The 72,089-nt window shown below is 42.2% G+C and overlaps 1 long non-coding RNA gene across 2 annotated transcripts; it reads right to left on the bottom strand.

Annotated features, from left to right (window-relative positions):
* Positions 1 to 36,898: 36,898 nt before the first annotated feature.
* On the bottom strand, positions 36,899 to 66,233 carry LOC113037166 (uncharacterized). 2 transcript variants are annotated; one of them, XR_003274593.1, is made up of 4 exons: positions 66,182 to 66,233; positions 58,545 to 58,676; positions 37,410 to 37,493; positions 36,899 to 37,051 (listed from the first exon to the last, which is right to left on the bottom strand). It is a non-coding gene; the product is annotated as an uncharacterized LOC113037166 (long non-coding RNA). The 2 variants fall into 2 exon arrangements; XR_003274592.1 differs by having other exon boundaries at positions 36,899 to 37,493.
* Positions 66,234 to 72,089: the final 5,856 nt, after the last annotated feature.

The following is a 72,089-nucleotide window of genomic DNA, read 5'->3' as shown; positions in this document are numbered from 1 at the left end:
ACATTTGTTAACAATTACAACTTTATGCAAACACCTTTGTTTGCAAGTGATTCAAATAAAACAACAAATTCTGAGTAATTTCAGGCTTCTATAGCTGACCCATCCATGGTCAAATGTGTATCATTTGATTCAAAAAGCGAGTCCAGTTTATAAAGGAGCCAGTTGAGGTGGTTCAGGCATCTGACCAGGATCCCCCCAGGACACCTCCTACATGAGGCTTTCTAAGCATGTTTAACTGGAAACTGGGAGACATTACATCTCTTGGCTGGACTGGGAATGCCTCGGCCTTACCTCGGAGCTACAGGAGGTGGATAAACGCTACATTTAAAAAAAAAAAAAATTCGCTTTGAAATCCACTTGCAGATTATTTAAAAGGACGTGTTTCCATAGACTTCACCAGCTGGACTTCAGTCTGTGAACTTTAATCTGTTCTTACATGAAGAGGAGGAAGCTTTTGTTTGTAGATTTTCTTCCAGCTTAGCTGAAAAATGCTGCCATAGATTTATAACATATGTCAATAACTGTCTGGGAAAAAATTATTTCAGTTATTCATGATTTAATTGTTCATATGTCAGATAGACTGTAAACACATTCACTGCATACTTCAGGCTTTGCTCCTCACCTTGACCTCCTCTGATGCAAACTCAAAGCACAGAAGAATTTTCTTTCTTGCAGCGAGTAAAATCAAAAGTTTTTTTCTCATTTTCTTAATTCGAAATAAGTCAGACAGACTAAGGAACAGGATGTGAAATCAAAGCACAGCAGGTAAACCACCCTCATCCTGATTCATCGTGAAACCATTTTTTTACATTAACCGCTGCAGGTCCCAAAGTCAAACGATCACTGCGGCATCACTGAGAGTTAAAAACTGTCTGAATTCTTTCACCTTTAATAAAATGATCAGCGTTGCTGCTTTACCAGGTGTAACAATTGAGTTTAACATCCATGAAAACAGGATTTATTAAATTTAACAGAGTTAGAAGTTAGCAAGAAGTTAGCTCGCTAGCTTCCACCTAAGCATGATATACCATGTTCTGACTGAGAGATTTCTGAAAAATTCAAACGTACAGCTCTGTTATCACTTCCAGCATAAATGAAGACAGAAAACTAAACAGCAGTGACGTTTGTAGGGTTACTGAAGTTTGGCTAGCTGCTATATAATGATGTGCTACGTGATTGCTAGCGACACAGCTATGTTAGCATAACATAAACAGTGAAGCTGGAGGATGAACGCTAACTTTTTCCACTCGATAAAAGTTAACGTGACGGTTCCTGATGGACAAATGCAATCACATGGCAGGATGTTGTAAGGATGCCTTAATAAACGCAGAGTTGTTTGGACCCGGAAGCAGGTTTCATACATTCATACGTCATCGCTTAATAAATGAATAAAGAATATTTCAGGCCAAAAACAAATTCCTTTTGCTTTAAATAAAGATTGATTGTATTTATACACCTGTGCAAGTGTAGTGGTTTAAATACTTTCCTAACAAGTAAAAGATCACTGGTTCGATTCCGGAGACACAACCCTTTGAGGGTAAAGGAAAGGCATCTCACAAAAGAAGCTTTAAGACCTACTTTTTTATAATCAAAGTGTTTGTTTTTTCATTTGCATGAGTGTAAATAGTTTCACCACTTAAAAAAGTTAATATTATTACTTATTTATTTTAAATTTGTGCATTCTGTTGTAAAAAAAATAACTAGTGGCCATTACTTGTCTTTTAAGAATGAAATATAAAAACACAAAGTAATTATTGTGCATCAGTATAAACACATACTTTTGCTGAAAAGTAAATGTTAACTGCATCCATAAAATACATGAAAAGTACCATATTTTCCTCAGAGGTTACATAATAATGAAGCACAACATGGAAATATTCAACGAGTCAAAGCAGTAATTAAGTAAATGTATTTACTAGTGCTGGGACTTACCTCATGGCACCCAGGATATATTTTGGCACATATGCTCAGAGCCTTCAAACAATGTGGAGGAGTTCACATCCAGAACAGCACTACAGCAACACAAGCCAGCACTTCTACTGGAGTGACAATTCTGTGTCACTCCTTCGAGACACTAACCTGCCAATCACCCTGCTCACACAGGTAACGTATGTGTGTTCTCACACACACACACACACACACACACACACACACACACACACACACACACACACACACACACACACACACACCATTTCACCTGCCAATCCATCATGACAGACAGGTTTGAAACACACTCTTTGTCAGAGCAGAGGCAGCGACATGGGTAGATAGCAGCAGGAGTGAGAACGTGCTGAAACGAGAGGGAAGATTCCTTTGTCCTCAGTAGCACCCCGCCATCATTACAATGTTTTACAAAATGGCTAAGGACCAGAGAGACGCAGTGCGGTCGGTCACGTCTGTTTCCTGCTGCTGATCTGCCTGAGTGCCGTCGCTACATCACCTCGCTCACAGAGACCCTATGGAGAACACTGACAGCATCAACACGATGCATTATTTATGCTCAAGCATCCTAAGAGACGCGTTCTCGTTGCAGCAGACAATAACTGCTCTCTCCGTCCAAGTAGCTCATGCAGATTATGATGTAACACATTAGATGGGTACGCTCGAAATTCAATATTTCACTGACAACCTTTTAGAGGTGGAGCATTTTTTCCTGTACTGGCACACAGCAATGCAATGTTCAGATATTTTATTTATAATATCTTATTATTTAAATAGTTGAAGGATTATTATTGATTTTATCTCAGGTAGAGAACACTTTTACTAGATTTTCAGAATAAAAGAGAAGTTTAAAAAACAATTATCATGTCTATATAATTACCAAAGCAACCTCTATGACTCTGTACTCTAAGAATTCCTATGAAATCATCAGCCAAAATGTTTGCCTGATGTCGTGCAGGTCCCCCGCATCACCAACACAGCATTTACACACTTAGTCCTGTGGTGTCTGGGGGATGTTGGCAGAAGGCCCTGAGAGTCCTGTCGTCTGATCCTGGGGCCTCTAAGCTGAGAGCTTCTTTGGTGCAGGGCTGCTCGATATAATGATATATATCGGACGACGATATCAAATGTCTGTCGTTTCATATTATACGCTATCGTTTGTTTTGTGGTGTCGCAAAATAAACCGTTTGCGGCAATATTTTTTCATCGTTCTGACGGTCACTGTAGTGGCTATATTCATTTTGTAATGTTCTCTCTTTCTCTCATATTTCAAACAACCACACTATGAATGGACAAGCGACGGTTTTATGCGTTGTCATCAGTGATGGGAATAACAGCGTTACTTTTTTCAGTAACAAGTAATCTAACTAATTACTGTTTCTATCGTTACAACGCCGTTACAGTTACTAACAACAAAATGCAGTCGCGTTACTATTTTTCAACAAACAGACGGTTGAAGCTGTGTTCAGCTTACCGCACCTTCAGTTGCAGGAAGTAGCTGTAAGTAATCTGGACGCTACAGCTTTAAGCAGCTGCGCGCTCCCGCGGGCGGTGATCACTTTCTGCCCGACGATCACTTTTTGGCAAAACACCTGGAGCTCAGGGGGCAAAACACTGGTATGAGTGTTGCTGTTTGACTGAGGAAGAATAAAGTATCGTGGTAAGCCGATCACATGACCACTTCAAGATGACAAAGCAACAAGGTGACATATACCAGTTTATAAACTGTTGATAGGCCAGTAAAACCAGAGTCATGATGAACAATATACACGCCTGTTTTTCCTCAATAGTTTCGTCACGTTTACTGTCTAAGGACAGCGCAGCGAGACCTCCCTGCTTATGACATAAAGTAAAAAAACAAAAAAAATGCCCGTTCGTGTTGGTGGAAAAATGCACCATGTCGACCAATCAAAAAATGATATGGCAACATGACATTTGGTTGTTTAAGAAGAGGTGGAAGACGGCGAGAGAGAGAGAGAGTTTTGAGATGTGAGAGATTTGTGACGTTTAGCGTGTTTGGAGTGTGTAGTTAATGTGTTGTCTTGTGTAGTTTCTCCCTTTGAAAACACAGCGTTCAGCTGAATAGACTCAACTTTCCACTGTTGCCTTCTGTTGTGCTGAAAAAGCCACAGTATCCGAGTGTTGTTGCCAAGATGCTGTGCTTGGGCTGCAGCAGTGCTTAGCTGACTGGCCCATCCAAACTAACATCAACATAAATACCAGGACTCGAGGTTCCCCAGAAAAACATTGCATTATAACGAGATGATCAATGGTAATCACTTCAGCTGTGCAGGTTTAATAATGTGGCTGATCAGTGTAAACGAGTGCTTTAGTTACAAAAAAAGAAAACGCTCTGACCTAATGCCAGAGTCTCATCAGTTCACTGAAAGAACTCGTATTAACTTTTGACCAACATTTATAAGTTAAATTTAGCCTCTCACTAATTAATTTACACTACGTGGTGCTGGAGAAATCCCAGTGTCTGTGTCCTATTTCTATAGCAGATATATCAATTAAGGGCATAGTATGTCTGCAGGGTGCAATCAGGAGCTAGAGGACTGTTTTTAATTAACCACAATGTAGTTAGACCGTGTGAGTTTACTGCTGTAAAGACACATAAGAGCCCTAAGAGATGACACGCTGTATAAAGATTAGTTGTTTAGACGAGGAATGAAACCTACTTTTAACTCAAAGCTGATAGGAAACGGCAAAGTGAATGGTTGGTGTCCTCATTTGTCTCCTGTATTGCTCTTTATGATGAAAACTAAATGTTAATGGAGCTAAAAGCGAAATTTGTGCATTCGTTACTACTTTGGTAAATATCATAATCTGGAAATCATGCGAGTAAATGCTTACATATTCATAATGAATCTTGGGAATGTACAGAAAAATCCAAGTACGTCCCCCAGAGAATAAACAGGATTATCATATTAAATGTGATGATGACAAAGCTCTGCGGACCTTCTGGATTAACACCACTCTGACCTTGTGACTGGACAAGCTTCTCATCATCGTACTTCCTCTCACCTCTTTCAACGTCCCACTCCTCGTACATGGCCTGAGAAGCCCAATAGCTGCAGTTATTATCTATTCAGTGCTTTGGCTTTGTAATTACATGAAGATATGAAAAGAAATCATAATGGAAGGTTTTTCCAAAAAAGTCGGAACACTGAGTAAAGTGTAAATACAAGCCGGATGCAATGACGCACAAACCCATATTTTATTCACAATGAAACACGAGAACTCATCAGATGTTTAAACTGAGTCATTTTACTCGTTTGTGAAAAATATCTCATTTTGTATTTAATTTTAATGCAACACATCTAAAAAAAAAAAGAAAAGCTGGGATGGAGACAACAAAGGCTGGAAAAGTACGTGGTCCTAAAAAGAAACAGCTGGAGGGAAATTTTGCAGCTGATTAAGTGAACTCACAGCAGGCCAGTGACATGACCGGGACAAGCAGAGTTTCTCAGGAGTAAAGATGGGCATAGGTTCACCTCTCTGCAACAAACTGTGGAACAGCTTCAGAATAATGAATACTTGGACTTTCTCATCTACAGTGGGTAATATCATCAAAAGATGCTGAAAATTTCTAGGCTAGAAATCGATATTGGATGCTCGCGATCTTCAGGCTCTCAGGAGACACGGCATTAAAAACACACACAGTTCTATCATGGAAATCACTGCTTGGGCTCAGGAACACTTCAAATAATCAGCGTCTACAAGCACAGTTGACTGCATCATCCTCAAATGCAGCTCTGTCATGTCAAGACGTTGTCAAATGTGAACATGACTCAGACTAGGGCTGCTCAATTAATCGAATTTTAATCACGATTACGATCTGGGCTTTCAACGATCATTAAAAATGACTGAGCCGATTATTAGCCCCTCCCTCATTTATCCGCGACACCTTAAAGGCCGGTCCGTGAAAATATTGTCGGGCATAAACCGGTCCGTGGTGCAAAAAAGGTTGGAGACCTCTGATTAAGAGGACCCGAGGGAAGCTTGGAAAGCTAAGCAGAAGTTATTTGGAGAGGAGAGTGACTGCTGTTGGTTGAAAAGAGAGGTAAAAAAAAACTTCAGTGGTGTTGCGCACTATTTTATATTATTTTTTAAAGTCATTATTCAACACATTGTTATTGTTAACCCTTTAAAGCCGGTCAGAGCAGCAAGCTCCGATTTGTGTAACTATTTTTAAATCCCTGTAGAACCTGAACCGTGTAAGCTAGCGCAATAATTTGTTTTGCATATGAAACCGGAGGAGTTGTACTTACATCTGATGCCATCAGCTTGTCCTCGGTCACGGTTTCCTTCCACATATAGCTTTGCAAAAACTGCATAAAAAGCGCTTGCAGGAACAAAAACATAATATTCCAGAAACACGCTTTGCCGATCCATCAGCTGTTCGTAACACTTCCCACAGTGAAACAGACGTCAGCGCGAACTGTCGCATGTCCGCCATTTCCTGTCCGAAACCGGAAGTGCGGAAAATGTCGTTTTTTACTTGTAGGCCTTAGAAGCCTATACTGGTCATGTTTGACTTTTCTGAATAGTTGCTGTGATGCTTAGAACTCGAACTGCACAGCTGGAAATAGTTTATTTTGATGCACCTGCTGTTTTCTTTGCAAATTTGCATCATAGGATTGTTTTTTGTTTTTCCTGCAGTATATAAAAATTGCTGTATCTCCAAAATAAAACTATGAAGACACACAAAATAAATTTCCTGTTGTTGTAAACTATTTTTGCAACTTTTTTGTATTTAAAGTTTTGAGGGATAAACCTCTTAAATTTCTCCAAGTAGAAATATATGTAAACAAAACAAAAACGATTTTCAATTTTTTTTGTAGTTTATTGCACTTTTTTGCAATTAATGTAATTACTATGGACTTAATGCATACATATTATTAAAATTTGGGCTATAACAGTTGTATTGATGTAGAGCAACTTGAAATGCTCTCACAAATGGCACTACAGCATGTAAAAAAATAATATAAGCTCTGGCGGACTTGGTCTTAAAGGGTTAAATAAATATCGTCAAATAATCGAGATCTCAATTTCAGTGAAAATAATCGTGATTATCATTTTTGCCAAAATCGAGCAGCCCTAACTCAGACGCTTCTCTGGGCCAAAGCTCTTTTAAAATGGACAAAGTGGAAAACATCTGTGGTCAAATTAATCAAAATTGGAAATTTGTTTTGGGAAACATGGACGCCACATCCTGCAGGCAATCAGCAGTTTTGCTTCTATCGAGACGACATCTGTCAGGGGAGGCCTCGAATATTTCTGCAAATAATGATAAACTAATAAAACAGCATGGCTTCACATTAGAGTCTAGATACTGTACTGACCTTGTGATGGACTGAATGAGCTACTACGTCACTGATGTTAAGGCTGAAATTACACATTTTCTACACCTTAAATGGTCAACCCTCCTCCACCGTGCAGCTCAGCCAGGTGAGCTGAGCAGCTACGCAGCATCTTGATAGCACCAGTAAATTTGCAGTAGTTGTTACACAGTAACAGATTTTTACTGCGATCATAACAAAAAGTAATAAAGTGTTTTTTGGCAACAACCGTCAGCAGATTTGGGCTAATAATTATTAATTCATGATTCGCTCTGCTAGGGCGTCGTGGGACTTTAGGCTTTACAGTAGTTAGCTGTTCTTCCTCAAATACAGTCTGGCAACACTTCCTCTGGACTTGTCTTCAAGTTTGCACCAGTAATTTTGCTTAATTATGATAAATAACTAATTTCCAAGCTGTGTTTGTGTAACATTTGAACACGTTTGCTGTGTTATTGTGTTTCCAGCACCAGCTACTGCCTGTTCATATACACAAGTAACCTGTTTAACTCATTGTATTTAAGCTCAGAAACATTAAACTCTCTCAGTTATTTACTGGACGATGGTTATTTGGTCAAACAAAGCATTTTAAGATTACTAATATTTTACAAAACTGAACTGGGAACAGTGGAACTGGAACTGGCTATTTGTGAACAATTCAGTGAAACTGTAGTAAACACGTACGTCCAGGTTTCTCAACAACATGATTTGTATTTAAAGCCTCGTCATTTATTTAAGCTGACGCTTGCATGCATTTTATCTGGGTCCAATTTTGTCGACGGACTCGGTTTTCCTTCTCCATCATCGAGCAGACCTGACAGACGACAAATGGCCAATATGAGCCCATCCATCAGAAAATAATAAACACCTGTTAACAGAAATCATACATCCTTTAAATATGAATACGTTTGATTTATGCGCAGCCGAACTCCAAGGATTAATATGATTACAGTTATTAAACCAGCAGGATAATGAGTTATGGAAATTCTAAGTCATGAAAGCTTCAGCAGACTGCCTATTAGACATCATTCATAATCAGCTCCTCAGTGTACAGATCGGGTCGATTTATATCCCCACACAGTGCCACACCAGATGGCTAATATTTGGCATGCAGCAGCAGAGTGACAGGAGTTAAATTAGAGCATTGACATATTAACATTATTGTTGACACGAATAATCGCCAGAAAACCTAAAGCTTAAAGAAATGATTCGATTAATCACGTCTCATCATATTCATGACGGTAAACACAACAGCTGTTTTTAGGTTTCCTATAGAAGCAGAAGACACAAACTTAATATGCACCTTAAATGCAGCGTGAGCTTTGGGTGCTTAGACTTCCAGTGACGTGTAAAGGAACAGTAATGAATTTAAGAGTATACCTACTGTGGACTTTTACAAGCAACATCCAGGTTTTTACAGTAAGATGCTGCTGATGAGGATTGTCCTCCCTCGTGAATCATCCTTATAGAAAAATGAATGAGCCAAAGTTACAAACCATTTCAACAATGCATGCAAGATCAAGAGAGTTCAATGTGCCCGTCTCTACAGCACTTTGGGTTGATGTGCTGTAACTATAATAGACGTGACAGTCAATACAAAAAGGTGGCTGTTTGAGATATTTGCTAGTAGAAAGATAGTAGGAGTATCGATCCCATCAAGCTAGTGTCAATCAAATGCCAAAATCAGCAATGGTATCAATACTATTGATATTTGGATCACTCCTCTATGGAGTCAAGCTGGCAGTGAAGAGCGACCTGTTTGTGATAATGCAGCGATTACTTGTGATAAGTCATGAAAAACTGCAAACTTGTTGCCATCTGTTGCAAATCTGCCACAAACAGGACAGAATTGTAAAATGACCAAGATGCTCAGCAGCCTTGCTGTAATATACGACTATAACCTGCATACAAGCAGGTGGCAGCCTGCTGAGTCTCCCGCTGCAGACATGTGTCTGACTGTAACTGTGTTAGCAGTCTCTCTGCTTTCATGAGAAAAGTTATTTGCAAAATAAATGTTTGCAAAACTTCCCCAATCTGTCTGAGAGTGACTGCAGCCAGTCCAGGTCGGACTGCTATTGGTTGCCTCCCACTTGGTGACCTACGCAGTATCCTTACGATCAAAGGTCGTCATCTAGAGGTTGTTTGGTTGGTTGAGTGCTCAACCAGTGGGTGGTTGCTCCAATGAAAGACCAATTCATCTGCATCCCCCATCAAATTCTTTTACCACCAGTTGTTGGTTTATGCTCTAGTTAGCAAATAGTTAGCATGCAACAGGCTAATTTCCCACACCCACAATGTCAGCATTTAAGGCAACACTGTGCTTAATTGTACCACACCTAAAACTGCTCTCTGGACTGTTTACATTTGACCATGTGTGCAATCACATATTAAGGAAATGAATTTTCCAAGTTTATAAATCTACATCCAGCTGCAGCATGAACGCTAGCTTTTACTCAGACTCTCGATGATTTGTCTTTTTTCTTTTAAACGTTTGCTTCTAAAATAAATCTTAAATACGAGACGGAGTACGAAGAGCACAAACAGCAAATGTGAATGATGCACATCACCTAACACTTTATGGATTTTTACATGTGGCAATGCTGACATTTCTGCTGCTGGAAAAAGCAGAAAAACAGCATTTGTCATCGTCTGAAACCAAGACTTCTTTGTTCCTTTTGTATTTGCTCACCAGCATAGCAAATGAATTTTTTTTAATATGACATACACAAAAATAGATATGTTCCTGAAGAAAAAACAATCATTGGGAATATGTAAGGCAGTGTAGGAAAGTGTGTCAGTCTGTATGCAAATACAACTTCATTAGTTTGGGAGATCAGGAGAATGAGGTGAGGCTGCGATGTGTTATATTAGAATGGAAGGCACATGACAGTCCTATTTCCTTTGAGACTTTCCTGTTCACTGTCTTCTATTATATTAAACCAAATCAATTATCCCAAAGGCAGCAGCTATAATAGGAAGCTGGGTGGGCATTTTTAAACAGAGTAGGCTGGCTGCTCAAATCTAAATAAGCTGCATGTGATTACAATGATGAGGACACTGAAATCCTGTAATTGAGACACGCAACATTATGATTGCATACTGATTGAATATAATTAGCTTTGGCTTTTACTTTGTTTGCTAGCTTCCTTTAATTAAAAAAGATTTTTCCTTTTCTCTTTGTGGGAATGGATTCAAATTATCCGGGGATGTTTGATAAGTGATTAGCCTGGTAAGGCCTGCTAAGATAATTAATGGTCCAAAAATGTGCCGCAGTAGCCGAGCGGCTTCCCCTGTACGCGGCCGCAGCGGCTATAAATCTAGCTGTGCCCATGTTTAATCCATAACGAGTCAGGCCGCCTTAAAGGATGTATTTTCGCTCTTCTCCTTTAGTCATTTTCATTTCAAGCTTCTATGAGCCGCTGATAAGCAGCTTTGACACCCAGGTTAACATTGCTCTGAGAGGTTCATCATGAGCTGCGCTATAAATAGCTGCTGCAGTTACAACCTCATGCATGACTGCTATGCATACTTACTTCTAAACTCTGCTGTGGAGTTGTGTCCTGACACATCCCTTACATTTCCACTGCAGGTCTCCAAATGTGGCTGCCTGCCTGCAGTGAATATTAAGTCCATTCTCCTCCAGTGTCTCCGTGGGTGTAAGGCCTCGTCCTTGCAGAGCAGAGCACACTCCATCCCTGACAAGGGCTCCGCTTTTATCACCTGATGCAGTGAGAGCCAAATGAGGGTTCGGCCATGTTCAGCCATTTATCATCCGCGATCAGCGAGCAGCCACAGGGGCAGAAAGGACCTTGGCTGCGTGTACGCGCCCCCCCTCCCCGCCATTTGTTCTTAAAGTCAACCAGGTTTAGTGTCACTACGGTCTGCTGCATTCTCTGCTGGGAAAACAAACATCAACACGGCGGCTTTGCTGATGCACTTTGGGGCTCGTGGCTCGGGCTTTTGCGTCCAAACATTCTGCATCTTGTGCAAAATACTCGCTCCGAGGTAAAAACGGATGATAATGATGAATGTGGCAAACGCGGTCAGAGTTAAATGGGGTGCTTATTTAGTCTTCTTCCTGGCATCCATTCTGTTTGCCAGCTGTACTGTAGAGCGGAGCGTTCAACCAAGAAATGTCTGCGTCTCATAATCGATTGAGAAATTTGTACACGGCATAAAAAGTTACTTGCGAGTCATTTTGACAAACAGTGCTGCTTTGTAAGATATTCAATAGCCCTAAATTGAACACGTTGGATTACTGCACAAGCCCACACTGTTCTACAAGCTTTTTTGGGGGGTGTTTGATGAATGTGCGCAGAAAACCACCTCCAAAAAGAAAGTAGTTGCTGTTCTCAGCTTGAACAACGAGGAGGAGAGGAAGGTAAATGAGTTGCTTTCCCCTCACATTTTCCTAAAAATAAGGGGGTGTGTATCTCATTTGTGCTGAGGAGAGGGTTGGTATTCTCTTTCATCTGCCTCATTGGCAACACAGCTCCACTCCCTTCGTAATAGCATGTTTGCACTCACCCTCTGACATACTCTTAAACATACATTTGCTGGCCGGCTTGCCGAAACGGGAGTGTGGGAGTTGCTCCTATTCACCGTTTAATGGTCACACTTAACGACCGCTTTCACAATTGCTCGAGTGTCCTGGAGAGGATATGCTGCTGTAGGTAAACAAGCAAATTGTATAGAAGAAAAGCTTCTTAAAAAACTGCAATTTGTTTTTTGTGGGATGGCAGTGATTGACCACTGTGGACTGAACCCAAAACATTTGGTCTCCAGAGCAATAAAAGGATGAAAGATTTTTTATTTTACGTTTTTTCCATCTTAAAAAAAATGTATTTCAGAGATAAATGGTGCCTGACGTGTCCTGATGACGAATTCCACTTATCTTTGTATCCCTAATTTTTAAATATGTCAACATTTATGAAATGCAATAAGACAAAACTGTGCAGACAGTAATTGTTCCCCTGAAAAGGAAGTTTAAAACTCATCTCTTTGACTTCCAGGTGTTTACTTACATTCTCATCAGGCTGAAAACGTCTGTTCTTCACATTAAAATTTCACTTTGCTTCTCAGAGACATTTCCATCATTTTAACCTTTTCTTGGGCCATTTTCAGACCTCGGCTTCATTTATTCTGTTCCGAATGAGTCGGTGAGTTTGTACACAGATGTGTCTGAGCAACAAAAGCTAATGCAGGAGGAAGGTGTTACATTCTTTTAGATGCTAGTCTGTGCAGAGCTTTGCACATGTCTAGGACCTTACTGCATCCTGAACGAAAAGCATACGTGGCTACGCAAAGCTCTTTAACTCAAACAGACATCAGGAAGCTGCTTCAGATTGAGGTCTGATCACGTTCACACCAGTGTGGTTGTTTTAGTGTTCACAGCTGCACGAACATTTGTGAGGTCAAGTTGGCAGTTAATCCAGTCTGTGATAGCATAGCAATGAAATCTGATAGATCAGCAAAAATCACAAATCTGCTCCAGTCTACATACAAAGAAATTCATATTAATGACTTAAATTCAACCAGAGCCTCAAAGTTTTGAAACACAAATCCAGAAATTCCTCCAAACGTAGTGGTGTAGTTGCTGCAGGACGGTGGTTACAATATAACCAGTTTAGTCCCCTCCTGCAAAGACATGCATCGCAGACGGACTCAGATGTGCTTTTAAATTAAACACGACTTATTTGCAAACTTTCACCAATCTGTCTGAGAGAGATGGCAGTCAGGACTGGGACTGTTTGCAGATGGGTCCCTCCCCTGCAACGCCCTCAGCCTCTGAGAGCATCACAGCTGCATCGAGCTACTGAACAATCACCGACCTTTTCCTAGTCGCAAGGAGGCCGCCTTTCCATTTTTAGTGTAACTAAGCCAGTACTTCAAAATAACAGTCAGTGCCCAGATGTGTTTCAAGACGGCTGGCACACAGTCAGGCGTGTTGTTGGCCTTTTCTTTTCCTAGTATGGTTTAATAATTTTACATTATATACACGTGTGTGTGTGTGTGTGTGTGTGTGTGTGTGTGTGTGTGTGTGTGTGTGTGCATGATAATTCCCTGCTACCCAGCTCAAATGTTAGCATGCTGCTCTGCCAAATAAAGGTGGTGATTATCACCTGGCTTGTTTGGCTGATTAGCATTTTGTTTGAGCTTAAATTAATTTTAGAGTGTGAGCTTTTTACAGCAGCAGATGGTGTGCCTTCTTTCTGTTCCATTTATTCTTGTCGTATTTCATTCTATTAGTACAAAATTAAGGGAAAAAAAGCATTATTATGTTTCGTGCCAGTGCAACTGGTATTTGTTTTAGCAAATCCAAAGCAGAGTTTACTGAAGTATGGAAAACTGTTCCACGTTTATGAACAACTATTTTCAGACCTCGTGAAACTTGTTTTCTAACTTCTGAAGTGAGAACTTGTACCTGTGTGGAGTAGATATAATTTATACTTGTGTTTTTCTAATCTGTTCTGTATTTTTAGCAGCTCATGCCTCCGTCTTCACCATTTTGAATTAGAATAACAAAGGCCAGATGATTTATTTCTGCTCCTTTTGTAGAGCTTTCTTTTCTCCTACCTGTGTTCAGGAGAAAAGAGTGATGCAATGGGCTGATATCAACATCTGTGCATCCGTGAAGACAGTGCTGCCCAGATAAGACGCTCACAAGTGTAGAGAGGAGAGCTGTGCCACGGGGAGAGATATGCAGCACAGACAGATAAAGAGAAAAGCATGAAAAGAAAAGGTTGCTGCGAGAAATGGAACGGATAGTAACTTTACAATGACCTTAATGCATAAAAGATTTAAACACACAACCACTTCAGCTAAGAGCAGCATTGCTGTTTGCTTTATACACACTCCAGGCTGTCCTTGTTCGAAGTATTGTTGGTTAGAAACAGACATTATTTTTGTTTGTGCAAATTGCAATGGATCAATTTTCTTGAATGCCTGTCCTCCTTTGCAAGTCCCACAATGGAAGCAATTTAGACGTATTATGCAAATACCACTCCCGATAAACACTGTGGTAAGCTTCAGAAATGTCTTGGAAAACATACTTAAGTGGGCAACAAAATATGATCACGTTCCATTTTGTCAACATTTTTGTTTTTTGTATCTGTAATTTTTCTTCCCAAATAAAAAAGCAGCGTTATATGCCCCCGTTTTACACCTCTACTATAATTACCAGCTCCAAAAACACTGGGACACTATAACGTGTAGAAAGAGAACGCAGCCATATTTTATCCACAATGAAACACAGAAAACACATCGAATGTTTACGATGAAAAAATGAAGCATTTTGAATTTGATGGCGTGGGGATCGTGGGGATGCATGTCATGGTAATTAATGTTTTTTAACTGTTTGCACGGCATACATCCTTAATGCACTTTAATAACTGGAGAATTGGGTGCACGTGTTTGAACTGGTTTTGCATTTACTCTGGCACTGACCGGATTGACCAATGCTCGGCTGTTTACTGAGCTCTTTAGACTTTTCCATTGTTCTGAGGATGAGAACTGTAGACTGACACAAGCTGTGAAGGTCTCTCAGAGATCACCAGTAACCAAACACCAGTTATTCAGACATGTCACAACTTTGCAAACTGGCCATAAACTGGAAACAACAATGTCACTGCCCACAAAGAACTAAGAGCCATGGACTGTGTCAAAAAGCCTCTGCGCCAACACCGACACCTTTAGCTCCAATGAAACTTGCAGCTCCCCACAAAGCCAAACGTCTTCTTTTTATGGCCAGAACACACAAAGATCGAGCTATTTAGCCAGAGGTATGGTCAGAGGAGTTTGGAGGCAAACACCTCTGCGTTACTGGTACATTGCACAAACCTGACGGAATAGTCTAGGACGACGAACTTCACCTCAAATCAACAGTTAGATGGTTAAAACTTGAACACAACTGAGTGCTCCAACAGGACAATTATCACGAACCACGGATAGAGCAGGCTAACATTAAGCTTCACGATTATCTTCCCAAAACTCTTACGTCAACCCGAAACATCTGAAGAGACCAGCTGTTGGACATTTGAGTGACGAATCTTGTTTTATTCTTGCCTGGTGAAAAATTCTTGCTCTAAAACTTGAACACAGTTCAAAGCATTGATGGTGCCTTTCCAGATTTGCTAACTAATACATCCCACACCATCAGAGGTCCAGGCGTTAGAACTGAGCACAGGCAGTTCCACAGTTTTCCACTTTGCCTCTATCCATTTTAAATCAGCGGTGGTCCAGAGAAGTGTTCCTTAGCCCATGCAGTGATTTCCACGATTCAATCATCACAGTTTTAAATCCAGTGCTGCGTAAAGTCTAGAAGATCATGGGCCTTGTCACTTGCACACAGAGAAGTCTCCAGATTCTTTGACTCTTTTGATGATATTATCTACTAGAAATGACTGGATATTGAAAGACTTCTCAATTCTACATTTAGAAACATTATTCTAAAATCTTTCCTTGATTCTCAGCATTCTGGTGCCCCTGTACCAACATGCAAATTCAAAATAAGCTAAAATCTTATGTATCCCCTCACATGGAGAGGTGGGGCCTACCTGTGCCGCCACTTAAGGGCAGAGCCGTCCTTTCCTCGTACCTTCACATCCTGTCACCAGGACCAGCTGTGGCTGCCACCTTCCTCCACATTGTTTTGTCTGCTATGGTGATAAACTGGTTCACCCAGTCTAGTCTTTGTACTTGTGCTTTCCATTCTGGAATCCTCTCTCCTTGCTTGCTTCCAAGATACCTACCAGAGGTTTGTTGCGCGTCCCTTGAAGTCCTTACCTCTGTCCCAATATGGAGTGAGAAACAAAGACTCACCTGTTGTTTAAAGGTTTACAGGTAAGCACCTCAAGTTACCCAGAAGTCTGCTTGAGGCTTTTAACCATTTGCAAATGACCATAATCAGCCAGCACTGGCTAATAACCAGTTTCCCTCCAGTTACCTGGCTGTTTTTTGTTAATTCCTTGAGTTCTATAAATAAACCTTGTGAGTCTGATCACTGCAAAAACATCACACTGCGAATAAAATATGAGATTGCAAATCATTGCATTCTGTTTTTATTTCAGTTTTCCTCATCATCCCAACATTTTTGGAATTTGAATTGCACATAAAAAATATCTTTCTCTATCCTGCTACACCCACCACTCTGTTTCTTAGTAAATATTAAAATGTGCTAATACAGTACCGTGTGTTCTGTTTTGCTCTCCAGGCTCTGTGGGCCACAGGTTTAGGCTTATCTGCTATCAGCTGGTGAACCTGTGGAGCTGCAGCCAAGTGCAGACAAGGAGCGTGTACGAAGAGAATCTGTGTCCTGACTTTGTGAAAAAATCCTTTTCGTGCTGTTGCCAGGGAGCTTGTCGTCCTGTTGTTTCGATTTTAACAGATTTCTCAGGAAACGTTTGAGGAGCCGTTTCGGTTCCTTCTGTTTTCTCTTTTTTGAGTTGTTGGGAACTGCAACGTCAGTAATTTTGGGTGGAAGATTTTACAGTGTTTTGGCCTCTGCTTTCATATTTGACAATAAAAAAACAAATAAGCCTAAAAATGGCACTGAAGGCAATTTATAAGATTTGATCTGAATATGCAGAAGTAATTCTGTCCTACTATAGACTACGATATAACAGAAATCAAGTTTAGACACTAAATTAAATTCAATTGTTTTTGTTGTTGTATGTTGGGGGTTGACCCTCACGTGTTTGGACCCTTGACTCTGAACACTGTGAAACATTCACAGTCAGCAGTGCTTTGCTAGCATTTCTATGATCAGCTAGAACATTTCTCCCAAAAACAGACCGATGGAGAGGGCTGTGCGCTGCGTTTACTCTGAGTAAATGACAAATGTAAATGAGGGCGACTACAAAAGAAAAAAATAAAGTAGGTCATTGCAGTCAATTCTATAAGAAGCTAGGATGCCATTAACTTCAAAGAAAAACCAGGCTTGAAAACTATACGAACTAAGAAACTACTCTGCACAAGCCCATAGTGAAGCTATCAGAGCACGTAACAGTAAAGAGTGAACGGCAATCAAAGGACTCGTTAGGTATTCGTGCAACTGCTCGATGCAAAGAGGGTTTGGACTTTATTTAACCATATTTAAAACGTGTGGAGAAATGCTGCGGTTCAGCAACAGCGTAACGGACGAGCACCGATCGATTGAAAGCTGCACATCCCTTGATGACCGCTGATAATCACAGCACCGTTTTCATTGGATGGCAGAATGGCGACCTGTCTTCATCAGAACCGAGACGTTACTGTCACACCTTCTGTGGAAATACGACACGCTGCAAAAATAATGGAAGGAACAGACCGGAGGGAGGCACGTTGTTGCCGTGCAGCACGGGTACCTCACAACAAGGAGGTTCTAGGTTTGAATCTCCTGGTCAGCGGGGGCTTGTTCTCTCTTTTTCTCTTCGCCTGTGGCCTTCCTCTCACAGTCCAAAGTGCGCTTGTTGTGTTAACTTGCGAATCTAAATCTGCTGCAGGCATGGATGTGAGTGTGAACGCCTGCCTCTGTGCGTTAGCTCTGTGACTGGCCACCTGTCCAGGGTGTACGTCAGCTGGGATAGACTCTACCTCCCCCGAGGACCCTGAATTAGATATCGGTTGAGAAAACAGGTTGACTGAAGTTAAATGGATGCTTCAGTCAAACAGCAAAACAGATGGAACTCTTCAGAGAAAAGGAGGGTTAGCAGAAATCAAAGCTAGTACATAACCATTACAAAAGAAGGCGAGAACATCCTGGTCATTCATTTTAAAGTCATTGAGCAGTGTTGGAGCAACAAAGACCCGGGAATTCCACACAGGTGTCCCGACTTACTCCTGTTTCTCCTACAGGCGTCCTCTGACACATGGCATACTTGTCATGGCTGTGGCGGCTCATCAATAAGGTCACGGAGCAGCAATACAGATGCTGGGTGAGGTCTCGGTCCTGGAGAGAGGAGCTAATCAGAGTCTCTGCAGGGGAGCAGGCTGTCTAGTAAGACTCTATCTGCATGCGCTCACACAAATACATGCACTGTATACGCTCCTACATAGCCAGCAAACAGGAAGGAGAAACAGGATAAATTTAGATCTGTAGAACTTCGAATTGTAAACAGTTAGCATGCTGTATATTCTCAACAAGTGGAAATAGGAACAGAGAGCTCCAGACTCCAGCACAAGCCCTTTTTAAGGCCATAAACCTCGTTTGTGTTTAAAAAAAGAAGTCTTTAAATTTTCTTTACCGAGCCATCAACAAAGCTCATGTCCCACGGAAAAAACTGACGTGAGGTCAAATTCATTCAAGGATTTACTCAGGACGTCTGCTCCATCAATGCCTGTGTAAGCTAGCATTAGCAGCGTGTAACGATATAAAGGGATGAAAGACACACTTACAATGTGATTCAATCAGCAGTAAAACACTCTCAACTGTGAACATGCTGTAAACTCACAGAAAATATAGTCTTGTGGCAAGATAGTGCTGCTTGGCAATAACACACACACACACACACACACACACACACACACACACACAGACACACACACACACACACACACACACACACACACACACACTTATAAGTTTCTTCACTGTCATCAAAATGTAATATTGCGCAATTCACAAAGAGGCCAAGGACATTTGTAAGTTATATCAATAAATTGAATTTATTGAATTTATATCAATAAAAAATGACACAAAAGATTTATCAGGTAAATTCTTTAAGCTTATGAGTCATCAGACTCTACGACCTCACCGTGACCTGGATATTTGTGTATTTCAAGTCCGACTCGGGGGGGAAACGATGCAGTTTCATTACTCTTACACTGTGACGAATATCTGGCCACTCACAAAACTTTACCTGGCCTCAGTGATCGATACTTAATTACGCCAGCTTTTCCTGGTTTTGTGGATTATTGGTTGGGGGGAGAGCAGCTTGTTTGAGAAGCCAGTGAAAACCAGCAAGCTTATAAAGACAGAAACTGTGTGAGCGATCAGTAATGCATCATTGCTCAGCAGTCGATAGTAACAAACTGCCTTGAATCAAGTGTAACGACATTAGAGGCAGAGAATAGGGAGGGATGGCAGATGCTTAGTTTGTTACCCAGCCTGCATTTGATGTAGCTATGTCAGCCAAGCCACAATTATGCTGTAATGTTCCTGGCAAACAGTGGGCAGGCCAATTAATAATCCAGAAAACATATGCTTCTGTTTGCAGCTTTAAAGTTTATTGTAGGAATTGTGATTTATAAAAAAAGAGGCAAGAATTTATGTATAAAGTCAGCAAAAAACCAAAAAACCATGAAGAGTTTATCTAAAATATGCTATAAATCTATTATGGCTATATGTGCTATACAATATACTTATGTTGGTTATGAGATTGCGCTCTAGTGCCGACACAGTCTGGGAGCGTGTGAGCATGATCGCCGGGGGCAACCATGAAAGTTTTAGGGCTATTGGTGCAGCCAGCGGATGAGATGCTAACACTAATAAAAACTGTCATTAATCCCTTTTGATTATTTAATCAATGACGACGCAGTGCATGTCAGCAAATGCAAACACGATTAGTCAATAGTCCTCAGACCACGAGCATCGACACTAAAAGGACTCTGGTACCAAAAATATCGTCTCTACCTAACAGATCCTGAATATTCATATGCAGAAAATATTTATAGAAATTAATATCATCAGGAAATATTTGGTCTTTAATGGAATATTTTAAAAGCTGTGGGCTGGATTACCCTGAAATGTGTCCTCTGGTACCCACAAAGAAATAGTTACAGCCTCTGACTTTTCATCCACCTGTAGCTTAAAGTCTTAAGTTGGTCCCAGAACATTCAAATAATCTGACTGATACTCTGGCAAAGAATTTGACAGATATACTTTTGGTCCCGGACGTTCTGTCCTATAAAATTGATGATAATATTCAAACAGAGCAAAGGACCTGCATGTGCCCATCAGGTAACCATCGCTTATTAAGGTAACTGGCTGCTAGTAGCTGCCAGGGTCAATGTAACATCAGTCCCTGAAGGCCCCTCATGTAGGCCTAAAGGATAGTCAGTGACACCCTCCAGTCCCCAGGGAATGGTTGGAGCGTCTCTAACTGGTTTGAGAGTAGATGAAGGTTGCAGCAGTTGTTAGCATGAAATTATTCAAAAAAGATGAATATAGTGCAGCACTAAAAACCTCCCTGTGATTGCTTCGGTTGATAGCAGGTTTCTGCCATCACCAATAGTTTGCATTAGAAAGGTCGGCTAACTTGCAAACGTCTATTCACCGAGCTGTACTGAAACTGTGAAAAGTAGAAGAGAAATCGGAAACAGAAACTGTTCTAAATAATAAATGCTGTCCCTGTTAAAACATGTTCGCAGCAGTGGTTAGATCCAGTTTCTGGTCTAAAGACTAAGTGACGAGTGTTTGCAGCCAGTTTGGTGTCTCCATGTTAAGTATGGGCGGCTACAGTAACCTGCTTTTGGTGCAGAGCTCGCTTTGCAACCAGTTTCACCCAGTAACAGCCAGCAGCCTCTTGCAACTACTTGCCAGGTAGCCTTTTTCTCACTTTGTTGCTTCCTCTTGTTTTGGCACACCCCTGTTGTAAATTGCAAATACCTGATGACACTGACACACAGCCTGCATAAAAAACGTGCTCCGGGACCTTAATTACAAGAAACAAGAAGCTTGAAAAGCCTGTCCCATTTTATGCATCTATGTCCAGCTGTAATATGTTTGATATGAATATGCGACTGTCCTTCGCCCTGTGAGTAACGTCTTCTGTAAATAAGCTATAGTAAAGATTATCCCCATCATCAACCTGTTTTTCTAATGTCTCCGCACTCTCAAGGACGAAGGAGGAAGTTAATAAGACTCATTTAGCACAATGCAGGAATTGAAGGCTCACCAGAATGCAAAGATAATGAGATAATAAGGTTGCTTTGCAGTAGATAAACATCCAGTAAATATCACTGGCTGTCACAGGTGTTTTTGCATAGACCGTGTTTAATCAGCACTCATCAACATTCACAATGCAAAGGGGCCGTCCTTAGGAATTTAAAGAAGGGTAAAAGATGTGGCTGCTGGTAAACTAAAGCACTGCAGCTACAAATCTATCCACCTATAAACCTGCACTGATGACTCTAATGTATGATGCTAATGTAGGCAAGTTTCTTCTTTGTCCTGCTGGAAATCTGTGAGACGTGCTGTGACGCTGGACCGGCGCCGGTGTTTGTTCATCAAGCGGAAATAAGAAAGCTCTTTTTTAGTCTTGGCAACTGGACTCGACTGATGTCAGGAGCATAATGTGGTAGTCATTATCCAAAGGCTAAACACACACGCCTGCATCAGATCAATTACAGATGACTTTGATTTGTTTGCTTATTTCTCAAATGTGCGTCCTGTCGTGTTGTGATGTGACTGATTTATACACAAAAAGGTGCAGATTGCACTTGGCAGTGGTGGATTTATGTATTTGGATTGGAAACCAGAGCAGTTAGAGAATAGCTGTGACTGCAGGTTGGTAAGTTTAGCTTTTCTGCTGCTTTGCACGTTGACAACTTGAATTTAGATTCATCGCTCAACACGAGAAAAAATTATACCGGACCGACCGAACCACCCCCACCTGGCTGAGCAGCGCCGGAGCAACGTATCGAGCAGTCAGCTCTTATCCAGTCAATAGATTTTTAGCAACTGTGGCTACGCTTGTCAGCTTTAGCTGATTGCCTGACATATTTCCTCAGTGTCTCCTGGCTCATCTACAGTTGTCAGTTCTCCAGACGTGGCTGTTGAAGCCATGCCCCTGGCCGTTCAGTTAATTCCCAGTACAGCGTGTCTATTTTTTTCTTACCTGGACTGGAGCCAGTCCTGTCAGTCCTGATGTCTTCATTGCCCAGAGTGGCTCTGTCTATCTGGCTCAGGCCTCGGTGCATTACATTTCCCCCGTCTCCCTCTGTCCCTCTGCTTTCGAGTCTCTGACCTCTCTTTATTTTGCTCTCGGTCTCCCTCTCCTCTTCTATTCAATCTTTTCCACTTTCTTAGCTCTATTTTGACAGTCAGCCTCTCTTGCACAACCCTACCTTTTCTTTTTGAACTCTTGCAGCACTCCCAGCTGTTGCCCGGCAGCGCCGCAGCAGTGCCACGTCGGGCCCTGTCAGACATATGGAGAACGCAGTGGACCAAAAGCTGGGTCACTTCAGCTGCAGAGCGCCAGCGACGCATAACAAATAAAGATGTTATGGAGCTAAGGTAAATTTGTCACAAGTGACATAAAACACTCGCTCTGGCACCTGGGATGAAATAGGTTGTTTTCTATAAAGATCACACTCAGTCATTTTCAGCCTCAGCTTCTCTGTATTCTCTCTCAGAATAGCAAAGCTGATGCAAATCAATAAAGTAATTTTCCCCCAGACTTGTCGTAATTAACAATCTGCCACGTGTGCTCAGGGGAACTGCGGCATTTGAATAGAAGCGACTTCCAGCTGCTGTGATTTAAGAAGTTTAAGACAGGAAGGCGAGAGGAGCTCTCTATGAGTAAGCATTTCACTAATGCGTTTATCATCTGTGTCCTTACAACTGATCTAAGCTGACATTGTGCTAACGTTTCTATTTAAGTGGAACTTTTCTCCTCAAGAGTCCTTTACTCTTACGAATTAATTTGCTCCAGGTAATCAAAAACGATGCCGGGTTATCGTTCTGCTGACTAGTTTTTAAAAAGGAACAATAGAAGGAAAAAATCAATTTTTCTGATTTTAAGTTTCAAATTAGAACGAATGCTATAATTTTTTAAATACTGACATGACGGCAGAGGGATTGAATATGATTGTTAACACACTTCTGGTAAAAAATATAAAACAGTATAGCAAACAGTTGTAACCACAAGAGACTAACGTATTTCTACCTGTATATATTCCCCTCAAGGGGTGCAAAAGGAATCTCCGGGGTTGAAAATCTGCAGTTCCTCTAATGACCACTTGAGGCCGACTCCAAAACTGAGTAAATCCACACCAGCTTCTATGTCACAACGCCTGCTTCACACTGTGGATTCATTGTAGCCGACTGGAGTCACTGAAGTGGAACGTTTGTCCACGCTGGTGTTGAGTTAATCTGAAAAATCTGCCTGCTAAATAAATCAGTGTTTCATGTTTAATTAGTAACATTATAGTATTTTGTTAGCTTTTATTTGGCACAAATAAGTCTAAAAACAACCAGCGCATGTGTGTGAATGATTATATTTATAGTCAGTAAGCTAACGTCTAAGTCTTCTAGTTTCACTACTTTTTTCTGCTGGTTAGGATTATGCATTTAATCAGTTTGAACTGGTGGCACAGTGGTTAGCACTGTTGCCTCACAGCAAGACGGTCCTGAGTTTAATTCCACCATCAGGCCGGCTTCTTTCTGTGTGGAGTTTGCATGTTTTCTCTTCGGGTACTCCGGCTTCCTCCCAAAGACATGCAGTTAGTGGGGTTAGATTAATTGGTAACTCCAAATTGCCCATAGGTGCGAATGGTTGCCTGGTTGACTGGTGACCTGTCCGGGGTGTACCCTGCCTCCCGGGACAGCTGGGACAGGCCCTCCTGTGACTCTGACAAGGACAGTAGGAAGAGGATGGATCATCAGTTTAATCCAAATAAGATAATGTAGATTAAAATATAGCTTTGTAAGTTTCACCTTGGGGATAACTAAAGTATGTATCTATCCTACACCGTGCACGTTAGATAATGATGTATATCTATGCTTGCTATAATCAGCTGGTATGACCTCCAGGCTAATGACGTATTGTGTGGATCTTTTGAAATAGCAGCAGCTTTGACAAAACGTCAGTACTTAATTCCCAGCAAAGAGAACAAGCTTCTTCTTTATGCATTTGCTATATTTCACAAAATAAATGAATAGAAATTAAATGAATTCTTTACTCAAGGTCTGCTGGTTAGTTTCCTTTCTTCTTCTCTTAAATGTAATGATGTAATAATGAATAATGAAGCATGCATTATGGCCACGAGTTCAATGACAAGTTAGCAGGTGGATGCATCCGTGAGGTTTTGTCCACTGCTGTCTAAGGCCACGTCCACGTGTTGAGCTCATTGTGCTTCAGCAGTTTAAATAAAGACACGTCTGCATGTATACAAATGGATTTCTGATTTAAGATGATATTTATCAGGATACAAAAGAGTTTTGTGTTGTGGTTAAACAGAAGATAAATGAAGTTTCTTGCATACAAACTGACACCATTTCAGTGTTTCTGGATGTCTTTAGACGTTTCAGCACACTGTTATCTAAATGCTGCATTAGAGGCTTCTCAACTGTGCCATCAATTGTATTGCGGAGAGAAACGCTCTTCACAATCACAGGCAGCCTGCAGCGTTTAAGTTTTGGAATTAATGAAGGGAAGTTTTATTGACGTGTAATCAGCGTAATTATCCCGAAGAAGGCAAAGTGAATTCTAATCACTGCCAGTGCAACTTTTTCCAGATGATCACCTTCACTTCCTTACAAAACAGCCTCTCGTCTCAGACTCATCGTTCAAGAAAGACAGCTCTCCATTGATGAGGAATAAGTGGCCAGCAAACAGCGGCGGCATTACCGGCGTGCCGCATACATACAGAACACTCGCTGTGTGTTAAGTACGCTCCTCGCCTGAAATACACTGATGAGGTGAATCCAGGAAAAAAGCTATTATCCCTCCGATTTGCTGGATTAAATCCACACCACTCAACACGCAGGAAGAGGTAATGAAGACAAGCGAGAGGAAGGATTGCGTCGCCTTTCGGCAACTCTGGGGGAAAAAGTGGGGCGGTTTGATTCAATAACAGGAATATGCTGTAAATATAATGTACATTCATGTGCAGGTAACCCCAATAACTGGATATGCACTCAGCTGAGCATTTATGGGAGATTTTGAGATGATGTGTGAAATAGAAGTTCCATAAAAGTGGCCGGTGTGGGCGATCCGTCACATTTATGTTAGTCTGCGTATTTCTGTCACCACAACAGCTCCAGACGCACAAAGCCACTTCTGGGGGAAGTGATTGTGTTAAAACCCATTTGTTTATGGGGACGACAGTGCGCACGACGCAACGGCGTGGTCTCACTGAGAGTTCTCCGGCTATGAAATCTGAAGCGAGACTTTTCTGCTGAGCCGTGTGGCAGAAAGTAGTTCTTTCAAACTTGACTTCACTGAATTTACTTTCTTTTCCTCACCTGCTTCTGTCTTCTGGCTTCTTTTTTGTTTCGTTCTTGAGCGTCGTGAGTCAGGGTGACTGCTGATTGGCAGCATGATGGGGCAGAATACGACCATTAGAAGAGATGAGATCTGACTGTCCCCACACTTGATGCCTCACTGTACACTTTTTTTCTTCTTTTTGCCAAGAAAGCAACAAACAACAAACAGACTCACTAAGACCAGGCAACCGGGCCAACATATAAACAAGATAAACAATGTCTCCGGGGTAAGCGAGAGGAGCAAAGGATGCAGGGGAGCTCTGTGTTTGTTCTCCGATCGATGCCATACATACTGCATGAGTTCCCTAAGAACTATGGGTGGAAGTTGTTCACTTCTATACAGGCAGTTCAGGCAAAGACAGCGCTGCACTATTATTGAGATGAGGTAAAACTATAAGAAGCAATGAGTGCGTGCATGAGCGAGAGAGAGAGCGGTCCTGTTCTCAGATAATAAAACGCTGGGATCGATCCGCAGGCTCAGCCAAGCAAAGGCCGGGGACACGTCTGCTTTAAGTGGGAAAATAAAGAAGGAAAACCAAAACATTTGGATTACGTCGTCATATCCCTCCATAGAGCTTTGATTCTCTCAAATAAACACCCGTAAACCCCGGCTATACCTGAGCTCTCAGCGGAAATTAAAAAACAAAATTGGCTTCATAAATATTAATCTGTGTAAGGCAGAGGTTGTGCCCTTCACGATTATTCATGCTCTCTGGTCACATTCGTCAAGAGTAAACAGAGTCCTCCTGTTTACCTAATGCTGAACATTTGGTAGGTGAGTGGGCATAATTGATGCCTTCATACTCTATTCTGGAGGATGTAATTAAACATGGTCTGCTATAGCAGACATTCATCTCTTTCTTCACTTCCTTTTGCCACACACACACACACACACACACACACACACACACACACACACACACACACACACACACACACACACACACTCATCAGACTAACATGCAGAGCACACTTCTGCACGATTGCACTCTCATCCATTTCTTCAACAGCAGTGCCTCGATTCACTCGAAATTAAAGGCAGCGAGCAAGTTAATTTCACAGCTTTTTGGCATGTTATCAACTCTCCTGCAGCTCTAACTGTGGCCTCTGCCTTAGTGTCTTGGTTTTTTAGGCGTGGGCGGGGTAATGTATGATTAACTTCTCGCTTAAGTGTGACGGAATCATCAGCACGCAGAAAATAAGCCAATAAGACGTTTTTTATGCCCGTGCATCATTGCCTGTGAAGCACTGATGACAAATGTCTGGGGAAATCTTTTATTAAGGCGTGGCCTTCAACATTTTAAATAGTCCACACATACATAGAGAAAAATGTTTGCGTTAGTCGGTTTGGGATGTTTACAGCCCTGCACTCGTCTCCGTCCAAGATCTCATCCAAATCCTGGGCTCTTTTCCTTCTTTTTCTTTCCCATTTTGTTTTTTTGTTTTGCTCGGTAAACCACACTGCATATATTTCAGCTGAAGCCTGTGATGTTTTGGTGCAGGAATGCCTGAGACCGGCAGGATGTACTACCAACAGAAATTCCTTTGACCACTCTAGTTTCTGGATTACACTAAAATATGTCCAAATTGCTGGATACAGTTTCTGCTTTGTCTGTAGGGCGTCCAGCCCTGAAGGCAACTTAATATACACTTTCTGTCATTTACAGCATTACACAGACAGACATTAAACTTCAGGTAACGAGTTCCATCTTTGTTCTTGTCTCCATCCAGTAATGTGAGCTTAGCTTCAGGCTTCAGAGTGATTGTCTCAGGCCAACACCTTCTCACTCCATAAGCGTAATATTTTACGCTGGGTGACAAATCGTGAACATTTTACGCTTTCGGGTACCCAACACGTTCCTAAATGACGACATTGGAAAAACGAGAACACGTGACAACCGTTTGGACTCAATCTACACATGTTCGTTCATTTTCTTAAAATCGCTTTGGAGAACACTATTTTACGACATTTAACTGCTGGTTAGGGGTAGGGTTAAGTTTAGGGGGCTGGAACATCATTCCACTGCTTTCCACTGCCAGCAGTGACCACAGACTGCACCTCTGTGGAATTTAATGGCAGCACCATGCTGGAGCAGGTACGGGTGTAAGCATGACTGTGTGGCACAGACCTACACAACCATCATTGTTTTCTTCTCTTAATCATCAGCTATACCTGCCATTAGTAACTGCATTTATCCAGCGTAGCGTATCAGTACGTATCAGTAACATACCAGTATCAACGAGTGCTGAAAAAAAATCAGTATACTCTTACATTATGCATAACCCTATTCTGCATGCACAGCCATTTCTGCTGAAGCATCCTTGAACAAGCAAGACACCCTTGAAGTTCCAAGTACCTTCCCTTTACTGCCAAACTGCCGCTAGTGAAGTGTGCACAAATTTACTGTGTCTCAGCGCATTAGAAGAATTAGGTCCTGGCAACATTGTGTGTAATGTGATGATTTTACGGCAATATATCTTAGAGTGCATGTCTCTGTGTGTGTGTGCATGGATCACTGAATCTAAGACATTTTTGCATTACATTTACCTGCATTTGTCTTTGTCCACCTGTCAGTTCAGTTGTCAGAGCAATGAAACAGGGGCTAAGCTAAGCTGGCTGGACCCCGGGGAGCTGCTGGCCTACCTGTAGACAGCCCCGTCAGATTTTATTCCCTGCTCTGCAACACAATCATACAGTGAGAGAGGGCGAGGGAGCGCCATCAGTGGAATACTGATGCAGGAAGAGGCCAGGGCATCGACAAGCTCACAGAGGCTCGAGGAACATCGAGGCCAAGGGATGAATTCTTAAAGATGCATTTTGCAGGACTTGGAGGAATGTAGCTGGAGGAATCACACGAACTGCAAGGAACGCAGGAGGTCGGCGTGAGTTTGTAGGAGGCTGCTCCCAACGAGGTTAAAGGGGAGATAATTAAGAGTGATCTTTCAGCTGCTGGGTTTTTTTTTGCAAAAGTCGAACTTTCAAAAAGAAAAACCAGCTGGAACTTAGTGAAAAGTTTGGAGGCAACAGTTTGCAAGGTCAGTGAAAAGAGTCTGTGACACTGTAATGTACATGATGACAATATAAAAGCTGCAATGCAACAAATGCAACATTTCACAGATACAGATAATATCCTCCTTCTGTAGCTTAAACCTGTTGGCTAGCTGTTTCTTGCTCTCTGGTAACTTTGACAAGAGAAACATGATCACTAACACGTTAGAGAAAAGCATGTAGAGTCCCGCTCTTCCCTAATGAGTTGCGATAGATTGCTGCCCCTCTCACAGCCTCGTACAGGAAGTTTCCTTCCATTAAAAAAAGGAGCTTTTCCTTCCCACTGTCGCCAAGTGCTTGCTCAGGGGGTTGTGTGATTGTTGGGCTTCCTTTCTGTCTTATAATATGAAATGATTTGATTGTTGTTTTGTGGCGTTACATAAATAAAACTGAACTTTACCTGAAGATGCATGTACACGTGCAAACAGCAATTCACACAGCATAGCGAATGTCTCTACAGGCCAGCTGGATGAGATCAAACTGCAGGAACCAAGAAACAACGACCTCGTCCTCTTTGCTTTTTTATATTTTAGTTCACATGAATCTCAACAGACTGTCAGCTGATTACATCAAATTGTCTCATTCTCTCAGTGCTCACATAAAAGTCATTAATTTCCATCTAGATCCCAGGAAAGCTCTCCTCTGTACTTATTCCTGTTCTCTTTTTCGGACAGACAACAGACTGATTAAGAAATTTCGACTTTGACGTAAATATAAGCGTATTTAAAGTTTCAGCTCAAAATACCACCGAGATGCTTTCTTCCCTGCCATGCCTGAATAACCCTGGTTCTGAGCTCTTTTCCAAACAGTCTGTTTCAGTGTCTGTCGATGTAAATGGAACTGGAACCAGTGACAGACAGAAGCTGCCAATGGGAGCAGCGCAGCACAGTCGTCACAGATGAAGGCCTGAATCAGACAGTCTCGCCTAAGCTTTGGTTGACTTCTGTTTACCCGGAAACTAAATTCTTCTTTTTGAACAATCCCACTTTTCATTCTGTGAACAACAACAAACCCTTTGTGTTTCACGTTTTGGCTGCAATTAAAATTGTTTCTTTTACATTTCTAACCTGATTAAAATGACTTCCCCATTAAACCCATTTTTGATGACATGACTGATAAGTGACAGTAACAGGATGTACATGCATGAGTATAAGCCTAATCAACTTCACTGTTTTGTTCGGACAATCTGCATCTGTTTCCCGTGATGGAATAATAAGGACTGAGAATCACATGTCGACGGTAAGATTTTGTTTGGTTATCAAAAACAGTTTAAAGTTCTTAAGAAACAGGAAAAGGCTCAACAAGGAGCCGACACAGGACCTGAGAAACACATATGGACCTTCATCCATCTGCTGTTTGCTGAAGCGTCATCATAATTTGAGCCACCATGCAACACCATTTGGAAAGCACCTGATTACAAAAACAACACCAGTGCAGTAAAGGCAACCCCTCACCCCCCCAGTGTAACACTGTCATCATGGACTGGCCTCCCCACTGCCAGGACCTCAACGTTAGTGAAGCAATGTTGAATCCTCTTGATAGAAGAGAAGCAGAAAAAGCAGCTGACAAAGAAGAAAAGCTTGGAAATGATGTCAGCACGTGCAGAAAGTTGAGTAATCACTCAACAAGTGGGCCTGAGTGGAGACATTAAAACATCCATGCAGCATGAAAGCTGCTCATGGCTGACGGACCAACAGCAGCACATGGGAGAGTGGCCCACAGACCAGATGTACCACATGCTGTGAACAGCGCCTCCATCTGACAGCAGCACACAGGCCATCCTTGAACACGCTGCAGTACTGGAGCATAAATCCCAATATTCAGGCCTATTTCCCATTTTTGGTGTAAAATGTAAATAAATGAGGGGCGGCTGAAGACTTGAGGGAAGGAAGGGCACATAGCCTCTAGAGAGCCCTGTGACCATCTGAGCACTGCTGCTGGTTTACCTTTAGTCCCCTCCTTTTGAAACTTTTTGCATTATATCTCGAATGTATTGAAATGTTACACAGAGGCATCACTGCGGGGTGAAGAATATTAGGAAAAGACTTGTGGCTAGAAAGAAGGTTTAGTTCAGATGCAGGCGGACATCTGGGAGCCTGCGAAGAGAAACTGAATAAGAGGCGCTCCCTCCTCTCCGTACAGCTGATATTAATAAGCCCCATTTGCTCCTAAAGAGCTGTTCAGAAGCCAAAAAGCAGACGTGTGGTTACACTGGCAGCTCCAAAACTTTCACATGTATAACTGTGCAACTGAGAGGCAGATGGAAAAAGGTAAGTCGTGCTGGAAAATCCTCCCTGAATAAATAAACATTTAAAAAACACTGTTAATTTTTGCTCCAAGAATCTGTTTATGTCCGCTGTTTCAGGTTATTGGAGAAGTTCATGCAGAGACTACAGAGCAGCCAAAGCACTGCGAGCATTTTAGCTGATTTACAGTATTATTCCCATCTAATAGCTGGCTTAAAATGCTAATCATGCATGCTAATTCCTAGCTTAGTGTGCCTATGGATTAGAGGCCTGTGTAATGTACAGTTAATCCCATATACACTGCACTGAAAATCCGCCTTAAAGCGTTTCTCATCATCACAAATTTTCTCTCTAATTATGTCTCCTGAGAGGGGCTCAACTCCCACTTGGACTGAGTTGGTCCACGTTGGATCCTTAGATCCACATTAAAGTGAAAACAGAAAACATGCGCTGGATCAGGCTCTGCTTTTCCATCCAGATCGATAGATTGGACTTGACTGACGCTGTCTTGCATGCTTCGCAGCTCTTAATAGAACTGAATCTTATCAGAGAGGAAAAACATTTCTGTCTTCCCATTATAGCTTTAATCATCAGTTCTACCTCTGCACAGTCACATCCAGTCAACACTCAGTTTCTTTAAACTTCAGTTAAGACATCCAAGAGCAGTTTGGAAAACTGTACCGCTGAAATCAAAGGCAATGTGACTTCTCTTCTTTCGGCAAGTGTGTGTTCGTCTGTGCGTTGCTGAAATATTAATAACCTATTAATTATCAGAAAAGTGGGAGACATAGCAGGGAGTGAGACAGAGAGATCGAGGCCACACGGATCTGAAAGAATACAAAGAGAAGGGAAAATGAGGCTGAATTTGGCTTTATACTGTCCATCCCTGGAGATTCTCCTCGCTGCTGATTGTTCTGCCCCTTTCAAAGCATCCACTGTGCTTTCATTACCGACTTCTGCTTATATTTTGATCAAATCTAGAAACAAGCTCCATTAGCACTCTTTTAGGGCTCTTTTCATTATCACACTGCACACTCTTAATACAGCAGCATTAAACTCTTTAACTTATTCACGTCTGATGTCTTTCATTCTGAAGCGACATGAATCCAAATGTCAGAGATTATTATAATACGTTACTATAAAATTATATAAATAAATCCAAATACTATTTCAATATAATGTCATTAAGTATAATTATATATGATATTGTAGCTGCTGTACAGCTGGGACAGGCTGAAGGAGAAAATGTCCCACATAGCTTTTTCATGTCAGTATGAATGTTGTTGAGTCATAAAATATTGGAAATACACGTCGTCTGCTAGCACAGCTACGACTGACTCTCGGTCCTCTTTTCTCCGCTGCATGCCTCCACCTCCTCCACCTGCTCTCACTACAGGTCACAGTGTCATCTGCAAACGTCACAGCCTCCAGACCCTCACCTGCGTCTCAGCGGGGAAACCAGGGTTAGTGCAGCGAACTCAAACTAGATTAGAAAAAAGACCCAAACAAAAACCAAGTGAAGCAATTTTGATCGTCATGCTTGATGAGACTCTACGAGCCTGTGAGTCAGCTGCTTTCTACAAGGTCTGCGTTCGTATTGTAACACCTACACTGATTTTCCTGAATATTGCCTCCTGCAAAATTACCAAACAACAAAAGCTAAACTGAAATGAGCAAACCCTGGAAACTAACATGAATTAAAAAAAACAATAAACTATACCAACTTGTAAACAGGAAGGACCTCTCGCCCCTCACCTTGCACCCGTCTGCCATTCCTACGGCACACCTCGCCACATGTCCTGCACCGCCCTCTCATGCTTCTCCGCCAGTTTCTCTCTTGGCACCCGATCTCGAGCTTTCTCTGGATCCACAAAGACGCCGTGCGACCGCTTCTTCTCTGCACTTCACCATCGGCGCTCTCAAAGCAAACAACCCATTTGTAGCGCTCGAAGCCATACAGCTGCTCGCTGATCATCACCTCTCTCGTTAACCTGGCTCCAGCAACTCTTTCCCACAGCTTCATGCTGTGGCTCATCAACTTTGTCCCTCTGTAGTCGCTGCAGCTCTGCACATCACTCTTGTTCTTGAATGATATTAGAATTTCAATTGCCCAAACAGCTGAGCAGACTCTGTGAACAGGCTGTTAGTACCACTAACCATACAGCCAGGCCAGTTATTCAGCACATAAGTGTGTCATCAGACCACAACCATGACTGAGAGACAAACAGTGTGTACAGACCCGTATGTCAGTCAAAGGGGCTTCAGCCCTAATAACACATAGCCTACAGCTAACAGTAATTTTTATTAGATACAAAAGCAGTTTTCTACCATGTAAGCGTGTGAGCGTGTTTACTTGAAGGACACTTTAACACGAGGCTCCACCTATAAGGCCGTCAGTGCAGTTTTGAGCCCTGGAGGTCGTCTGCTTGGTCCTCTGGTTCAGAGTGTAGACGTGTTTGGACCACCTCAATTTTTTACATTAAAAACAAAGCTCGAGTTCATAAAATATAATTCATCACCTCAGTTTGAACAGGCCGACAGTATGTGGAGCACACAGCTCTTAAAATACTTCCTACCAGTGGACCAGATCTCACAGGACGTGTGGTTCTCCTGCTGGGCTACAACGTGCAGGTGCTAATGAACACAGCCCAGCGAGGGCTAGCACAGTCTCCTGCATGTGCACTATACACTAGTGGTTAAAGTCCTAGAGGTAGTAAAAATATAGCTTTTCTTCCTGACAAATAAATCCTAAGGTGCAATTATATATGTTCTTTTAAAGTTTGCGAAGAAGAAATATGTGAATTTGGAACATAAGGGTCCCAAAAACGTCATTTTGGTGATTCATGGATCACAAAAACTTTTTATGCAAAGTTCAGTTGAATTCAGAGAATGATATGCATGAAAAAAAGATGACTCAAAGAGTTTACAGTGACAACTATAGATGGTAAAAGTTGCAGGTTTATCTTCTTAAATTTATCGTGGCGTGCAGAGTTCTTATGCAAATCTGTGGTCGCGCGGTTTCGAAAGACATTATGGATATGGCCTTGAAATTACCGAGGAACTATTTTGCCAAGAGGGTGCTTCGATTTCACATTCGTGGCACAAAAAATACCTGAAACTGTCAACCTGAGCCAGCAAGATTAATTCTTGCTTCTTTTATTGGGTTCATTAGCCAGTGAAGGCTGAAGCCAAATATGGAAATACTGTACATCTTAGGTTGATACAGTGCATATATAAAGAAGTTGATCATCTCCTGTCCACCTCTGCCCTTTTGCTCCATCTAATTTAAATGATCTCAGCATATTTCTGCAGACGTAGAGTGTATCAGCTGCACAATGTTCATTGATTTATATTCCTGCAGATACTTGAAAACCAGCGGGTGTCCCGTTGCTTGTGTCTTGTATTCCCCAATGTCGGTGTTTGAGGGCCAGAATTGAATGTATTGATGCACTGACTTCATCACTAATACATACGCATTTTCTGACATTCCACAGTGGCATTCCTGCACAGAGACCGTCGCAGCACAAGTTAGGGTGTTTCTGTACTTTCTGCACACGAGTGTCTTATCTCATCTTGTCTGAGTGATAAACACAGCATTTAGACATCACGTTACATCATTTACATTATAGACCAATAGTCCTTTTTGTATATTTAATGTCCACTATAGTCTTAAAATAGTCTGTATATGAAACAGGATCCTTATCAAAGATTGCTCTTAATCTCCAGATTTGCTTTTTGCCTCTGATGGTGGAAGAAAATATTCCGTCTCCTGCTCAGGTTATCACTGCTTGCAGAGCTAATCAGGCTGGTAATGATGGCTCTGTGTGTGTTGGTGCGCACACGCCTGTTCGAGTGGCCCTTATCTCGTGTCCTCTTGCAGCCTCGTCCATACAGCGCATTAACCGCTCTGCCTTTCTCGAACTTCTACATAATACACGCACATTCAATATGTGCTTGGAATATCAAAAACGCATTGTGAGACACATCTTATCTTTTAAAAGAGCCTGTTTTGTTTGCTCTCTGATAAGTGTAACACAGCGTCCGGCGATTTCCCCCGATGTTTGCTAGGTTCTTTGAGCCTAGCAGCGATCATAAGCTGGTCCCTGCTGACCGCACTGCCTCACTTTACGGAGATTACAAAGCACTGTGCACCACGAAGGTCGCAGAACTGCGTGAGCCGAGCAGGAGTCCACATCAAAATGCAAAATGATGCAAAATATTATAATAGAGATTATAAATAATAAATATTTTCCTTTCTTTATTGATCCCAATATCCACCCCCAGGTGCTGAATGCTAATCCAATACCAGGGTTCTTTCCTTTTGAAATGGAAATTCTGACAAGCCTCTGAGTCGCACTGCTAACGGCTGCGTGAGCTCACGTCAGGCTACAGCTGCACATTTTTCCCATTTCCAACTATTTCTAACTTAAAATGGATTGTTTTTGATTTTAGAAACAGTTTGCCATTTATATCCTTTTACAACTGAGTCTCACTTCATATTCCTCTTATTGTATACAAGGCTGCACTCATTATATGTTCCTCAAAGAATATGTGTGACTGGAGCTAAACTTTAATAATGATTATTTCAGGCTTGTTAAAAGAAGAGTCCACATCACATACAGTAACAATAACACTCATGTCAGGCGTTATATTCGCTGGTATTCTATGGGCTCAAATTGTGGTCATAAATATTTTGTACTTGTAAATCAGGATTTGTATGTATAAAAAGAATTTGTGTGCGGACTTCAAAAAAGCGCCCCTCCGACAGCCAAACCCATCTGTTCTCTGATTGGATAGTTAAATTTGTGATTGACATGACATTGGCCAATCAGATCAAAGGAAGAAAAATAGGGTCAACATTCATACTTGTAACTTGAAACTTGAGTGCAGAGTTTCTCACAGATTTTTTGGCTGAGTCCACACACAAATCTTTGTTACACACACACACAAATTACACATACAAATCCTGATTTACAAGTACAAAGTATTTATGACCACAATTTGAGCCCATAGTATTCTGCTTATCTTGTGGGGTTTTGTTCAGTCCTGACATATGGAAGCACATGAAGCATCACACAGTTGCTGCTAATTTGTCAGCTGCACATCAATGATTAGACTGTTGCTGTTCCAGCACAGATTGTGACCTGGTGTCTGTGCAGGCCTCACTGTCCTGTTCAAAGTTATTTGAGCTTTATGACATGGATCATTCTCCTGTTGGAAGCATCCGTCAGAAGATGGGCACACTGTGGTCACAAAGGGATGGACGCGGTCGCCAGCAAAGCTCAAATCAAATCAAATCACTTTTATTGTCACATCACATGTGCAGGCACACTGGCACAGCACATGCGAGTGAAATTCTTGTGTGCGAGCCCCACAAGCAACAGAGATGTGCAAACACAACAACACAAACGAGCAAAATACAAGAATGGCCAACCTGAAACTAATAAATATATGTACAATATATAATAGTGTATGCATTTCTGGATGTGTATACTAAATATTTTCCTACGTGTGTGTGTGTGTGTGTGTGTGTGTGTGTGTGTGTGTGTGTGTGTGTGTGTGTGTGTGTGTATACACATTTTTACAAATTAAATAGTAAAAAAATAATAATAATAAAATAAAATAAAAAATAAAAAAAATAATAATAATAAAATATATAAAATATACAGAGTTGAATATGTGCAAAACAAGTGGCATTTATATACAGTATGGAGTGCATAATGTTCCAGTAGTGAAGCTGAGGTGTCTATGACGTGTTCAGCAGTCTGATGGCCTGATGGAAGAAGCTGTCTCTCAGTCTGCTGGTACGGGACCGGATGCTGCAGAACCTCCTTCCTGATGGAAGCAGTCTGAACAGTTTATGGCTGGGGTGACTGGAGTCCTTGATGATCCTCCTCGCTTTCCTCAGCTCAGGTAGGCTGTGGTATTTAAACAATGCTCAGCTGGTACATTCAAGAACTCTACAGCCCATTGCACAGAAACAACAGAGCAGCACTTTCTGAAATACTCAGACCAGCATCTCTGGCACTGACAACTACACAACTTTCTTTGCACCCTTTGAACTTCAGGAGATCTTCTTGATGTCTATATGTGACAATGCATTGAGTTGCTGCCATGTGATTGGCTAATTTAATATTTGTTTCAATGAGCAGTTGGAAAGATATACCTAATGTGTCTGGTGAGTGTGTCCACTAACCTTCTGCTGATGCATGCTGATTGGTCCATTAAGGCTTTACAACAGGACAACTTGCATCTCATATCAACAACAACTGCTGTCAGAGATCTGGTTAAACCACAAGAGAAACGCGTATAAGAAGAAGCTGTTTGTTGTGGTTGAAGGTTAAGAAATCAGCTTCAGCGCTGTGAAGAAGCCCCAACACAAAAGTGTGAGTCTCCTTCACTCTGTATGATGAAGCTGGTCGTTCTCAGAGTGGCACTTTTTGATATTAGAAATGTTTTGGCATGATTGTCTTTCTGCTTCTTCCTCCTCCACCACTTCTTCAGTAGACTCAGAAACTACACTTGCTGATTAGGAGTTAAAGCGTTCTGGAACTTTCAGTTAATGAGTAATTACATCTGATAGGCAGGTTAATGTTACTGTCGTGTGACAGATGGTTGCTCAGTTATAAGAAAGTACTCACATGCCACAGCCTGCTTACTTTCCTCCTCGTCCCTGTGATGCATGCACGGTGCAGACGTAAAGGTCAGGTTATTGAGGTATCACGCTGCAACAGAGGAGTGAACATTAACATATCACCCAACACACAAACTGTTTCCTGCAGTTTGTCACTAAATGTGTTTGTGAGTGAAATGTTGCATCACCCAGGAAACATTCGAGTGCAACACTGAGAATGAGCGGAGGAGCTCGTGTTCAAAGACCGGCACTGCTCAACAAGTGAAAGTCTTTATGCTGCAAACTTATATCTTGCATGTAACGTCCTAATTCACTGTAGAGCAGCGGACCGGTTTTTGTCCGACAATATTTTCATGGACCGGCCTTTAAGGTGTCGCGGATAAATAAAACCAGAACCAAAAAAAAAAGAAGATTAATTCATAACACACAGGAAAAGACCTGAGGAAGCCGAGTTAACGATAAAAAAAATGCTAAAAACCCTGAAAACCACGAATTTCAAACCAGAGCCTGAACTCTCGCCACCCGGTAGCAAACGATTCAGGGACCGGGCCCGGGGTTGGAGAGATCCTCATGATGTTTTTGGGAAAAGTCTTGCAAAAGAAACTGAAATGATTTTGTAAACTTGGAAAACTAAAATTAAATTAAAGAGGAAAAATATTCTTAGTTTAGTATCTATTAGTCTGGTAAAAGGCGTTGAAGGACATTTTCATTTAGACTCAGCTGCTCTAACAAGTTGTTTTTATTGTAACACCTGTACTGAAATTGTTGCCTCTGACATCGGCCTGCATGCAGTAATAATAATTAAACTAATTAGACTTAAACAGAGAAACAAACAGAAACGGGATTAAAACAAAAACATTTTCAAGCAATAAAAACTCAAATAGAAAGAAGAAAATCAAGGCTGTGAACTAAAAACTGAAAACACAAACTATAATAAGTCGGTTACTAGATTACATCAAGAGTTGAATTTGTATTTATGGTAAAGATGCTGACACTCACTCTGGCTCTACAGCTTCTGTCGTGCATAAATCTCACAGAAAATTTGTTTCACCTTGTTGAATCCAGCTGATCACAGCCAGCACACAGAAAAATGGACTGGAGCTCACAACACGAGTCATTCTCTTTCATTTTACTCTTTAATGTAACGTTCCCCCTCACACTGCACTACAACACAATCTTAGGGTCTCACCATCTGCAAGATCGCAGTGCTTGTGGGTGTTAAACCCATTTACACAGTTTACCCCTTCTGGTATGAAGTGATGCCTGCAAAGATAATAACCAAGGTTATCTTAGCTTCAGCTTGAAGACATCACTCTTGACAGTAAGGTGTTAGAACCAGGGGGCATGAAACTTGAAAGACGGTGACATTTACCAAAAGGAGAAGGCTGTATTACAATCACGAAGCCTCGAACGACATCACTCATTTTGTAAATAGGAGGAAAATGTCATCACCATAAAACTGCTCGCCGTGTGTTAGAAGTTACAGGTTTCGCTTTTCTTTTCCCCACTGGTTGGATTTGAGTAACTGGTTAATTTTACGAACAGATCACGACTACGATGATTACGAATGCCACGAACCGTGTACGTTACTACTAGGGGTGCAACGATACACAAAATTCACGGTTCGGTTCGATACTTTGGTGTCACGGTTCGATATTTTTTCGATACAAAAAAATGTTCATGCCTTTTTAATTTGTCATTTATTAAAATTATAAATATATATTTTAACTCAAAAGTACAGTTTTTAAATTTAACCCTAACCCTTGTGCGTGTTTTTTATTTTGACAGCGAATGCGCACCTGCGGACCACTTATGTGCAGCCCTGGTTATTTAGCTCGTCATATTGCAGCCACAGAAATTCTTTTGTCCATGAAACCATAAAGCTGCACTTTCTTTTTGCCTTATAGTCTGATTTGTCATAACTTCTCCGTTTTGTGGTAAGCTTTTCTTTGGCTGTCACTTCTTCACCCTGACCTGTCTTATTTGGCTCAGCAGAACTAAAATATATATCTGTCTGTGAAGGTCATCGTAGTCAAATATATATCCTGCTGCTTTTACACACGACTCACATAAGCTCAGCGATTCTCTGCGCGATCAACCTCTCACATGTTTAAGCTGCGGGAGATTTCACTTGTCATGTTTGCATAGTAAGCTAACGATTAATAAGACGATGTCAGAGGAATTGGTGCACAAATTATCATCACTCACAGATCAGTGCTGTCGCTCTCTATACACAGTTGCACGGATTGCAAAGTGAAAGCAAAAAACAAGCGCAAATTCAAACGTGACTTCAATATGTCACATATTGACAGTGGCTCACCGATGCCAATGACATAATTACCCAGCTACATTTCTGAAAGAATGCAAAAGCATTGACATATATTTTTCCTACAATAGCCCGACGGGCAGGGCAGAGATAGATTTTGGTAGCCCGACTGAAAAAATCGCTAGCTCCAGGACGTCGGGCTAGCGATATTGCGAGCCCTGTATCTGATTGAGGAATCACTCATCTTTGGAAAAGAGAGTTTATTACAGAGAAATGTCTCTTTCCAAAATAAAAGCTATACTATCCGCTTCTTCTGGGCTATATTCTCAGCAGCATATTAAACACATAAGGAGAATCATGTGCTAACAGCTGTCTAAATGACTCGGCTAAAGTTAGTAGCATGCTTGTTGTATTTGTCTTTGCACTAGGATAATGTCGGTGTAAATGTGCAGTCATATTCGTTGTGTTCCCACTAGTGCTTTCAGGTTAATCTCGTTGAAATGACCTTAACGCCACAACACGGCAAATCTCCGTTAACGAGCTACCGCCGATCGCTCCGTGCATGGGGCTAGACGGCTAACACGTTAACGAGCTAACTGCGCTAACACACTAGTTCCCACCCATGTAATTGAGCATTGCATGGCACATCCAACATACTGTTTTACTTTAGTCCATGACTCGCTTACCTTCAGGGTCATACGTCACATGAAAACCAAAATAGTTCCAAACGCCAGATCTGAATGAGAGTGGGGGAGGTTCATGTTGTAAGGAGAGCTTAACTTCTGTCTTGCTAGCTTGCCCTGCGCTCTTCCTTCTGACTATGCTGTCTGTGTTGAGCGCTCAGTCGATCTGCGCTCGACAGTGCAGCCTAGGCGGAGTAGTCGAACGCAGATTCACTGAGCGCTCAACACAGACAGCATCGTCAGAAGGAAAGTTGATAAAATAAATAACAAATGTTGTATTGTTCGATACATATGCGTACCGAACCGAAAGCACTGTATCGAACGGTTCAATATCGATACGAATATTGTTGCACCCCTAGTTACTACTTTCACATAATGGCATTATGAGTTTGGATGTGTCTGTTACGTGTCTGCGTTGCAATTCCACGACTCCACCAATCGAAAGTCAACGCACGAAACAAAACTGGGATTCCTACAAACTGGTGCCGTGTTAAATCCATTATACATACAAACAGAGAGGAAAAATGGATCCGGATGCATCAGCTGCAACACTTCAAATGTCTGTTGTGAATCCATCCGTGTCACAGGGGTAAATATAAAAGCTAAATCAGTCTCTTTTAAAAGTTTTGAATGTTGTCAACACGAGCCCGCGAGCATCACAACTACTGCAAAGCAGCATCCTGGGAATTAACCTTCCTTCTCGGTGGTCTCCGTGGTGGTCTTTTTCTTTGCTTCATTATAACTTACAGCCACCAGTCACTCTTCAAACGAATCTTAAAGCAGCCTCTGCCTGTGGTGATACTATTTTAAACTCTGCTGTCTCTGAGGAGCGAGCATCATTTACAGGAGCTGCGAGAATGAGACCAACACGGGACATTTCCCTGTCCAGCGTCAGACGCATGTATGTGAGAACAACCTGTCAAGCTGACGCACGCCATTTCCTCTTCTGTGAGTCGGCCAAATATTCCTTTTCTCCCACAGACACAGGACACTCAGCAAAAAGCAGGACATATCTGTGATCAGAGATTTGTGACAAGGTGTCTCAGTACCAGGAAATATTTAAATATGCATCATTTACGAAAGCATGTCTTTTAGAAGTTTTTAAAAAGAAGAAGTTAGAAATATAAAATTAGACACATAAAGAAAAAGATGATTGCATAAGATGATCACAGGCCGATTTTCACTGATTGGATACTTTTACTGTGGGAAAATGAATTTTGATGGATGGATGTAACACTCAGAGGTATCAAAACAGAAAAGCTGCCAGACAAAGGCAGAAATGTGATTCTGGGCAAAGGTGCCAAATAGGAAGTGTTAAAAAAGACCCCAGCTAGTTAAGACAACGAAAACATGCTAATGTCATCACGACTGCAGCGGCGCTCAACAGGGAGTATGAAATGTGGGGGACAGGATTTGGAAGGCTCGTTGAAAAGGTGTTGCCTTCATGGAACATGATTTCCCAGTGAAAAGAGTTATTAGCACGTCAGAAAGAATTACATTACTGCCAAGGTGCTTCTCACCAATGAATTAGTAACTCACCTTCAGTTTTATATCCCATTTGCATTTCACATGGAATCCGTAGCCTAACTAATAGTCTCATTTAAAACATGTCATCTTAAATACTTTATGCAGTTTCTTCTCAGCGGTTCGAGACACGCAGCAAGCGTGTGGATCCAGTGTTCTCTGCTGTTTTATTACACGGTTCCTGCTGTTCAGGTAAAACGGGGCATCTGCCAAAAGTGATGCAGCTCTGCAATTTTATGGTAATTATCAAGCATTTTAGAGCAAAGCATCACTCTTCAAAGACGTCTTCACTTCACACATATTACTGTTTTTTTTAATTTAGCAATTTCTCTAGATTTGCCATTGGCAGGCTTGTTTTCATGGAATGTGTTGGTATGGGACATACCCAACACCCCACACCTGTCGAGGGTTCTCGTAAACAAGAGCGAAGCTGAAAGGTGATTGGACAGGAACCCTTCCTGGATAAAGCAATCGGACAAACCAGGCCACTGCCCCGGGGCCCTGGGACTCCAGGGGCTGCAGCAGAGTTATTGTATGTCCACTCCTTGGTGCCAAAACCATGAATATTGTCCTTGGCAATCACTAGAGGACACCATGCTGAGTCCTCATTTTAAATCATCATCATTTAAAATGGATCCTGTTTTATTTTCTTTTTTAAAAAAAGGTCATAAAAGTCTTTAAGGCAGTGAAGACGTTGCCCAGCCCACTCAGAGATCCTGGTAATTGTTTTATTCATTTTTGCCATTGGGGAACTACGGCAACATTACATAGTGATCCAAGATAGACACTGGGGGTAGTGATGTGTGCTTGGCTGCTGATCACTTACTATTTTACATTGAAAAGATTTGTAATTGCCCAATATTGAAATGAAATAGTGCAGCATATGGATAATACTCCTATGAGAAATGTGAAACATTAGCATCATAATTTTGCACATGTAACCTGAACCTTATTATTATTATTATTATTTTATTTTTTTACTATTTAATTTGTAAAAATGTGTATACACACACACACACACACACACACACACACACACACACACACACACACGTAGGAAAATATTTAGTATACACATCCAGAAATGCATACACTATTATATATTGTACATATATTTATTAGTTTCAGATTAGCCATTCTTGTATTTTGCTTGTTTGTGTTGTTGTGTTTGCACATCTCTGTTGCTTGTGGGGCTCGCACACAAGAATTTCACTCGCATGTGCTGTGCCAGTGTGCCTGCACATACAACAACAACAACAACAATCTTTATTTATAGAGCACATTTAAAAGCCTTGGGCATACCAAAGTGCTTTACATAAAACAATAAAAGGTTCAAACATTGATAAAGGATAAATAAAAATAACGAGTTATGTTCATAGATAAAAGCTACCAATAAGAATGACTACAGCACATGGGTAATAGCAAGATAAAAGCTGTACCACCATAATAAAAGACACCAATAGAAAGATAGGAGGGAATTAATACAAGAGGTCAATAGGTCACAGCAACCAAACAAACAAACAAACAAACCAGCAATTAAAAGGTGGAGAAGGGAACAGTGTTCATATTTGTTTGTACACCTGAGGCCTGCACCGAAGGACCGGTGCTACTTTGATAAAATGCACTTTATCAGAGTGGTTGCTGCAGAGGACCCGGTGAGTTCTAAGAGCTTATTTCTCTGTAGAAAGGACAGAGTGAAAGCTTCAACTCCTGCACCCACTCCTGTTTGGATTAGTGATGTTATTCTCGGTCTCCCCTTATCTCTGATTACATTTTTATCAATAGCTAAAAGCATAAGGGGAGTAGCTAATAATAAAGGAGCCGTGCTGAATTTTATTAAATGAAGGAAATGAATCATGGCCAGCAGCTCTTATTTATGCTGTTTCCCTACAAATAAAAAAATCATACTCATTCTTAGGGGTGCAACGATATTCGTATCGATATTGAACCATTCGATACAGTGCTTTCGGTTCGGTACGCATATGTATCGAACAATACAAAATTTGTAATTTATTTTATCAACTTTCCTTCTGACGATGCTGTCTGTGTTGAGCGCTCAGTGAATCTGCGTTCGACTACTCCGCCTAGGGTCGACAGTGCAGCCTAGGCGGAGTAGTCGAACACAGATTCACTGAGCGCTCAACACAGACAGCATCGTCAGAAGGAAGAGCGCAGGGCAAGCTAGCGAGACAGAAGTTAAGCTCTCCTTACAACATGGACCTCCCCCACTCTCATTCAGATCTGGCGTTTGGAACTATTTTGGTTTTCATGTGACGTATGACCCTGAAGGTAAGTGCGTCATGGACTAAAGTAAAACAGTATGTTGGATGTGCCACGCAATGCTCAATTACATTGGTGGGAACTAGTGTGTTAGCGTAGTTAGCTCGTTAACGTGTTGGCCGTCTAGCCCCACGCACGGGGCGATCGGCGGTAGCTCGTTAACGGAGATTTGCCGTGTTGTGGCGTTAAGGTCATTTCAACGAGATTAACCTGAAAGCACTAGTGGGAACACAACGAATATGACTGCACATTTACACCGACATCATCCTAGTGCAAAGACAAGGGAACAAAAACAAGCAAGCATGCTACTAACTTTAGCCGAGTCACTTAGACAGCTGTTTAATATGCTGCTGAGAATATAGCCCAGAAGAAGCGGATAGTATAGCTTTTATTTTGGAAAGAGCCATTTCTCTGTAATAAACTCTCTTTTCCAAAGATGAGTGATTCCTCAATCAGATACAGGGCTCGCAATATCGCTAGCCCGACGTCCCGGAGCTAGCGATTTTTTCAGTCGGGCTACCAAAATCTCTCTCTGCCCTGCCCGTCGGGCTATTGTAGGAAGAAAAAATATATGTCAATGCTTTTGCATTCTTTCAGAAATGTAGCTGGGTAATTATGTCATTGGCATCGGTGAGCCACTGTCAATATGTGACATATTGAAGTCGCGTTTGAATTTTGTTTTTTTGCTTTCACTTTGCAATCGTGCAAACTGTGTATAGAGAGCGACAGCACTGATCTGTGAGTGATGATAATTTGTGCACCAATTCTTCTGACATCGTCTTATTAATTGTTAGCTTACTATGCAAACATGACAAGTGAAATCTCCCGCAGCTTAAACATGTGAGAGGTTGATCGCGCAGAGAATCGCTGAGCTTATGTGAGTGCATGTGTAAAAGCAGCAGGATATATATTTGACTACGATGACCTTCACAGACAGATATATATTTTAGTTCTGCTGAGCCAAATAAGACAGGTCAGGGTGAAGAAGTGACAGCCAAAGAAAAGCTTACCACAAAACGGAGAAGTTATGACAAATCAGACTATAAGGCAAAAAGAAAGTGCAGCTTTATGGTTTCATGGACAAAAGAATTTCTGTGGCTGCAACATGACGAGCTAAATAACCAGGGCTGCACATAAGTGGTCCGCAGGTGCGCATTCGCTGTCAAAATAAAAAACACGCACAAGGGTTAGGGTTAAATTTAAAAACTGTACTTTTGAGTTAAAATATATATTTATAATTTTAATAAATGACAAATTAAAAATGCATGAACATTTTTTTTGTATCGAAAAAATATCGAACCGTGACACCAAAGTATCGAACCGAACCGAACCGTGAATTTTGTGTATCGTTGCACCCCTACTCATTCTGCAGTGGCTCTTTGTCCTTGCCCCCACGGTTTTCATCAAGTAGCAACCTCTGAGGCTGGAAAATAAAAATGTTCCTCAGATGGCCTCTTGAGCCTGGTTACAAACACACTCTCACTAATGCTTAAATGCCCAACTTTAGGAGGAAATTAACATCTTTTGAGCCTGGTTACAAAAAGCAAACAGCGTGTGTGTCTATCCGATTGTTCAGTCTGACGTCACTAGCTGTGTCTGGGCCTAAACTCTGCTGCAGGTCCATATATCAAACGATCACTGTGGCATTACTGAGAGTTGAAAACTGTCTAAAGTCTTTCATCTTTAATAAAATGATCAGCGTTCTGCTCTACCAGGTGTAACAATTGAGTTTAACATCCAGGCATCCATGAAAACGGAATTTATGACATTTAACGGAGTTAGAAGTTAGCAGGGAGTTAGCTCGCTAGCTTCTATCTAAATACAATATAGCATGTCCTGACTGCGGGGTTTTGGAAACAAATTAAAACGTACAACTCTGTTATCACTTCCAACATAAATGAAGACAGAAAACTAAACAGCAGTGACGTTTGTAGGGTTACTGAAGTTGGGCTAGCTGGTATATAATGATGTGCTACGTGACCGCTAGCGACACAGCTATGTTAGCATAATATAAACAAGCTAACTTTTTTCCACTGGATAAAAGTTAACGTGAGTGTTCTCGGTGGTCAGGAACAAATGTAATCGCATGGCAGGATGCTGTAAAAGGACCAAACTTCAGCCAGGAGAACAACTGAGATAATCCATCCACAATACGAGGTTAGTCATTCATATACTGCTGCATGGGCTGGGCTGTAGTTACATCCTAAGGTTTTAAAAGCTGAGCTTAAATAAATGATTAGCGGTAATAAAAGCCGAGGGAGGTCAACAGTGATCACTGACTGTTTTAGGAGCTTTTTGAGATTAAATAGAAGAAAATACAAAATATTAAACATGTTAACAACACAAAAGCCATATTAAACGCAGACTACTTTAGGCCCGGAAGTAGGATTCGTCACGTCATCACTTAACAACCGGATAGCTAATTGTTGCTGTCAGCGGCTGATTTGATGACTCATCTGTAGTTTTTAACCAGAAGAGGGATTTCTCAGCAAGCTAGCTGTGCTGGTCCACTCAGGCCATCAGGGTTGGGGCGGGGCTTAGTGTTACAGGGCTACAGCTATGCTTAGAATAAACAGGTTAGGGTTTGCTACGTGGTGTAACTATGACGATACAAAACTATAATCTCACAATCAGTGTTGGGAAGGTTACTTTTAAAATGAATCCCACTACAGATTACAGATTACATGCCCCAAAAATGTATTTTGTAACGTATTCTGTTACGTTACTCAATGAGAGTAACTATTCTGAATACTTTGGATTACTTAATATATTATCATGCTTTTTACAACCACATGAATGTCCTATTGCTGTGTGATTTATTACTATTACTGAAGGTTACTCTCCACACCAACACCAACTAGATGTTTAAATCTTGATATAAATGAGTAACAGTAGGTGGACATTAGGTAAGGCTGCACTTTTTGCAGTGATCTCGTGTAGAAAACTATTCCACGCGTATATAAAACAGGTCCGCGGCTCTGAACCGTAGTAAAGGGACCTCTGGCTAATACGTCGGGTTCGTGTCGGCTCGTAGCTGAAAACTAGCTTTGCTTTGTTGTCTGGGTCAACTTTGCTAGCAGAGACAGAGAGAGGCGTTGAAAGGCTGCTTATTGAAAGGCCAGCTCTGTTCTAGGATGCCCTCTGGACCCAGTGGAGGTGGTGAGTGACAGGAGAATGGCGGCTAAGCTGTCATCCCTGTTGGACAACGTCTCCCACCCCATGCAGCAGACTGTGACAGCACTGAGCAGCTCCTTCAGTGGGAGACTGCGGCACCCACGGTGTGGGACGGAGAGATTTCGCAGGTCTTTCCTCCCCACTGCTGTCAGACTCCACAACAAAGACTTTAACTGAACAAACACACACATCCACACATGTGCAATAATCTTTTCTGGCATCGTTGTATTTTTACTCAGTTGTATATAGCATTCGTATTCTATTTTTATCTTATTGTATATTTTTATTCTATTTTATTCTACTGTATATAGTATATTATTTTATTCTATTCTGTACAGCTGTGTACTGTATTTATTCTTATTGTATTCTAATTTTTGCCTCATAACTTTTGCACTGTCCACTTCCTGCTGTGACAAAACAAATTTCCCACGTGTGGGACTAATAAAGGTTATCTTATCTTATCTTATTGTTTCGGAGGAAAACAGGAACACGGCGTACAGTCGAGTCTTAACAGCTTACTTACAGCTGGGCTCGTCAGGCTCTCTGTTTGGCTGCAGTGGTTATTATTATATTTACATGCTTCCAGCTCCTGTTTCTGCTCGGTCACAGCTCGTACTTTTCCTTTTTCTCCCTCCTCGCTCACAGACACATCACGGGTATGGCAGTCCATCCTCCCTGCAGCACGGACTACACTGCCCATCAGGCTGCATGCTTTAGGGCGATGCCTGTAACACTCTGCTATTGCCTTCATATTAAATCATATTTTGAATAATTTTAAAAAATATTTCCTCACGTCATTATGAGACGCGAGACTAAGACACGGGCAATAGAGCCTCTTAATGCGCGTTTTGTTTGGGTTTCCACTGGCGTGGAATTACCAAAAATAGAGAGGGCAGAGCCGAACATATGAAACAGGAAAAGAACAAAGTAACTGTATTGTGAATATCGCCTTTTTTAACAGTAACTGTTACAGAATACAGTTACTCATATTTTGTATTTCAAGAACGTAACGCCGGCACATGTACTCTGTTACTCACAACAATGTGACTGATCACGTGTAAAGATGAACCTGAGCCGTCATTCGTTTTGATGATCCAGGAGCACCAACGCGGGTATCCTCGCTCACAGGGATGACGAATAATGACACGGACGGCTGTGTTCATCTTTTATATACAGTTTGTTTTTCACGTTTCTTCACCGTAGCTGTTGAACGTTGTGTGTCACTCCTGTCGAGTGCATTTGGTTGTAAATGGAGTTGAATAAGGAGGAATAAATTATCGCCGGGAGCAGCGTGGGCTTGTGCCTGTGGTGGCCAATCACATCAGCTCGTCTAATTCCCTTTAAGAGCGGCACGCTCCTCTCTACGGGGCGTCGCCGTTACAGATAAGGAGCCTGGTGGGAAGAATGTCCTCGAAATATTTTGCAGCATCATGTCAGCTTTCAGCATCACTTAATTACATAATAATGTACAATCACACCCAGCATTACACAAACGCCCATGTTCCAGCGCGGTTCATAGAGCGCTGGCCTTGATGTTGTGACACTTTGCTGTCTCTCATCATGGATAACACATCCAGACCCTAAATCCTTTTAGGCCATGGAAAATCAGCCTCGTTTGTTTACCTCCAGGGCTGAGTTATATCTAACAATCATTCGTCACAGGACAGAGCGCCCGTCTCTCCCTTTCATCTCGTTCCAGTTTGGCCTTGAAGTACACCCTGAATATGATGCACACACACACCCCTGCCTCGCTCCAACCCTCCATAGACACAACGCACAACAAACAGGCTTTTTATTTTAACTCATTCTTCCATAGAGACACAAAGCATACACATTTGGCTGTTGTGCTTTTCATGGGTTTAGTATGCATGAGGTGACGGGGCCTGGGTAACCACGCTCCAAGAGCAGAGAACTAATCAGGGAAGGATGATTGTTCCCACTCACCTTTCGGCATTGCAATTTTAGGGACATTAAACAAAGTGCCAATGCAGAATTCAGAGGAGATACAAAACTGTGAAAGCATTCAGACATATTTCCCCCTTTCCTCTTTGTTAAAAGCAGCCAGAGGAGAGTTTGGATAATGTGTGATGTCCCTAATGCAGACATAATAGAGCAGTGCTAATGTTGCTACACCAACAGTGGAAATGTCACAGTTGACACACTCAGGCTTAGTGGAAGTGTAATTAGCCTAAACACGGGAGGACTACGCGACTGAGGGCGGCCTGAGGGGGGGGGGGTTACGATATGAAAAGCAGAGTGACACGATGAACATTTCACGCCGAGACCATTTCTGCCTCCTCTAACGCTCCGCGGCTCTTTTGTCAGTCAAACGCTCTGAACAAAAGATGACTCATCAATTTGCCACACCAAATTACCCCTGCTTTTTGTAACCTCTCTCTCTCGCTCGCTCTCTTCTTCTCCTCCTCATTTCACATTAACCTAAATTGCCTCTGGTTTGCATTTCAACATGAACTAAATGACAAGCAGCACACGCAGCGCTTTGCCTCTTTTTCCGACTCATTTCACATTCAGCCATGGAAATTAAATCAGGACAGTGGTTTTTTGACATTATTGTACCCTGGTAATGAACATAGCAATTAGGTGGGGAAAATTAATTTAGAGGAAGAAGAAGAAAAAAGGCCTCCATTGAAATTTAAGAGCCTTCAGCAGATTGCCGGTGTGATGGTTTTCTAAAAGTTCTGCAGGGCAAGGAGGCATGTCACCACTGGGGGCTGCTCTTTCACACACTCTCCATCACACACGAGCACACAGTGGCGGTGGAGTAATTCTGATTGATGTGCAGAGGCTTGGCCCTCTCTCAGCTGGTAATTGCTTCCATCCCTCCTCCCAATACGAAGCAGCGCAGTCGAGAGAAGAGGAACGCGTCTCCCTGCTTATGGCTTCCAGCAGGACGGCACAGAAACCCCCCAAACTCCTCCAGAAACACTCCGAAATGTTCCGAGGCTGTGCTTGACATTTTTAGACTGAAACCTGACAAGAGCTGACGAGGGCTGAATTTCCTGCTTTCCCAGCCTGGTGAGCTCAGTGGCCTCAGGTGTCGGGGGAAGATGTTAACAGGTATTTGTTGGTATCTGTGAGATCGAAGTCAGATTTTCGAGCTAATATCGCGCTTTAATCTCTTTCAATTAAACATTTAATGAGTTTTTATGCGCTTCATTGATCAGACGGAGCCTGAGAGGGACAGAAACGAAGCTCTCAAAAGTTTCCAATCACGACCACGACCGGTCCTTTCTCCTGCTTTAGACTGCCACCGCAAAGAAGACTGGAGCTACATAAAAATGCGTAGCACCTGCATTATAACGCTGGTGTTGCTCAGAGATTTGCACTCTTACCTTGATGTTTCTGAGCTCCCCTGCTTTGTTTTGTCAGAAATTCAATAAATCCCATTACTTCTCAGTGCTTCATGTTGATGATGTGGATCGTGTTAAATTCCACTTCTGCGCTTTAATCGGTTTATGAAATGTTGCTCGTTTTAAATGAAACCCCCACACAGTGTGTGCTTTAATCTCCGGCTCACTCTGCTACATTAGAAAGTTGATCAAATGACAACGAAGAGACACAAAGGAGCTTTAGTTTGGCCACAGGGGAGTCCTCACCTCTCATCAGGTATCAGCTTTTACAGTGCGTAAGATAACTTTTAATTCAGCTCAGTTTCATTCATTTAGCACCAAAACAGTTTAGTTTGTGAGGTTAACACTGCAGCAATACAGAGAAAACCCAACAATCAAAACTCCCTTTTAACAGGAAGAAACCTCAGAGCCAGGCTCAGGGAGGGGCGGGGCCATCTGCTGCGGGGGGAGGGGAGAAGAACAGGACACAACATACGCTGTGGAAGAAAACCAGAGATGATTAAGTGCATTTAGAAAAATAACTTGTTTCATTATAAACTGAAATCTGCTACACTAATGTGAAAAGTGCAAAATCAACCTTCATCTCAGTGGTCATGGAGACAAACATGCACCAGTCAAAGCTCCTGGAAGTTGTACTTCTACCATGTTTTTGTGGTTGCAGAGTTTTGCTGTACGTTTCAATCCTGGATTGTTTGAGTGACATGTTTCTGCAGCCTTTGAGTGTGTGTGTTTTTCTTCACGCTGTGTGTGCGTGCAACACTGGCCGTCAGAGTGCAGTTTGCATGTGGGGTTGAGGCACCTTTAGAGGCATGCTATATTCTGTATATGTTTATTTAAAAATCAGAGTCTAAGATGAGCACTTTTAGGAATTAATTGGGGGTTTTGTCCTGTGTGTTTGAAGTACGGTGCTTATGATATACTTAAGAGTACTTTTGCTACTTTTACTTATGTATCAGAAACAAAAACAATGTTTATGGGCTAATATCCAAAATCAATGTTATGCACTGAGGGTTGTAGCCACATAACGGATGTTTGCGGCTAAAGCAAAGCAAGGAGGGAGACTCGGCTTTCCAAACTGTGAGAGCAGGAATGTAGGAGTGGAACGAAACGCAGCGTGACGGCAAGCGCTTTGTTTTTCCGTAACTATCGACTGCTGGTAAATGCAAACACTCTCCTTGAATCTAGTCCCTGTGAGCAGCTGAGTAGCGAACTTAAGTCCAGATGTTTCAAATACATTTTACTGATTGTTTGAACCCAAGCTTCTTTTCCACACCTATGTACACACAGATAACCTTTGGAAAAGTTGTTGTTTTTGGAAATATACAAAATTGGTCAGACACACCACAGATCAGTAGAAAGCAGCTTCCTGCCCACGTAAAACAGTCCAAACTAAATTTGAATCACGAGCATCTGATTTACAGACAACAGTTTTACTTCCCAGCAGTCATTGTTATTACACAGGCCTGGGTGTGGATACAAGTGCACAATAACTACACTTACACACTTCAACAAAAACAGAAACACAGCCCTCAGGAGTCAGCACACAAAGCCTCCTCCCCAAAAGCAGAAACCAGTTCAGCCACGAAGCCGCGATGGAAACATGCAGAGAATATCAGAGGAAGGAGACAAAGAGGGAGAAGCGTGGATATGCAACCCTCGTCTGTCTGCCACACAGGCGTTGATGAGGAGGGCAGGTGGGAGCAGGCAGATCCGGCCAAAGTTCAGCTGACTTCAAGATAACTTTTCTGTCTTCTACTGTAGTCCATATTTTAAAATTCAGGATGCGCTCTCTCAGAAAACAACTACAGCAGTGAGTAAGCTGATCAGAGAATGACACACAAACAGCTCAAAAAAATGTAAGCAACAGTTTTTAATCAAGTCAAGGTTTGCTGCGTCTCCCAGCTCAGTCTTAACGGTGCGTTCACACCGAGCGCGACAGACGCGACCAAGTTTACACGTAAAGTCAATGCAGGAGCGCGATGAAGCGCGACTGGGGGTCCCGCGAAAATTTGTGTCGCGAAAACGCAAAAATGCATCAGTCACACGAGTAAGTAGCGTTTGACGTGCGAATAAAAATACGCGCGCCAGTTTATGTGGTGCATTTTGTGCATTCGCACATATCACGTCTACCGCTCCAACTGGAAAAATCTGAACCCCACGTCAAAATTTATTTCAAATAAATCTTTGTAATGTCTCAGTTCTACTACACAGCAAATGTTGGCACACAACTTGACACATGTAGAATTTATTTCATACTATACTAAAGAAAAAATACACTACTATATAGGAACATAGTGAAGACCAATTATCTAAGAGGATAAAGACAAGTTAGTTTATTTCGGAGGAAAGCTCCACTCCAAAAAAAGAAAGGCAGGAACGCTCTTCAGAGGTTTGTGGGGAAGTCACTGGGACTTTAAATGAGCATATATTAGCACAGGTATAAATAAAGGACTGCTGTATTAAACACTTTTAGTGACTGCAGGCAGATGAACAGGCGCTCTGCAGGTGGGATTGAGCGCCTGTAGTTGGTGTCTAGGCGGGCGCCGCTTGGACCAACGCGGGACAGCAGCTCCTCAAACTGGGTGAGGGACAGACGGTGGTACCGCTGAAAGCGGCCGTCATCCAGACGTGAACAGTTCGCGTTGGTCTGACATGGAGGGACGCACAGACCTGTACAGGCTCGCGTTCCTCACACCTCCCCACAATACTGCAATCTTCAGCAGATCTTCACTTTGAACTTTTATATTTAAAAAGGTTGATAATGATTAAACAGTCATACGAAATCAGTTCATAATGAACCACATTCATCACAAATCCCATTGACATTTTTCAAAATGACTAAATTATAACGCACTGATTGTGGACACTTAGTCTGTATGGAATACAAAATGAGCAGTATAGAAAATGCTGATTAGGTCATGCTAATTAATAACCTATCGACTGATAAATATAGAAAACATGTTCACAATATCATAACCCTGTTTCTGCTTTAGTACTCTCAGGTCTGTGTGGGTGAAGCTGGGCTGTTGTTTCTCCTACGAGAGCATCTTATGTAATAACAGCAACGGGAGCGCATGCACTCAGCTTCACTTCCTCTTCTCCCCGACCACAGACGCATCAACAAGCTTCTGGGTCTGAAAGGTGAACCCAACATGGAAGTGCTTTACAGCTGCAGGCTTGAATGGCCACCAGAGGGCAGGTGGTTGCAAAAAGACTTCTTGGCTCGTGGACTGAAAAACGTCTCTGGGCTCTGAGATTTGTAAACACTTTTCTGATAAGTTTATGAGTTCAGTCACTTATTTCTGGTCATATGGAATAAAACATAAAGTCCAATGAACACGCAGTTTTACAGTCAAACCAGTGGGTGACGTCATGGCGGCTTCATCGTGTGACGCTCTAAACAGCCGCAGTTAGGAACCAAAATTACCTTTAAAAATAAGCAGTAATGAGTAGCCTAAACAAAAACAGTAACTAATAATAAAACACATTTGGAATAAACTAAATTCTCTTTATATCTAATGAGTCTTGTAATAACATTTCACATCTTAATGTACGATCTGGAGACGAGTGGCCTCTTGCAGGATGACAGTGCCCCCCCTCGTCTATAGGACACCAGGGCTCACTGAATAATTTCATCAGTGTGAAAATCATGTGAATCTTATGCAGTCAACAGATCTCAAACCTGCTAAACAATAATTTCAGCTCCTTAACCCAATCAATCGTTTTGCAATATTTTCAATTAGTTTGCCAAAGGATGTGGAAACGGTTCATTACTCAATGAAACATGTGGAAACCTGTGTGTGTGTGTGTGTGTGTGTGTGTGCGTGTGTGTGTGCGTGTTGAATAGCTATTGAAATGCTCATCCTCCCATTAAGCCCATCACGTTACTACGTTCCGACACACACGAGACTTATCTGAGAAAAACGGAGAAAAGATTCACGAAAATCGATATCTGTGTGAGGTCGGTAAGGTTGCTTTGGTCGACGTCTCTCTTCAGTCTTCCCACCTTCCTCGTAATGGGTCGCACTAAAGCGATTCATACAATAGATGACATTTCAGCAAACTCACTGAATATGTTTCTATGATTTCATGTCTGGCAAACACTGGTATGACAGCGTCCCTGAGCAGCGATGCTGACCGACACCACTGCACGCACAAAACGTGTAAATCTTGCACATCTTTTAGTGTCGCTTATTTTTTAATAAACAGTGGCTAAAACAATAAAACTACTTGGATGGCTAAAAAAAAAAAAAATTCAGTTCCCACTTTTTCAAAGCTTTGTTGTCTTGGTTGCCATGGTGATTTTCTCCCTCATCAGTTGTTTGAGAAACATGATCCAGGCATGAAACATGCTTCTAACTGAAGTACAAACACTTCATGCTGCGAGTGTGCAGGAACTATTGCACATGCTGGAAAACGTTCTCATGTTTAATGGTACAAAACAGACCTTTGCTGTGAATATTCGCTTCCTTATTTCTGCTCAGTAATATTCTTTCTCTCTGTTAAAGTCAAAAAGCACATACAGTTAAATACATTTTAAGCCTTGATGGAGGAAGATGTCAAATGAAATGTCCATTTTAATAAAACAGGAAAATTGAACAGGCGCATTTGCACCAGCACTTTCAGATTAACAGAAATGACTTTGTTGAGCACATTTATTACGTCTGTTAGCTGTTTTGCTAATAAAATCATTTTATATTATCAACACAGCGACAGACAGACATATGTAGTTCACGTATCTTATACAAATACCTGCGTACAAACATTTATATGCAGACAGTCCCGCGCTCATCATGTGTACAAAACAGGAGAACTGGAAAGCCAACGCAATCATTTCTTTTACGTTATTGTTTTCCAGTGTCAAGCTTAATCCCAGTTTTCACCTTGATTTAAAGTCCCATCGATCCATCTATTCATTCTCTTATTTGTTCATAGTTGATGGGGGCAGAATATTCTCTGAATATTCTTTTCCAGAAACCAGTTTCTTCCATTGCTGACATCTGGATCCAAGAGCCAATGTTTGAGACAAATTTTAATAACTGAAGACTGGAAATATTTCTGCATAACTGTAAGTCAGGAAGTAGGACAAATATAACAAAAGCTGCTGTACACCAGGATTTGTTCAAGGGGATTTGTTTTCCTTTTGACAAAAAGAAAAGAAAAAGAAAAACCAGCCTCTCCTTTACTTTTTCCTTCCTGTCACTCTTTGAAACGCTGCTTTCTTGCTCCAAAACTCTCCCCTTCTTCCTCCCTCTCATCCTCCCTGTCAGGTTTGGAAGTATGTTCCTGTGTAACACTATAATCCAGTAATGTGATCACAGGCGGTTTCATTTTTAATTACAACACGGGCTCTGGTTAGAGTCATGACATCATTTTCTTCAAAGTGAGGAGTGAAGCTGGGTCTCCCCAAAATAGCAAAACAATAACCTTCAGAAAGGATTAGATGACACCGAGAGGCAATCTGGCGCTGATCAAGCGAACGCCATCAAAAGTTCGGAGCCACAGACACAAAGTCTGAGACTGTGCAGCATGTTTTTAGACCCCGACAGCAGACCTGGCCTTGTGGAAGGTTGTGCGACAGGAAGCAGTCGATCACAGACCTTTCTTTGATCTTTCCTCTCCTCTCTTCTTCTCCCCTCCAAATAAACAATGACGGTAGGGTAATGAGGCCTCCGGGTGTTTTTAGGGACACGAGATGAGAAGGAGACCTGGCCACACAGAACGTATAAAACGAGGAGACACGAGGAGAAGCAAGAGCCCAGCCGCCTCATTAGGGAGCTATGAACGATGGTAGCAACTATTCATTTCCTCTACAAACGACTGTGCCGCCACACGCACAGTCGCAGAGTCGTACACGTGAGCACATAAATACAGACACACTTATAGCATGTGCTGCAGGAGCCATACAAACATGTCAAACCACAGAGGGCGCATTTAAACACAGTGTGACGCCGTTCGAGATCATAATTCTCTTTTTAATGGTTGGCAAAGAAGGAGACGGGCCGAGAGAAGAGTAATTCGAGAAAGTAAAAGCTGCCCCGGGGCGCACAATGCCATGATAAATTCTTTATAACTTAAATTAGAGGCAAAAAAAAAATCACCATTTTAATATAGCCTTTATAAATAAAAGACACCGCTTCAGTGTGACGCGTAGGAGGTGTGGCAAAAATGATTTCTGTGACGCTGCGTAAGAAACTTTAAACTGTAGCTTTACATTTTTAGGAAAAAGTTACAAAAAAAGTCACGAACGCCTGAAAAAAAGCACAAAGCGCAAATGTCCAAAGGGCGCACGAACCGTGGGGAGGATAAGCGTGCACGTCATGTTCCCACCACCTTAAGCTTTAAGTCTCCAAAAGTGTTACAGGTGGTGGTTTAAGGACACCTCGTACCAAATATTACATCAACTTTTTATCGCTGGAAGTTAATTATAGTTTTCTTTTTTATCTCAGCTTTTGGATCGTTAGTCTGACAAAGCAATTAGTTTTATGGTAATGGTATGTTGGGCTCTAAACACCAGGCTGCAGTCAGTTCCCATCAATGAAATGCGACCTTCACCGTCTCTCAAACTCCACGCCCTCTCGTTGTAACTCAGTCTTTCTGTCGCCGAGGCCGAAACAAGACAGTCGTGGTGATACCAGGAGGTCCTGTCAGTCGTTAACATGCTGCCATAGAAGACGTTACTCCATACGAGTAAAGTTACTTCACATTTAAAGAGGACCTGTTATGCCCATTTTCATCTCCATATCTGTATTATTAGATCCATCCATCCATCCGCTTCCGCTTATCCTTTTCAGGGTCGCGGGGGGCGCTGGAGCCTATCCCAGCTGTCATAGGGCGAGAGGCGGGGTACACCCTGGACAGGTCGCCAGTCTGTCGCAGGGCCAACACACAGAGACAGACAACCATTCGCACTCACATTCACTCACACATTCACACCTATGGGCAATTTGGATTAACCAATTAACCTATCCCCACTAAGTGCATGTCTTATTAGATGTTACTGTTAAATAATGAATGGTTCCAAAAGACATTAAAAACATTTTTTATTTTACTGTGTGGATCTCGCTGCAACCACGTAAACCTAAACAGCCTTTGTCACGTTGCAATAGGCTGGATGTTGCTGGAGTTTTCCCATGATGCACTGTGTGCTTCTTCTTCACTCTCTCTGTGCTTATACACCACTCTGCATTTAATCATTAGTCATTATTAATCTCTGGCTCTTCCACAGTGTGTCGACCAGTCACAGGATATGTAACAGCAGATGGCCCCGCCCCTCCCTGACCCGGTTCTGCTGAAGGTTACTTCCTGTTAAAAGGGAGTTTTCTCTTCCCGATGTCGCCAAGTGCTTGCTCATAGGGGGTCGTCTGACTTTTGGGTTTCTTTCTGTTAATGTTGGGTCTTTAACCTGCAGTCAGCTCAAATATAAAGTTGACTGTTGTTGTGATTTGGTGCTATAGAAATAAATAGTGGCAGCTGGCAGTGCTAGCGCTCAGCCTCCTGGCTGCAGAGTCTTTAAGGGCACAAATCCTCTGGACCGTTCTAGAACACATAATTCCAGAGCTCGGCAGATCTTAATCGGCCTCAGTCACTTTCTTCACTGTTTCAACTCAGAAGGAAATGACTAAGTAAGAACCAGGAATAAGAAATGCTGAAATCATACTACATGTAAACCATACTGCCACTTTCTGTACCTGTAACTTATTATAGTAAGAACCACAGTTTCCTTTATGACCACCGGGGGTTTTGACTAACGTGTGCTTTTATATGTTAAATGCCACATAAATAATAATGAAAGCTGAGTTACTACAGTGACTGATGTGACGAGCTGTTAGAAGTTCTTTCACCTGTTTGTGAGTGAAACTCCTTTTTCTTAATGAAGTAGTAAGCCAGCAGGTGGGCGGGACTTCAGTGCTCGCAGTATCTGAGTTGACCATGTTAGTGACAGCCACGCTCGTCAGCATCGTCTGCTCTGCAAGCTGGAAAAAACATCAAAAGCAACCATGCTTACAATGTTAGCAGCTTTGGTAGGTAGTTGTAAAAGAAAAGAGGAATTTTTCTTTGAACACTGAAATCTAAAACATGTTCACAATGACAATAAAATCCTGATGATAACAGGAGTACACGTTTCTTCTTGGCTGGTTTTCTGTCGCTGACCTGCTCTCGGCTTTGGAAAGCTGAAACTGCGAATGTGGCGCACGCCGATTTTTACGTGGAAACTATGTTTAAAAATATAAGAGCATAAAAACCCTTCAGCCATCTCTGAAACTTCCATCGATACAATCAAAAAGAGGCTGTGACCTCCAGCGTGGCCATCAGTGTGATGACAACGACTGCACACAACATAAACAAAAGGCCACATTTTGCACTCTTGGCCGTGTGACTGTGATCATCACAGGCAAGTCAGATAAAATGATGGTTTTTATTCTGCAACGAGATCAGTGTGATGAACTGGACTGAGGGGATGGAAGCAGATGCACAAGGCCAGCTTTCTTTTCTCTGATGTTTCTCTTTGTTTAGCTCCTCGCAAGCTTGGAAAAGACTTCCGCCCACGTAAAGACACACCCTCCACACCACTGGGTGTTTGGACAGAGCGCATTAGCCTTGGCAAACAGGAGCGTGCATTCATCGAGCCGCGCTCCTTTTTCATTTCCCAATCAGGTTTTCAGCCTCGGCGCAGGTCAGCGGGACGGCTACTTTTTCACCTCAGCTCCTGCATGTTTAATCCCCTGCTTTCATCGCTCCCTGCACACCTCCGTCTTTGTCCTGCTCGCATTGTTCATATTCCCCCCCACGTCTTCCCAAACCTCATTCATCCTGCCTCTCATTGATCCCTCCCGCTCAATCCAGCCCTCAGCCCCACTCTCCCTGCATCAATCCAGCTGCCCCTCACTCTTCTTCTCCTTCTCTCTCCTAAGGACAAACACTCCACAGGTTGGACTCTCTCCCTCCTCCATCAGCCTCCCTGCTCTCCCGGCAGACAGCGTGTTTGCTCACGGATTAGGTCGGGCTTTGTGCCATTGAGGAAGGAAGGAACTAATCAGACTCTTATTTGTCGTTGCATTCTGTGTCTTATGGAGAGAAGCTGACCCGCCGGAGGCTGACGCACACGTGCACGGATGCACGCATGGTGAGCAGAGTGAAAACCGAGAGTCGGACAAAGAAAGAAGCACACACACACGCACACACCAGCCAGACGCAACCCGACACCCCGCCAGACTCGAGCGTGGGTGTGCGTTCGCTCCTCGACTGCTCTGTTGCTCGCCGTTTGTGTACGCACATGCGTGTTCCCACACCGCCCCACTGCTGCCTTTGTTCCCAGGGCAGGCCTGTTTTCTGATTGGCTCGCTAATGTGTGGGATACAGATCTGTGTTATTCCTCATCAGCAGCGGCTCTGATTTGACAAATTCTGTTTTCCCTGCTGTCATCAGGCGCGCGAGGTCACGGCGGCGACGTGAGACAGCTGCGCAGGCGAGCCGCTCGTATTGCGCCCCCTGTCTGACCGTGTGTGTGTTTGCCCAGCAGTCACGGTGTTTCCTGCAAAGTGTGCTTGCATACAATCTCATATTGTAGCACACACCTCCAGCCCCTCTACCAACAAGTCGGCTGATTAGCCAGCACTCACACTCGTCCGCTCCATATTTCATGAATCTACCAGATGGGCTTGGCCCGGGTGAAGTTCTCTCCAGCTCTTCGTTTCAGGTAGCACGACTCAGTTTTCAGGTAACGCAGGTACAGAGTTTCACACCAGACTCCAGCAGGTAGCCGGCCCCCTCTGTTGACACTGCGTCCACACCCGGGGAGTCGATTTCAAGGTTTGATGTGTATTAAAGACAGGGACAGTTAATGTTTCGGCAGAGTTATTCCTAAACTACACACACGCACACACACACACACACTGACTGCGCACTACTACAGTACAAAGCTGCTTTCATGCATCCCATAAAGAGACAATGCACTTCCACGAGGTCTGTGGGGCTGCTATTGACTTTTAGACACCAGATCAATAGAATCGGATGTAAGCTGAATTTTAAGGTTAATAAAAAGTGTAAGCTTAGCTTCTCAAATCCACTCTGTGCATTCATTAGTCATCTTTCTTGCTGTTTGCAGCTGGTATTTGTACCCCAGAGCTGTATATCCAGACACGCAGACGATGGATTTTGAGCTTTCAATAAGGCCACCATATCCGACACGGGGGAGCCGGGATGTCTGGTGCACGCGCAGGCAGTGTTGTGTGCAAAGTTAAAAGCCTAACTGGAGCTGGAAATTTTATAAATGATGGTCTAATGCCATCAAGTGTCCCAGTAATCCATGATAGTGAGCCACGATTCTCAAAGAACCAGAACCCCGAAACTAATTTCCCTAAAAAGTTTGCAGCTGTTTTTAATGCTATTTTCTCTCTGCTTGTCTAAATGTGCTGTGGCCCATGGACGTGTCCCATTTATTAGCCTGTACCTGTTTTAGCGTCCTTGCCACGGCTCCCAGTATGTCTTAGAATCGAGATCTTAAAGATCTTGCTGCTGACTTTTAAGGTATCTCATGGCTACGGCTACACACGAATCTCGTCTTTTACTGTAACTGTTCTACAAACACAGCTAAAAGCTAAAAACGTCGCTGCCAGAGCCCCAGATCTAAGGAATAAACTGCCTCGAGAAATCTAAGCAGCAGAGGAAGTGACCTTTTTGTTGTCTAAATAGTTTCCTGATGTGTTAAAAACATTTTTATCTTGATTTTGTGATGTGCCTTCGGGGGGAGGGTTCATGGTAGTGACAGAAAGAAAGAGAGCTCCCTCTGTGGGATGACTGGGCTCTGCTGCTGAGGTGATTCAGACACCTGATCAGGCCGTTTCCCGGGCCCTGTACCTCGGCACTCTTGCTGGAAGGATTAGCTATCCCACCTGGCCTGGGGGCCCCGAGGATTTGGGATTATGTTTAGGAAAAGGTCATGATTTGCATTCAAACAAACCTTTAACTCTGCTAACCATGTGTCTGAAAATCCTCCTGCCAGAAACTGAATCTGTAATTAGTTGAGCTAATCTCATCTTTACTGACATGTGATTAGAAACCCGTGTGAGCTGAAGCTAACGCCACAGACCTTCAGTCGTGCGGTTAGTTCGTCAGCAGTTCCGGACATGACGGTGGACTGATATATTAACCTGCTTTGGCTTTATGCTCAGCTCTTTCTTTACCACGACGTGTCCAGATCACTGCCGTCGGTTTCCATTTCTACTCCTCCCCACTCATGATGTCACAGGATACTTGGAAGTTCTCCACTTGTCATTCCCAACCCAGTGTGGGTAGTCTACCTCTTTCTCTCTGTGAACCGTGGACTTGGACTCTGAGGTGCTAATTCCCATCAGTGCTGCCTGTAAACCACCCCACTGTGACCTGGAGGTCATTACTCACAGAAGCCCACAGAACCACATCGTCCGCAGAGACACGACCCAGAGACACCAAACCTGACTTCACCTCACCTACAAATCAGGTCCAGAACAGTTATGAACAGAATCACCGACAGTTTCGAGAACATTAAACGGTGTAAAAAAGTGCTGTAAATTTACACGAGTAACAGTGATACTGATTTTGACTTTGTTAATACAGGCACAGTATGAGGATAATAATTCACAGAATATTATGAAAAGAAGTTGGAGAAATGAGTGTTTGGTTAAACACAAGGTCCCATTTCATGCTTCCTACCCTGTGCTTAGACTGTGGGGAGTGTGCTGCTCTGAGTCGCTGGCTCTCGCACACGCGCACCATTTCTCATGTTGAATTTGTTGTCACGGATGGCGTAATGCCGAGTTGGCCCGTGGTGCTCCTAATGAGAGCACAACTCCCTAGGCTGCTGCCACCCAAATGGACCCAGAGAGGCAGCAGCGGCTCACATGCACAGATACCAACACACAAAGGAAAGCACTGTATGTGCATTCATTGAGTCATGTGACCCGCACTGCTGAGAATTTCTCAGAAATAATTAATTTGTGTGAGATCTAATCACGAAGAGCAATGTGACCACTGACCAGACTGCGTAAGTCGATCGTCGCCCCGGGGCGCCGGCTCGACCAACATGGACCCTGAGTCACCCTCCCTGGAAGAGGCGAGTCTACACAAAGACTTTATTAAATGGAATCCATGCTGTAGGAGAAAGTGTTTGCTGGACGTGTGCCGCGGTCTGCCCATGCATTATGCAAGAAACTCGAATTAACAGAATTTATTTAGATTTAAAATGACAGAATGATTTTTGAAAAGACCAACTTGCTAAATTAATACATAACAGACACAAACATATGGGCATACGATGTGCGTTCATGCTTGGAAAGGTGGCCAACAGTGAGCCGTGCAGAGAGCACAAATGAGTTTTGCCCGTGGAAAGAGTGGCAGCGCTGGTTCTAATATAGAGTAGACACAGTGTGTCATTGTGGCCCGGTGGCTGCAGGGACCAGATGGAGGACTGCAGCAACGGGATTGAACCCCACACAAAGGGTGCACGATATAAATTCACCTTTAATAATCACAGGGATAAACAGCGAGCAAGAGGAGGAGCTACTGCATGCAGCTGCCGTCTCACCGCTCCTTTTCCCGTCATCGTTAGCGAGCACTTGATGGAAAACTTGGCCGTTTCCTTGGCCAGGCTGAACTTGCCAGCCTTTTGGAGGTTGAAATATAGGTTTCAAAGCCAACTAAATCAAACACAAGTCCTCTTTGCCAAATATCTCACACACATATTTGTCATTAGCTGAGAGCGCTGCGCCTGCGAGGACACACGGGTACCAAAAAATGCTGTAGGAACTGACACTCTGAGCCAGTGAAGGCATGTTGTAATCCCGAGTTCCTTTTTGCTGACAGCTTTTTCTCCTTGATTTATGACCTGGAGGTGAAACAGAGTTCCCCAGTCCACCTCGGAGTGAACAAACTAATGAACCAGATGCATTATTTATTATTGAAAAAGCACGGCCCAGAACAAAAGCAAAGGTTTGGGTCAAAAACGCTGAAACATTCCACATTCAGAGCGACGGATGCTTTTCCTCCCTGCCCTCTTTACTCTGCACATCAACCTGAAGCCTGTGCCAGCTTTAATATTGGCTGAATAAAAGATGGTTGCAGTGTACTCTGTAATGTGAGTAGATGGGATGGCAGTTCCTACGTTCTAATTCAGGAATCAAAGTGATTGCTGCTTATCTTGATCAGCGGTGGGCTGGCATGCTAGCTGTGAGAGCCTGTAGAAAAGATTAGATCTTAATTGTCAGACATTAGAGTGTGATGGCAGCCAGAGAGACAGGGAGAGATATGACTGTGCCTTGTAATAATCCTTCAGTGTTGACACTGAGATCCAAGTTAAAACAAGCACAAAGGCTTGTGTTGTTCCCTCTCTAGTTGCATTAATGAGAAAGGACTTATTCTTGTATCACCTTACTTCTGCTGAGATGTTCGCCAAGATTTGGCACAAATATTTCATGCTGCAAAAAGTATTTCAGCAGGCGTGCTTCCTGATTGTTGCTGGAGAGGATATATCAAAGTACGCAGGCGTAAAGGGTCAAGGCATTCTCTGTTAAATACCAAATGCTGCTTTTGCACAGTCACCTGAAAAAGAAAAAACATCCCAGAATGCCGGCCTTCGCCAGAGAGTGAAGCCGACTTCACGTCCACAGCGGTGCTTGGACAAGCAGCATAACTTGGACAAGTTGCAACAATATGAGTCAAATTTCAGTTCACTGATGGCTCAGTCACACAAGCACGACGACCTCTTTAGAAAATAAATCGATGACTGTCAGGTGATTGCATTGATGTCTTTACAATCAGTGACAAATTGCAAGTAGCTGCAGTGACCTGGAGGTTGAGGATGCTTTAGACTCAACCGCCGGCTGAAAGCTTTTGATTGCACAGAGATTGCACAGGGAGGCAACCTGTCCCCAAACAGTCAGAGTCAGCAGTCGCTCTCAGAGAGGAGGTTTGCAGAGAGCTGTGGCATATAAACACAGACAGACTTGTGGAGGTGGGAGCGGTGAGTAGAGCCACGGGGTAATTAGCATTAGCTGAGCATAGAGCATATTTATGCTAATCTCCCAGCACGGCACAGGTATAACTGCTTTTAATGGTGGTTACATATTTCTGTGAATTATAAGCGCCTCAAGGCTCCTGCTTGGATGCACTTTTGCAGACTGATACCTGTGCTGCACCCATAAACATCAGCTCCATGCAGACAGGCCCACGTTTATGGTAATGGGAGCCAAACCTGCTGCCTTTGGCAAAGGTCTGTGCACCAGAGTTATTGCAGCACACTAAAACTAATCAAAATGCAATCAAATGATAATAAATACACTAAGAAAATTTAAATTTAAATATCTGTGCTTTTTAAAACTAACTGAGCTTTAGTCTCCAGCTGGCGGAGACACTGGTGCACATGTTTATAGAAATACAGATTACGACTTCACTTCGTGTTGTTGTCGGTTGTGAAGTATCTGAAAAATCCCACCCGTCTCATGTTAACTGGGACAAACACCCGAAACGAATAAGAACTCGACTGAAACCAAACATTTCTTATCAATAACAACTAAAGTGAAAGAAAAGCAAAAGCTCACACTTGAAACCATCTAAAGCTGCAGTGGATTGAAGCTAACAAAGTAAAACAAATGGAAATTAAAACGATGCACCGGTTCCTCCAAAACCTTGGATGTTTTACACATATTTGAAATAGAGCAGATTCCAACTTCGTGTTGTATAAAACCTTTCTGATGCTTTAAGTAGTAAGTGCCCTCAGTAAACTCTACACTGAGCAAGATAGTTTGTAGCAGAGAAACAGTTTTATTCAGGAGAAGTATTATTCTGTTTTTTTGTGCTGTATTATGAATAAATTCTCACCTTAAGTTAAAAAAAACAAGCTTGTCACACTCAAATACAAAAAAACCCTAAAGACAATAAAAAAGATGTCGGGTTGCTCGAAAAGACGGCGACTCTGACAGTGCCAGAAAAATACTGGACACAAATAAAAGCTGATATTAAACACAATACTTCATTTTCACAAAGAGCCGTACTGTAGTAAACACAGGAAATAACCCAGTGGTTGCTGCAGTCGACGGGGCAAGCCCTGTGCTGTTACTGTTTATCTTTTAATGTGATAAGTCAGTCCTCGAGCCAACGAGCTGTTGTTTCTACCATGGATGTCATCAGTCACAGGAGCATTTCGCACTCCCTTCACATTAATAACAATCCTTATTTATTTTAATCCTCATTGGTTTGGCAGCGGCAGTGAAAACACGTACATGCATTTAAACATGCGTGGGTGAGTGAGAAATAATGGAGGCTGATAGCATATGGAAGTTTCAATTTGTCTGGATAATGTAAAGGAATAAATGCAGAAAAAAGGTCTGGACCACATTTACATCATATCCAAAATGTTTGCCAGTGCAGTAAAACTGTAAGTAAACATGTAAATAATAACCTAAGTCAGCTATGCGTGGAAACGTGGATGAAATCGATAACTTACGGCCAGAGTGGCGTCCACACAGCAGAGACCACAGAAAGTCAGCGACAGCCGGCAAAGTGAAGTGGGCGTGTCGAGGGGCGGGACCAGTGATCATCTCACTGGCACAGTGATCGAGGGGCGGGGCCAGTGATTGACATGTGACAGGATAATAAACACAGAGGTTATCTACAGGAGGCAACCGGAGCCTGGAGCGTCTGTGTTGGGCAAGTTACTTTGAAAACGTAATTACTTATAGTTACTAGTTACTTCTTCAAAAAAGTAACTGAGTTAGTAGCTGAATTACAAGATTCTAAAAGTAATTAATTACTAGAAAAGTAACTATTGCGTTAGGCAAGGCAAGGCAAGTTTATTTGTATAGCACAATTCAACAACAAGGTGATTCAAAGTGCTTTACAGAGACATTAGAAACAAGAACAAATAAAAAGCAGGATTTAAAATTGATTAAAACAAGCAAACAAACAAACTAACTAAACACACACATTTCACACCTGTTCGCGTGATCTGAACCCTTATCGTAAGGGGAGCTACCAGTCCTTCTGTGGACGAGCTACTTTCTATTTTAAATTCCCTGAATTTAAAATACTCTCTACTTTAAAAAAAGTTTAACCCTCAGGGGTCCAGGGTATAATCGGCCATTTTTAACTACACATTTCACATTTCTGTTTATTTGCCTTGTTTGGTGTCATTCTCTTCAGCACAGCCTCACATGTCTGAATCTACAGTTACGTTTTCATTTTGACAGACTGTATTAATACAATTGATCTTAAATCAGACAAAAAACATGAAAAATCAGAGTAGAAAAAGTGATATTTTTACTGTAACAACCACAAATGTGTTTATTGAATCATATTTCATAACTTTAAATGCAAATATAAATTGTCAATTTTAAAATCATACGCACAAGTTTTGCAAACAACAAAGTTACTTGCAGCCATTTACCTTTTATCCTTTTTTTTTTTTTTTACAACCACTTCAAATTATTTACAGAACAATCAGCTGTTCTTCAATAAGATGCCACAAATTATTTGTGCCACTGCAAATATTTCTGTCCACTATAAAGGAAACATCACAGCCTGATGCCTGCAGGTCTGACAGCAGCAGGTGTGTCACTCCTGTTTCTACCCGGAGACAGCAGTCGCCTCATTGTTCTGACACACAACACAAAACTATCCACAACACTACACACTAACTACACAAGACAACACATTAACTACACCAAACACGCTAAACGTCACAAATCTCTCTCGCCGTCACTCCTGAAACTTCCCCCTCTTCCTAAACAACCAAATGTCATGTTTCCATATCATAGTTTGATTGGTCAACATGGTGCATTTTTCCACCAACACGAACGAGCTGTTTTTTGTTTGCTCATAAGCAGAGAGTGCTTGTTAGCGCTGTCCTCAGACAGTAAACGTGACGAAACTATTGAGGAAAAAACGCTGCATATATATTGTTTATCATGACTCTGGTTTTACTGGTCTATCAACACAGTTTATAAACTGGTACATGTCACCTTGTTGCTGTCTTAAAGTAGTCATGTGATTGTCTTACCACGACTCCTTTATGCTTCCTCAGTCAAACAGCAGCACTCATGCCATTGTTTCCCCCTGAGCTCCAGGTGTTGTGCCGTGATCGCCGTCCACGGGAGCGCAGCTGCTTAAAGCTGTAGCGCCCAGATTACTTACGTGCGGTCAGCTGAACACAGCTTCAACCGTCTGTTTGTTGAAAAACAGTAACGCACCGCATTTTGTTGTTAGTAACGGTAACGGCGTTGCAACGATAGAAACAGTAATTAGTTAGATTACTCGTTACTGAAAACAGAAACGCCGTTAGTAACGCTGTTCAGGATTCACTTGAACGAGCGACGTTGTTAGTCGAAGGTCAGTAATTCTTCATTTTACTGCATCTGAGAAAGAAGAGCAATTCTTATTTTCATTTAGTTCATTCAGACAAAAACTAAAAAGGAAAAGAAAAAACTGACTGAATCTCACAATATTGTTTAAACCTCACCGAGGTTTGCATAAAACCCTGGTAGTCTCACTTTTAAGTGATGCACCTTAAAGCAGCATGGTGGTAACATCCACATGTGTCAGGCTCACGGCATTGCCATCGCAACATCTTGATTATTTCCTTTTTTCAGCCTTTTTCAGCCTGCATGACCCAATTTTGGTAAAGCTTCAGCTGTCAGACAGATCGCCTCGCTGCCTCCAGGATGCTACACAGAGGGCTTCATGATCGTGGCTGCACACCAAGCCCAAATCATCACCCCTCCACCACCGTGCTTGATACGAGCTGTTTTAGTTTTTACCATATACGACCAAACAACTTCATTTTGTTCTCATCTAAGAAGTCTTGGCAGCCCAGCTCTTGGCAACTTTTCCACAAAAGGAATACTTCTTCGGTCCGTTGTAAGTATACGGTCATGAACGGTTGCCTGTAGAGTCGGACGTGTAACTCTGTTGCATTATGTCTGAGCATCACATCATCTGGCAGGAATCTGCTGAGATGACTGTGAAATGAAATGTTCCAGACCAGCAAGCTACCGACATCTGCTTTGATCCAGGTGATCACACTTACTGACAATCAGTAAGTAATCAGTCGATCAGCAGCACCTGGCTGTTACCCTCTCTAGTCCTATGGAAGCAGTAAGTACACATAAAAACAACACGACTGTAGTAACTAAGCAGGTTACATATATAATGTATTGTTTTAACTGTTGAGCTCCTGTAATGAGCCAATGAGCTTCCACAACACAGAGATTAAGTGAAAAACGACATTCTTCTGACTTTGTTCTGCATACAGATTACAGCAACACTGACGTGTGGCTAACACATTTGTAAATCACAGTGTGAATAATGCTCATATGATTCACGGTTTCAAGAAACACTAATATAGTAAATCAAGCAGAAACCAGTCAGAATACACTCTGATCCTCTCAACCAGCAGACCCAAACAAACAGCCTACAAGCAGCCTCCCTGTAAAAAACAACACTTGAAACACAAGTCATAAATATTTCTCTTCGTATTTACCCTGGAAGACGGCCAGGCCGCTGTTATTCATCACACAGGGAAACAGGAAACATCTCCAGCGCTCTCAAACTTTATCTGAGCATCAGCACAACTCTGCTCACTGATGTCAGTGGAAATCCACACTCGGCTCTGTGCTGTCCACAGGGCCACATCCTGCCAATCACAGGCCTTCCACCGAGACGATTACGAGACAACAGCGGCACGCGTGTATATCATTTTATTTCCCGATGAAACTTGATCCAACATTGAGAGCGACAATAATGTGGAGATTTCTTTGACAACTAGCCTGGCTAATCTGCATCGACAGCTGTGCGTTGACACCAGGAATTAGTCGTTGCTCATGCAAATAGAGCGCGTATGCTAATACTGGAGCTAATTGGCGAAGAGAGGGAGGGGAGAGTTGTCAGTCGAACGTTAGCTGGATGGAGACGTGCACGCGCTCTGCTCTCAGCAGCCTGAAAGGCCTCCAGCCGTCCTCATTACGTGGCACCGACATGACACCGTTCACCATTCATTTTATTTCTACAGATGGCAAATTTGTTGAGTCTTTGCATCACAGCGACGTTCAGCAGATTTCAGTCTCTCTCGCTCGTCGTGTTACATGCGGTGAATTCGTTGACATTTTTAATGCTAATCCAGCTGCTGAGTACCAATATATCTATAAACCAATGAGACAACGGCTCACATTAGCAGCACTGAAACACTACAGCTGAACCATTAGACATGGCTTTATAGTTTTTAATAAAAATCATCAGACCAGTTGATCTGGCTGTAGGCTGTGGCACTTGGCCAGAGGTGGCGCTGGTTGACTCGACTCCATGTTGGTGCACAGAGCAAACTGCTCGCTTTAGTTGTGGAGCAAAAACGCTGAATTCGGTGAAATAAACCGTGCGAGTGGAACGATAACGACGACAAGGGTCTCCCGATCGTTTACTCTTGCTGTCCTGTGAACAACAACGGCGTGGTGTTACTTGTTTGCTGTTTTCGCGATCGCGTCGCGCATGAGGATATCACCAGGTAAACTCGCCACATTTTTAAACATTTTGTTGTTCAACAGCATCAAGACTGACGGAGTGTGTTTGAGACAACCTCACAAGTGTCACAGATGACACATTTGGCGTTTTTTTGCTGGTTTGTCGGTAGGAGCTCCTGAAACGCAAGACTGCCACACATCTGTTCGACCAACGCCAGTTGATCTAAACGCCAGTTGATCTGGAACACCGGCAAAGTGAAGTGGGCGTGTCGAGGGGCGGGACCAGTGATCATCTCACTGGCACAGTGATCGAGGGGCGGGGCCAGTGATTGACATGTGACAGGATAATAAACACAGAGGTTATCTACAGGAGGCAACCGGAGCCTGGAGCGTCTGTGTTGGGCAAGTTACTTTGAAAACGTAATTACTTATAGTTACTAGTTACTTCTTCAAAAAAGTAACTGAGTTAGTAGCTGAATTACAAGATTCTAAAAGTAATTAATTACTAGAAAAGTAACTATTGCGTTAGGCAAGGCAAGGCAAGTTTATTTGTATAGCACAATTCAACAACAAGGTGATTCAAAGTGCTTTACAGAGACATTAGAAACAAGAACAAATAAAAAGCAGGATTTAAAATTGATTAAAACAAGCAAACAAACAAACTAACTAAACACACACATTTCACACCTGTTCGCGTGATCTGAACCCTTATCGTAAGGGGAGCTACCAGTCCTTCTGTGGACGAGCTACTTTCTATTTTAAATTCCCTGAATTTAAAATACTCTCTACTTTAAAAAAAGTTTAACCCTCAGGGGTCCAGGGTATAATCGGCCATTTTTAACTACACATTTCACATTTCTGTTTATTTGCCTTGTTTGGTGTCATTCTCTTCAGCACAGCCTCACATGTCTGAATCTACAGTTACGTTTTCATTTTGACAGACTGTATTAATACAATTGATCTTAAATCAGACAAAAAACATGAAAAATCAGAGTAGAAAAAGTGATATTTTTACTGTAACAACCACAAATGTGTTTATTGAATCATATTTCATAACTTTAAATGCAAATATAAATTGTCAATTTTAAAATCATACGCACAAGTTTTGCAAACAACAAAGTTACTTGCAGCCATTTACCTTTTATCCTTTTTTTTTTTTTTACAACCACTTCAAATTATTTACAGAACAATCAGCTGTTCTTCAATAAGATGCCACAAATTATTTGTGCCACTGCAAATATTTCTGTCCACTATAAAGGAAACATCACAGCCTGATGCCTGCAGGTCTGACAGCAGCAGGTGTGTCACTCCTGTTTCTACCCGGAGACAGCAGTCGCCTCATTGTTCTGACACACAACACAAAACTATCCACAACACTACACACTAACTACACAAGACAACACATTAACTACACCAAACACGCTAAACGTCACAAATCTCTCTCGCCGTCACTCCTGAAACTTCCCCCTCTTCCTAAACAACCAAATGTCATGTTTCCATATCATAGTTTGATTGGTCAACATGGTGCATTTTTCCACCAACACGAACGAGCTGTTTTTTGTTTGCTCATAAGCAGAGAGTGCTTGTTAGCGCTGTCCTCAGACAGTAAACGTGACGAAACTATTGAGGAAAAAACGCTGCATATATATTGTTTATCATGACTCTGGTTTTACTGGTCTATCAACACAGTTTATAAACTGGTACATGTCACCTTGTTGCTGTCTTAAAGTAGTCATGTGATTGTCTTACCACGACTCCTTTATGCTTCCTCAGTCAAACAGCAGCACTCATGCCATTGTTTCCCCCTGAGCTCCAGGTGTTGTGCCGTGATCGCCGTCCACGGGAGCGCAGCTGCTTAAAGCTGTAGCGCCCAGATTACTTACGTGCGGTCAGCTGAACACAGCT

The sequence above is a fragment of the Astatotilapia calliptera genome, chromosome 15, assembly GCF_900246225.1.
Source record: "Astatotilapia calliptera chromosome 15, fAstCal1.2, whole genome shotgun sequence".
Taxonomy (NCBI): domain Eukaryota; kingdom Metazoa; phylum Chordata; class Actinopteri; order Cichliformes; family Cichlidae; genus Astatotilapia; species Astatotilapia calliptera.
The sequence above is the reverse complement of the archived record's forward strand: the minus strand, read 5'-3'. Positions and strand labels throughout refer to the sequence as shown.